General features: G+C 41.3%; 1 protein-coding gene across 1 annotated transcript; it reads left to right on the top strand.

Annotated features, from left to right (window-relative positions):
- The first annotated feature begins 17,400 nt into the window (after window positions 1–17,400).
- On the top strand, window positions 17,401–33,624 carry LOC131249600 (allergen Asp f 7 homolog). Its single transcript, XM_058250400.1, has 2 exons — window positions 17,401–17,626; window positions 33,371–33,624. Exons 1-2 carry the CDS (start codon window positions 17,401–17,403, stop codon window positions 33,622–33,624), a joined length of 480 nt encoding a protein of 159 aa, XP_058106383.1.
- Window positions 33,625–72,089: the final 38,465 nt, after the last annotated feature.

Raw genomic sequence — 72,089 nt, 5'->3', positions numbered from 1 at the left:
CCAATCCTTTGGGAATTTATACATTCTGCTAGCAGTAGACTATGTCACTAAATGGATCGAAATGATCCCATGGCGGAACAATGAACATCATACGGTCATTAGATTCTTAAGAGAAAACATCATTTCCCAGTTTGGAACGCCTCGGGCCATCATTAGTGATGAAGGTTCACATTTTTATAATAGACCATTTGAGAACTTAATGAAGAAATATGACATCTCTCATAATGTGAGCATTCCTTACCATCCATAGACAAGTGGGCAAGATGAGATTTCCAATAGGGAGATTAAACAAATTCTAGAAAAGATGGTTAACCTTGACCGTAAGGATTGGTCAACTCCCTTAACCGATGTTTAATGGGCCTATCATACTGCCTTCAAAACCCTAATTAGAATGTCTCCATTTGGACTCGTCTATGAGAAAGCTTGCCACTTTCCTGTGGAGTTGGAACATAGAGCCTACTGGGCAATTAAAAATATTAACTTTAACATGAACAATGCTGGCTCATTATGCAAACTTCAATTAAATGAACTCAAGAAAATTCGGAACGATGCATACGAGAACTGGAGAATTTACAAGGACAGGATGAAGGTATTCCACGATAGGAACATCCTTTGAAAATCATTTTTAACTAGGCAAAATGTCCTTTTGTACAATTCTCAGTTACATCTTTTTATAGGTAAACTTTGATCTCGTTGGATCGGCCCTTTCACAGTTATTAATGTCTATCCTCATGGGGTCGTCGAGATAAAGAATCCGACAAATTGGTAATGTTTTTAAAGTAAATGGACATTAGTTAAAGCCATTTGTTGAGAAGTTTGAATCAAAGGATATGTCCATACCTTTGATTGATCCCGTTTACCATGTTTAACCTCATAGTTTGATGGAGGTGTAGTTAGGATTATTGCTTTCATAGGATTTATGACTAGGACAGTTTGCTTTCCATTATTTAGTCTGTGTGCTAGCCCATCTTTATGTTGAGATCCTTGGAATAGTTGCAATTCGCCTTCTTCAGGTACTACCTTTCCTTCACTTCTCCTCTCTTTTCGTTGCCTAATATGCATTACATGCTTATTTATTTTATATTGAGGACAATGTAGATTTTAGGTCGAGGGAGTGGATTAGGTAAGCTAATCAGCGTTTTCCCAGTTTTGAGAAAAAATTGAGGAAATTTTTAATTTTTCATGATGAAACCTGTTTGGAAAAGATAAGTTGTGTATTTAAGAATGCTTTGAGTATGATGATAAGATAGAAATTAAATTTTGAATTGTTGGAGTTTAATCGACTAAGTAATCTTGCACTTAAAATTCTTGTACTTAATTGATTAAGAGAAAGTTTGAATATCATGTTAATCTAAATCACAAAACACATTCAATTTACCTTATGTGAACGGTACTAGAATTTCAGATTTTAGTATGATGATCATTGAAAGATATTGAGAATCAAGTCTGGAGAATTTTATCCAACTTAAAAGATGAAAAGAACCAGTTAAAAAATAGGAGATCGACAAAAAGGTCATGTATGGCGAAAAGACTAGATAAGAATGAACAAGTTTGAAAAATCTGGAAAAATAAATGAAAAGATTGAAAAGACTGAATGAATAGAAGTGACCATCGAAATAAAATTGAAAACTGAAAAAAAAAGGGAAAAGAGGATAAATTCAGAATCAGTACTTGAGTTCTCGACTAGTCTTGAAGTGATGAGCATGGCTAACATTATGAAAAGATAGTACTTTTATGGGAAGTAAGTTTATTTGCACTAATCACATTGAAAGACTTTACATATGAACTTATGCTCTGAAAGAATTGATAAGGAACCTACTTGAGTGATTGCTTATGTGATTCGGCTCTAGGCTTTCAAAATCTAGCCTTCTTGTCTTAATTCTACTCATTCATACTTGATTGCATAAAGGATTAATTTCTGAAAAACATTTAAGCATTAAGAATCGAATATTATTTCACACATGTTTTGATTGGGACTAGCAAAATGCTGGTTGGGGAGTGTGTTGACTGTCAAATATTGCATATTTTCCCCTTCTTATATCTTAGTTTTGCAAACACGATACTGCTTAATGTTATATTTTATACACATTTGTATTGGAAGGTGAATCAGAGAGCTTGGATTGAAAAGAATGCCAAAAGCATAGATTTGATATTCAAGAATCATCAAGGCGAAAGATGGATCTTAAAAGACCAAGAATGAAGAATTCACATACCAAAGATCCAAGGAAACCAAGTATAAAAGCTAAAGAAAAGATTTGAAAGAATGCAGAATCTGTAGCAAAAAATAGACTATTCGGTCTGACTGAACCCATGTTCGGTCCAACCGAAATTGTTCAAAATAGTCCAGTGACCAACGATGAAATTCAGAGCTAATTTGGTTTAACCGAAGGGTAATTCGGTTCGACCGAACCCCAATTCGGTCCGACTGAAGGGAGGATTTGGTACGACCGAAAGTGCACAAAAAGCTCCAACAAAGAATGACAAATTTTGGATTTAATTTGGTTCGACCGAAAGTTAATTCGGTTTGACGGACAACTCAAGTTCGATCCGACTAAACCAAGCTTGGTTCAACCAAAATCGATCAACTAATAAACCAAATCCTTTCAAAATTCAGACTTAACCTCGGATTTGACTTTGGTCCAACTGAAGGTCACTTCGGTCCAATCAAAGCGTAACACAGAAAAGCTGCAACTGCATGATTTGATGCAGTTTCAAGGTCAGTTTGCGGAAATCTCAAGTCGATGCGTAAGGTGGAGCTTCACAACTATAAATAGGAGTCCCTGGGATGTTCCTAGGCATCTTCTAGGGTTCAAGGAGTGGGGTAAAAGGGTGGAGCCGTCATCCAAGAGCTTTCTTCTTCTTCCTTAGTTGGTTTTTATGCTTTGTTTGAGAGACATTAGTTCAATCATGTCTATGGTTGGCTAAACCTCTTAGCTTGGGCTAAGAGGTGAAGCTTGTATCATGATTGGGATGTTTACTTTGCTTTGATTCATGTTTTTATTGAACTTCATTAAATTTTAGTTTGATTTTAACGAATATTTTCAGTTTTTAATGGTTTGTTGTGAGTTAAATTACAATGGATCTGCGATAGCTTTAGATATCTTCTTTCCTATTTCAAATTGTTGGATTGGTAAATCCTATTGCTTGCTATTGTCCCATGTGCATGGTTAGGTGATGGAATTCCTTCCAATCTTCTCAATTCTCCTCCTTTGAGGACTGGATCGATGAAAAGTTCATAAATCTTACCATCCTTTATTTCTCTAACTGGATAAAATAGGACTCTGATTCCAATTGGATCTCTTGAATCATGCAAGGTAGCCTCCTAATTTCTACAAGTTGATCCTTGGCACCCCAGTTACCACCTTTAAATTGATTGTTTAACCTTATTCACAATTACCCCTTTAATTTCAGATTTCATATTTAGATTTAGATCTGTCTAGTTCTAGCTCTAGCTAAATTCAGAATACGTACAAGTTTAGTCCCTGTGGATTCAACCTCGCTCTCACTGAGATTATTACTACATCATGACCCTACACTTAGGGTTGTGAACACTAAACTGGGAAATCTGTGTTGATAGACTGTTTCGATGCAATCGAACAGGTCTTTGATGGCAACGAAAATCCTCCTCATCTCTCTAACCTGTATGTTCATTTCTCGATGGAATTAAAAATACTTCGATGGCATCGAAGTAAAGGCTTCGATGGAACCGAAGATCCATCGATGACATTAAAAAATGTTACCTATTTATATACAGGCACGGGCAATCATTCTCATTTATAATCTTTTCCTAGCCCATTCATCTTCTCATCATTGTTGGAGTTCCGTGGACGATTTATCTTGCTATTCCTCTTCCATTTTTACTTCAATCTTGGTAAGGCATCCCATTTCTTGGTTTTCATTCTCATCTTTCTAGGTTGGGTTGCCTCATTTTATAGTTTTAGGACCGATTTGAGGTTTTGTCCTTCATTTGTGCATCTTGGTTAGGTTTTCTTGGTAAATCTTGCTCATTTTGAGATTGCACTATGGCTAAAGACAAAGGCAAGGCCATTACTCAAGGAGAGTCCTTTAGGGCTAAGAAGACAAAGTTGTAAGTTGGTTGTCATATCTTCATCATTTCCTCTCCTCCAAAAGCCTCATATGAAATATTTAGGTGGAAGGAATTGATTTTAGAATGTATTATGGACCGCGATTGCATTCAACTCTATGGGATTGAGCCCATGTTAGACATTGTTGGATGGGACAATGTACTCAATCTTGGTGACACACCTTGGCACGAACAAGTATATCAATTTCTGGCATATTGCCACTCTGTGATTCTAGATCCACCATCCATAGATATCACTATAAGTATGACCACCACCCAGATCACCCTTGACATGATTGCTCGACTCATTGGGGTGTTGATATTTATTATCAGCATAACTAACCATGATTTTAATTCTCCAGGAGTTTGGGGTAAGGTCACCAGGTTCTTGTGCAAAGGTATGACGATCCCAAGGCATAAGGGGAACTATTTGCATTCTATGCATCTAGACTCCAAGATCAGAGTTTTCACGATATTTTCAGCACAAGCATATATCCTTATGAAACCAATAGGGCTGACATCATTCCTTTCATGCTTAACATTCTCTATAGTGTTTGTCAAGGGATTCGACTATGTTTGCCAACCATCATACTCGGTCAATTAGTCTTCATTGTCTAGGGAAGTCATCTTAAATTTCTCTCATTTTCAAATATCATTTGTACACTATCCCAATTTGTCGGGCTATTGCCCACATCTAATCATCCATGTCCTGCTACTCGTTTCAATCATGACAACATCCTAAACATGAACTTAAATGATCAATGGGTTCTTGTGCATCATTGGCACTTTTGAGCGACATTGAAGAACAGGATGAGACCGAGGGCAAAAATAGGGACATGCAAATAGCTGGAGACTCTTGCCCATCACTTGTCATCCCTCGTAGCTTGGATTCAACTCACACTTGCAACATCGGCGCCATCCAGATCCCATAGGAAAAATTCTTCAAGGACATACCCACTTGGAAGAGCGGCTCAGGCGTTGCGAGGCAAGACTTTTAGGCATGGAGCAGATGTTGAAGACACTAGTGTGCTACGGTGATTCCACTTTGCATAAGAGTGGTTCGTCCAGTTAGGGTTGGGTTCAGCGATGCATAGTCAGGGCTTAGGCTTGATCTTATCGGATGCCCTAGACGATCTGATCAATCTTTATTTGTATATCATTGATCAAATGTTATTTTTATTTGCTATTTATGGATAGTTGTGCCCTAGTTGGGCTTGTTACTATGGTACATGGATGATTTTTTTTTTTGTTTTATGATGTTTTTGGATATTTTGAGATTTTGGATGATCATGCCATATTTGGGCATCTTTTATGATATATTTATCATTGTGGCATAAATTTTTTTATCGCATAATTCCTTGCACTTGATTCATATTCTTATAGAATTATGTGATTGTTTAATCTATCTTCCAATCCTAAATATTTAATTGATTCTCGAACTTCAGTATTCTATGACATGTTATTTATGTTACTAACCCTTTGCCAATGACTGATAAAAAAGGGAAGAACCATACCTCACCATTTGGTGTGAATCTGTTGTGGCTCAATGGTGATGTAGGAAGATAGGGGGAGTACAAACTCAAGTCAAGTCAACTCAAGAAACAAGTTTAAGTCATTGAATATTTGTTGTAATTGAGTAGTAATTTTGAAAGTCATGTAATCATGAGTTGTACGTATCATCTAGGGTTTATTAGGATTTTTTTCTTGTAATTGACAAAGAGAGAGATTAAAAGTGCCCTTATTTGTCAATGTACGTGAATGTTGAGTCCTAGAGTGAAGTGATCCTCATATGAAGACTACAAGACCAAGACTCATCAAGTTAAAGAAGTTTGAGTGTACTTTGTAGGTATATTAAGCCTCACTTCAAAACTAAACCCTATTATGTAAAAGATCCACATGAAATAAATCTATCTCGCCCAAAACCACATTTGTAAAACCTTTGGTAAGCTTAGATTATAGTTTTTTTTTTAAGTTTATGGAGATAGATGCAAATAGGAAAATTTAATGTTCTATCGATTGTAATCGAGTAGCTTCGATGGTATTGAACATGTAAGACCCTAGCCTGAGTATCCATTTTGTTCTGTTAGGTCCCACAATCTTACTGGTTAAATCTCGGTGACCTGAAACCTATAGATTTCATTCGCGGTCATCCTTAAATCCTGTCATACTAACCCGACCTAGATCGACTTGAAACCTATGCCATTGTGACCGCATTAACGACACGGTTCCAATGCCGTGTCTCATGCATGAATCCGACGTGTATAACTTGAGATATTGACCACACCATTTTTGGCCATTCATCATGTATGTGGGACCCACCTAAGCTATGGGCACATTTCCCCCATATGGGACCCACTTAGAGCACTCTATCCCATGCACCATACTTCCGATCATGCCTAGCCTATAGCTAGCAATGATGGTTTTCTTAAAAAGAAAACTGATCATTTGACTTCTCCCTAACCCATGCTATCACCCTACCTTAAGCTACCCATCTCCCAAAACTATTCATTACCTTGTTGGAAACCCCTCCTCCCTCTCTCTCCTCTCTCATTTCTCTCATTCTCCCTCTCCAATGGTGGAAAATGTCCACCTCTCCTCCATTTTTAGCAAGTTTTCCTCCTTTCTATCTCCCAATCCCACCATTACAACATCATCTCCTCCATTAAAACATTCCCTTTGAACCATTGGAGCTAGTACCTTGAAGATTAAGGGAGATCTTGGAGGTGGGTGTTGCTTGAAGCTCTCTTTCTTCTCCTTCTTCTTACATTTCCTTCCTAGCATGTTTGAAGCATGTAGGACCCACTAATCAATGGTGGAGGTCCTACATGACTCCAAGATGAGAGGCCAAGAGCCTATTTCATGCATGTTCACTTCCATTGTGGCCCATTCTCCATGGACCCACCATGATGCATTTTTCCTTTGATCTAGCACTTCATTGGTCATCTAGACCTTGCATGCATGGTAAGGATAACATACCTACCTCAGAAACTTCTTTGATTTATAGGATAACATGTATGTAAGATCTATGTACATTGTATGGTGTGGATGTGAAGGTGGAGGGTTCATAGTGACGGAACCCTCCCCTATGGTCGTGATCTCTCTCCTTCTCTCTCTCTCTCTTCCTCTCTATTTTTCCCCTTTAGATTGATGATGTGTGTGGCCCATTGAGGTGATCAGAAAAATCCCAGATCCATCAGAAATTTGGGACTTCCAAGCCCACTTGCTTGACGTCTAGGGCCACTTTGACATGCATGGGTTGGATGGCCCCCATAACTTGATTTTCTTAGGGATTTTTGTAAGGACATGGATCTGAAATTTTTATAGTCCCTTAAGGTGGACCAAACTTATTGTATTTGGGTATAAATCCCTTTGGATATTTTCTATGGACTAAAATATGGACAGCATATGTTGGTGTCCAAATTTCAGGCCCATTTGTTGCATTGCTTTTTGGCATTGTTTCAGGCCCATTTGTGAGGCTTTTTATCCCTGGTTTCTTAGGGGTTTTCTGGGGTATGGACCCCACCTTGATGTAGGATGGGGCCCACATCAATTATCTTATGATTGAGACCTATGGGATGGGCCAAAGAGGGTTGGACGTCCAGAAATTTCTAGACAGTCCAGCAATGTTGGATGTTGGAAATGGACCTAGTATACCTTGAATTTGGAGAAAGTGGGCCACTCCGGTGGACCCTACTTGTTGTCCATACATTGAAGCACCAAACCCACCTATTTTCCCAGTGATTTGGGAGGCATAGGTCCACCCCATGAGGTAACAAACATGGGAACGACAACAATTTCAGCAGCAAAATTTTTCTGGTTAATACCTTGCTGTATTTTTTTGTGTGATTGTTTGGGCTGGTGTTTGACCCTAAAATTTATCTCTATGGTGGCCTGCCTTGCTGGAACCCACCCTATGTGAACATAGGCCATCAGGGCTATCAGATTTTGGGGTGAAAGTCGATGGACAACCACCTTGCTAGACGTCCTAGCTGGTTGACATCCAGCAAAGGTGGTCGTCCCACCTCCATGTGGCCCACCTTGATGTAATGTTTCATCCATGCATCCATCCATTTGCATGGCCCATTTGGACGTGGCCCACTCCTAAGTGGGATGTCCATGGTGGGGCTCACTTTAACCTTTGATGTGGGCTAGACCGCCCACCCCTTTGTGGCACGTCCACTACATTGGGCTGCTGCAGGACTAAAAGTCCAGTAGCAAGGCCCACTTGTTTTATTTGTTGTATGTGCACTCCCTATGTAGTGGGGACCCCTGTGCATGTTGTTGGCCACATTGGGATTTAAATCCACTTCATATTTACCAAATTTCTGGGCTTCAGCAGTCCTACATACTAGTGGGCTGAAAATCCAGCTTCGAACCTTATAAATAAGCATTGTTTATGGCTAGAGTTTTAAGGGTGTGGGGCCCACCATATTGTGAGGATTTGTGGGAATCTTTCATGCTTTTGTTTCTCTAATTTTGGGCTTAATTAATGTATCTTAGGGTCCTACTTTAATTGGGTTATAAGGACCCTTAAATAACCAGATTTTTAGGACTCCTTGTAGGCCCAAATGAGCTGGGATGTCTTAGCTAGGCCAAGTGAATTTATGGGCTATGTCCATCATTATGTTGGGCTGGTTGGGCTGAGGTATGTATGTGTGGTTGGGCCCTTGGTTGCCCACCAAATCAACTAGATTTTTGGGCTAAGGTCATAAGGCCCAATTGGCTTAACTTGGATGTGATTGCCCATGTGTTTGGGATAATGGGCTACCCACTAGGCCCTCCATAATGTATGGATTTGGTGACCTTATTCTTAGGCCATAACCTTCCCTATGGGCCCATGTTATTGTATGTGGATTGGGCCATGTATTGCCCCTTTGGACCCATGTAATGTATGTAGGACTTGGGCCACTTTATTGAGGCCCAACATGTGATGTAAGTAGTATATATATAGTTGCCCATTTCTTATTTATGATTGTGCTTGGGCCACAGGCCTTGATTCTTAGTAGATTGTTATTGGGCTACCTCTTGGGACAAATTGTGGTTGAATGTCCACATTTGTGTACCCTTCTAGGCCGGGGTAGGCCCACTTGCATCTATGGGTGGTTAAATGTCCACCATAGACCCTTACTAGGCCCATTCTTATCATTTAGGCCCATGTCATTATCTATCTTAGTCTTGTGGGCTACCCCAGGCTAAGTTGTGTTCCTTATAGAATTTGTCTAAGTACCCAGACCCTACTTGGTTAGGAGGAGAGTACAACATCACCGCATGGCATACTTGCTTATCTTCATGACCCATTCCCACATGCATCATATGTGCGCTTGGTTAAGATTATGATTGGTCATGGTTGTGCCTTTGGGCAGGGGTATTATGGTATTCCCTGAGGGATGGAGTTGCCCTTCTTGAGCACATTGGATGCTCAGGATTGATGCATGGCTGATTGTGTGATTCATGCATCTGCCATTATATCGCATGTGGATATTCGCCCTTGCTTTATTAGGGTCGTAGCCTCCATAGATATATCATGGATGGCTGGATTTGGACACTAAAAAATGTTACTAAAGCATTTAGGGCACTTAGGATGTCCTTGGGTGAAAGCCCCTAAACCTCTATAGTACCAGAAGACGCCTCATTGCCAAGACCGAGTGAAAAACATGCCCGAGTGCCTTATACCATTAGGCTGCGACTTCCACTGTAGCATGGTCGATTGAGATGGGGTGCGACCTTACCCGCTTGAGTGAGGGGGAGATATCTAGGCTCAGTTTGACCAGCTCGTGAATGAGTCCGCTACCAGTGAGCGTTGCTGGTGATTGACTGTCCATAGGCGGGTAGTGATGTCACGCCCCGTACTCGAAAACTGGGCTCACAAAATTCTTGATCGCCAAATCCAGCGCCGACAGCCTCCGTAGTACCCAATTCTCAGCTCTCAACACCCATACGCCAGGTTCCGATCCTGGGATGCTACAAGGAGGATTTTTAATCATCAATTTGATTTATAATGAGCATAACCAAGCATAACTCACGAACAATAACCACAAGAACACCATCACAATATCCACTATGATAAAAAACTTTTAAGTACAAAGCATCTGAAGGGAATACAAGATAATGCAAAAGATAGAAACTCCAAAAGCTTATCTACATGCTCCTACTGCTACTATGCTACGGCTGCGTCCTGGCGTCACCTGCACGCATCAATCGTGCATAAGCTTATAAAAATCTTAGAGGGTGGTGTAAGTGTGTGCGTAATATAAGCGTGCTCAGAATGCAAGGTCAGAGTAATGCGAAATCATACTGATGAGTACATGAATGCAATCAGTCATACTAACGCTATGCGGTGCAAGATAAGAATGCTATTAGCCATAACACGGCCATGCGATGCGAGATGCAACTCAAGCATATCAATCCTCATCATATATTTATACAGTTCTCATCATATAAGGTTTAGTACATCTAAGTGGCACTGCCGCTCTCCTAGCCGCACAGTCCAAGTAAGTGTAAGAAACCTCACTATCTGCCTGGCCAATAGTCTGCTAATACCTATCCGGCATGATGATAGCGAACCCATTCATGAGCTGGTCAAACTTAGCCTAGTATTGCCCCCTACCCTTGGGAGAGTAAGGCCACACCCCTTTCCAACCGACCACGACACAGTGGGAGACGCGGCCTCTTGGTATTCGGCCCTCATGCGCTCATATATTCACTCGGTCTCGACGTTGGAGTCATCCTCTAGTACCATCGGGTTTAGAAATTTTCACTCAAGGACATCTATGAAGCCCGTATGCTAGAACCAAATATTTTCGGTATCCAATCCAGCCACCCACGATGTGTCTATGGAGGCTATGGCCCTAATGTCACTAGGGCATACAATGAGCACAATCACACAAATGCAAGTGCATGAATCATACCATCAGACATGCAATAATCCTGCGCGTACCGCGCTCTCATGTAGGGCAACTTCGCCTATTAAGGAATCCATAAACCATCTACCCGAAGGCATGTGTAATGATCAGTTAATCCTCACATCAAGCATACATATGATGTGTATGATCATGAATCATGAATCGATACTAAGCATGTTATGTGGTGATGGGTTCTGATCAAAACGAATATTGGCCTAGACAGCCTACATATTACAGGTATGGGCCTATTAATGGGCCCTAGGGAGAGGGTGACAATGCGGACATTTAACCAACATCATCCTTACAATGTGGACATCAAACCATCATTGCTCCCAAGGTGTAGCCAGCAATAAAACCAACACATATACCATGGTGGAATCATACTATAATGGGCCTTATGTACGTCCTATAGGGCCTTGACCCATGGGCCTCCAGTACATTAAATGGGCCTCATACATGGGTCTTGTATATACATATCAAGGTGAGCCTCAACGACGAGCCACAAATGCATCAAGATAGGCCTAGTCACATGGGCCTTACATACATTACAATGGGCCTCATAGTATGGGCCTTATACAAATCAAGGTGGGCCTAGTGTGTATCAAGGTGGGCCTCAACGGATGGCTCACAAACACACCAAGATGGGCCTAGTCACATGGGCCTTACATTCGTCAAGTAGGCCACACCAGTGGGCCTTGTATACATTACAATGGGCCTTATACAATTCAAAGTGGGCCTCATCGCATGGTCTTAAAATAATTTCCAAATGATTAGACGGCTTGGATGAAACACATGCATCATGGTGGGGCCCACTCTAATGGAGGGTGTGGTTTATAATACATACATAAGTGGGTCCCATGTGGGGCCTACCATAATGTTTATTTCCCATCCAACCCATTGATAAGGTCACTCAGACCTGGGGCCCACAGTAATGTTTATTTTCCACCCAACCTGGGTACACTGTAATGTTTATTTTCCACCTAACCTGGCCCACTATAATGTTTATTTTGCATCCAACTTATGCATAAGGTCACGTGGACCTGGGTAGGGCCCACTGTAATATTTATTTATCATCCAATCTGTCCATAAGGTCACTTGGACATGGGGTCCGCTGTACTGTTTATTTGCCATACAACCTATTGATAGGATCACTTGGACACGGAGTCCACCTTGATGTGGTTCACAAATCCAGCCCACCCATTATGTGTGTCTCACTTGGCTAAGGGTTCAGACCAAGTTTCAGCCACATCCAAATTTTAGGTAGGCCCCACCAAGTGTTTTTATATGTTTAGGCATGTCTTCACATGATTTTAAATGGTGTGGCCCACCTGAGTTCCGTATACAGATAATTTTTGGGGCAACCTCCTGCTTCGAGGGGACCCATCAAATGCATGGTGTTGATGGTCGAAACGCATCACGGTGGGGCCCACAGCTGGAGCTGTGAGGGCCTTGCCAGGCTGTCTGCCCGCCCACTAACAGCGACAGTAGCAGGTGCTGTTGCCCCTCTTCTTTTATTTTTTTAAAAAACCATAAATCTAGTGGTTTTTGATAGGTGGGGCCCACCTCAGACGAATCCATCCCAGCCATTGGTCCCTTTAGCTCGATACAATCCCATAGAGTCCAATATTGGGTTGTTTTTGATATACAGGAGCATCAGGGAGTATATTAATGGTAGGAACACTGTTTCCTATACCATGGCCCGCCAAGAAACCAGATTAAGTTCATTTTTTGGCTCAACGCCTAAAATGATATGAGGAAGAGGATGGATGGCCTGGATTAAGTACATGAATCAAGGTGGAGCCTACCTAAGTGGTCCACCCAAAAAGTAACTTTCCTTTCTTTATTTTTTTATTAGTACACACCCATGTCAGTATACACACTCCATGTTAGCCTCGCCCGTCCAGCGTCCAGGGACGCTGGACGGCATGGATAAACACATGCATTGTGGTGGGTCCCACATGGACGTGGCCCACCAACTATATATATATGTATATTTATATAATAGCATAATATAAATATAGTATATATTGTGTGTGTGTGTGTATATATATATATATATATTGCAGGTGGGACTTCCCACCGGACGGTGGATTTTGCCTAAAATGTAGTGGGCCTCACTTCATTCTAGGGAGATGAAATAAAGAGAGAGAGAGATATATACGGTGATAGAGAGGAGGGACCCCGCCACTATGTGCCCTCCATTGTACAACACATACATCAAGTAGGTCCCACAATAAGTGGACCCTAAATTTTGAAATTAATGGTGGATCACCCACCTCTAGGCCTCCTCCTTGCTCCCTTAGCCTTCTATGCTTCTTGCCTTGCCTTTTGATGGTGGTTGATGAGAGATGAATGGTTGAGATGGGAGATGAGAGGGTGGGCCACACTTGAGGTTTTTGAGAAAACTTAGGAATGCTTGGACGTGTGAAATTTTGTTGCTTGGGAGAGAATTTTTTAAGAAATAAGAGAAATGAAGAATTAATGGATGAAGGGATGGGTGGAGTGGTGGTTGTAAGGAGAGGTATGGGTTGGATTGAAATGTTGGTAAAGGAGGAATGGTGAGGGGAGAGAGAGAGTTGACTTATGGAAAAGGAGGGATGGGTGTTGTACTTGGGGTATGGTTGTACTTGACATTGATTAATTGATAGGACATATCATAGAGATTCCTTTGATATTCGCAACACGTGGCATTTCTTCAAAACAAACGCTGGCCTACATCTCTTGGCCTGTGTATCGGTTCGGTGCGTGAGTCGCGGTGTTGGAACCGCGGCGACGACGCGGTCGCTAAGATACAGGTTTCGGTTCGAACCGACTTTGGTATGCAGGTCTCGTCTTAGGATCGTGTGCAAACGTCGGATACGGTGCGAAGGTTAGCGAAATTCGACTGGAAGGACCACGGAAGCCAACAGAATGGTATGGACTAGGGTACGGGTTTTACAGCTCTCCCATCTAAATAAAAATTTTATCCTCGAAATTTGCACAATCATTGTAAGAAAATATAACTCATAAGGATGAGGAAACATAGCATCATCATATAAAATCGGAGACATCATACAAGATACAACATGTAATCAATCATCAAAGAGATGGGGATAGCGCTCTTGAATCTCAACCTCGTGCTCCCAAGATGCCTCATCAACAGAATGGTGACCCCACTGAACCTTCACCAAGGGGATGGCTTTGGTCCGGAGGACCTACTCCTTCCGATCAAGGATACGAACTGGCTGCTTAATGTAAGAAGTGTCCTCACGAACCTCTAACGGCTGCCAATCAATAACAAGAACTACGTCTGACCCACATTTCCTCAACATAGAGACGTGGAAAATGTTGTGGACGCCAGACAACTGAGATGGTAAGGCAAGCCGATAGGCCACGACGCCAATGCGCTCAGTGATCTCGAAAAGTCCAATGAATCTTGGGGCAAACTTGCCCTTCGCTCCAAATCGAACTATGCCCTTCATGGGCTAGACCTTGAGATACACATGGTCCCCTACATCAAACTCCAAGGGACGACGCCGGCGATCAGTAAAACTCTTCTGCCGGCTCTGAGCTGTACGCATCCTCTGCCTGATGATATCGATAACCTCTGACGTCTCCTACACAAGCTCGGGACCTATGAGACGCCACTCTCCAACCTCGGTCCAACAACTCGGAGATCTGCACGGTCTGCCATACAGTGCCTCAAAAGGGGCCATACCAATGGTTACCTGATAGTTGTTGTTGTATGTGAACTCAACTAATCGCAGATGCTCATCCCAGATACCCCCGAAGTCAATCACGCAGGCCTGAAGCATATCCTTAAAGATTTGGTTGACCCTCTCGGTCTGGCCATCGGTCTACGGATGGTACGCAGTGCTGAGCTGCAAATCAGTGCTCATAGCCCTCTGAAAACTCCTCCAGAACTCAGACGTGAACCTTGGATCTCGGTCAGAAACGATCAAGACTGGAACGTCGTGTAGTCTCACAATCTCCTCAATGAATAACCTCACAGGTTGGTCCAAAGGCCAAGTCGCACGAATCGCAAGAAAATGTGCCGACTTCGTCAGAAGATCAACGACGACCCAGATGGCGTCGTGACCGCACTGAGTCCTCGGCAAACTCATAATAAAATCTGTAAATATGTGCTCCCACTTCCATGTCGGGATGCTCAACGGTTGTAATAGACCAGGGGGTCTCTGATGATCGGCCTTGACACGCTGGCAAATGTCACACTCAGCTACAAAACTGGCAATCTGACGCTTTATCCCCGACCAAAAATACTGTCGCCTCATATCATGATACATCTTTGTCGAGCTAGGATGGATACAAAACCGCGATCGATGTGCCTTAGTATAAGATCTCTGTGTAACTCAGGAATATCTGGGACACACAATCGGCCTCTGAAGTGAAGTCCACCATCAGCAGCAATCTACCAATCTGTCTGACTCTCAGATGCTGCCTCTGCTCAATAATCCTATAACGACTCATCTATCTGCTGAGCCTTGATTACCCTTGCGACAAGAGAGGGTAGAATCGACAGGCTCGATAGTGAACGATAGAAGACTACAGACCAAAATCGAAGTCGTACTCTACTATATCCTCGAGCATCCTCCACTCCTGAATCATCATATGTGCCACTAGGCCTCGTGGCTGATGGCCGAAGGCATCCGCCACCACATTCGCCTTGCCTGGGTGGTACTGGAGGTCAAAATCATAGTTCTTTAGAAGCTCCATCCAGCGTCTCTGCCTCATGTTCAGTTTGGACTGAGAGAATAGATACTTCAAGTTCTTGTGGTCGAAGAAGAGCTCAAGCCTAACCCCATAGAGATAGTGCCTCCACACCTTCAGTGTGAAGATGACTACGGCCAGCTTCAAATCATGCGTAGGGTAGTTCAGCTCATGGACCTTGAGCTGACGAGACGCGAAGGCTACAAGCCTGCCGTGCTGCATCAGGACAACACCTAACCCAATACGCGAAGCATCGGTAAATACAACAAATCCATTACTCCCAAAGGGAAGAGTAAGGATAGGAGTGGACGTCAAACGGTCCTTCAACTCCACAAATGCTCGCTCATAGGCGTCACTCCAAATAAACTCTACACCCTTCTGAGTCAACCTGGTCAACGGGGCTGCGATATGGGAGAAGCCCTCAATGAAACGTCGATAGTATCCCGCTAAATTAAGGAAACTATAGATCTCGGACGCAGTCATGGGCTGACCCCACTAACACACTGCCTCAACCTTCGAGGGGTCCACTGTGACACCCTCCCTTGTCACCACGTGACCGAGGAATCTCACCTCCTCTTGCCAGAACTCGCACTTCTCCAGCTTCGCATATAGCTGGTGGGCACGGAGGGTCTGCAAAGTGATCTCCAGATGCTGCATATGATCCTCATGGGTCTTCGAATATATCAGAATGTGGTCGATGAAGACCACTACAAACTGATTGAGATACGGATGGAAGACCTCATTCATCAACTGTATGAAGATCGCAGGCACATTGGTCAATCCAAAGGACATGACCTGAAACTCAAAATGACCGTAACGGGTCCTGAAAGCCATCTTCGGGATGTCCTCCTCTCAAACCCAAATCTGATGATAACCAGAACGTAAGTCAATCTTTGAAAAGAACTGTGCACCCTTCAGCTAATCAAATAAGTCGTCTATCCTTGGGTGCGAGTACTTGTTCCTGATTATGACCCGATTGAGCTCGTGGTAATCCACGTAGAGACTCAACGAACCATCTTTCTTCTCGACAGAGAGTACCGGCGCTCCCCAAGGCGAACTGCTCGAATGAATGAATCCTAACTCACGTAACTTGTCCAACTGCCGCTGCAGCTCACGCAACTCCATTGGTGCTAAACGGTATGGGGCCTTCGAGATAGGCGCGGTACCAGGCACAAGGTCTATCTGGAACTCAATATGATGGCCCGGTGGTAATCTCAGAATCTCCTGAAATATGTGTGGAAATCGCAAACAACCGGCCACTGATCAATACAAATGGTAATAGGCTCCTCAATGGCACAGGACATCAAGCATGACAACGACTCTCCTCTAGGCTTAGCGATGAACTGAAACTGTGGCAAGCCGGGTATAAAGAATGTGACGGCCCTCACGGAACAATCCAACATGGCGTGGTACTCGGCAAGCTAATCCATGCCTAGGATGATGTCGAAATCTGACATCAGCAGCACAAATAAATCAGTGGGCAAAAAGATATCACCGACCAGAACCTGGCAAGATGAACAGAAATGGCCCAATACTGTGATTTTCCCAAGGGCATCGACACGGTCAAACCCTCGCAAGCAGACTCTGTCAGCAATCCAATCGAATGATAAAAATCCTCAGACATGAATGAATGCGATGCACCGGAATCAAACAGTACACGTGCGATACAACCGGAGATGGAAAGAATACCCCCAATGACTCCTCCAGATGACTGCGGATCCTGCTAAGCCGCGTAGAACCTGGCTTGAGGTGGCTAGGGAGGTGTCTGTCCCCTCTGAGGTCCCTAGTGCTACTGCGGCGGCCTGTACTGTTGTCTCTGCTACTGCTGGGGCCTCGGCGGCTGAGGTGGCTACGGTCACTGCTGTGCTAGAGGCTGCTACGGTGGAGGCTACTATGGCCCTCTCAACTGTTGCTGCTGCTGTTCAGGGTGGGGGTACTCATGCACGCGGTGTCCTGTCCCACCACATCTAAAATAAGTCCCTGTAAATGGCCTCTGGGGTGGCGCAGGTGCTCTAGCGGATGGGTGGCTCCTATGCATCTGTGGCCGTCGATGCTGCTGGGAGCTACTGTAGGGGGCCTGCCTCTTTCGATTCTGACCCCTCCTCTGATCTCGGTCACTCTGCGAGCCGGCCCACTCAATCTCTTAAATATGGGCCCTCCGCACTACTGCCTGGAAAGTCGGGAGCTCATGCCCAATCACACAGCCTCGAAGACCGTAATGTAAGCCGTTCTCAAAATGGCAGGCCTTCCGCCCCTCATCATCAACCATATATGGCGCGAACCTTGATAGCGCCACAAAATGGGCCGCGTACTGCGACAAGGTCATGTCCCCTTGCACCAGAGTCTCGAACTCCAGTGCTTTCTGGCGTCGAATGTGGTCAGGGAAGTACTGCTCATCGAATCGGTCGTTAAAGTCCTCCCATGTCCAGACATAATCAGGTCCTGCAACACGGGTAACAAAGGTCCACCAGTGCTTGGCCTCGCCTTGGAAAAGAAATACTGCCAACCGGACTCGCTGCTCGGTCGTACATGACATGGTATCAAAAATCTTCTCCACATTGGAGCTCCATCTCTCAGCTGCTGTCTGATCTGGCTCGCCCTAGAAATGTGGAGGATCGAGTTGTCAGAACTCACGAAGAAGGGTGCTCGCGCGTTCCTGCTTTGCCTGAGCTGGAGAAACAATTAGGTGCCTGCCCTGCCCTTGAAGTGCAACAGTCATAGCCTGCAACATCTGTTGTAACTGCGAAGCACTCACAAGCGCGGTCGGATCTGCACCGGCATCAGGTGGAGGAACATCATCCTCAGGCAGGGGAGCAGGGATCTCTGGTGGTGGAACGGGAGGCACAGGTGGTAAAGTTGGAGCCTCATGTGGTGGAGCGGGAGTCGATCGGGTCACTCACTTACGTGGCATGTCCTATAAGAAGAATGAGGACGCCAATCAACCTTGAGATCGCACGTTAGGGAACTCAATCGGAAGGTTTCACACTTGGAACCTAATCGTCCTAAACTCATAGCAAACATGTGATGTTGCTCTCAGTTATTCCTAAGTTATGCTCTGATACCAACTTCTGTCACGCTCTGAACTCGGAAACCAGGCTCACAAAATTCTCGATCGCCGAATCTGGCACCAACAGCCTCCGTAGAACCCCATTCTTGGCTCCCGGTACCCATTTACCAGGTTCCGATCTTGTGATCCTACAAGGAGGATTCTAATATCAATTTAATTCATAATGAGCATAACCAAGCATAACCCACGAACAATAACCATAAGAACACCATTATAAAATCCACAATGATAAAAAACTTTTAAATACAAAGAATCTAAAGGGAATACAAGATAATGCAAAAGATAGAAACTCCAAAAGCTCATCTACACGCTCCTGCTGCTACTATGCTACAGCTGCGTCCTGGTGTCACCTGCACGCATCAATCGTGCATAAGCTTATAGAAAGCTTAGAGGGTGGTGTAAGTGTGTGCGCAATATAAGCGTGCTCAGAATGCAAGGTCAGAGTATTGTGGAATCATGCTGATGAGTACATGAATGCAATCAGTCGTACCAGGGCCATGCGGTGCAAGATAAGAATGCTATCAGCCATAACACGGCCATGCGATGCGAGATGCAACTCAAGCATGCCAATCCTCATCATATATCAGTACAGTTCTCATTCTAGATAATCACCGGGGTCTAGTACACTCTAAGTGGCACTGCCACTCTCCTAGCCGCATAGTCCAAGTGAGCGTAAGAAACCTCACTATCCGCCTGGCCAATAATCTGCCAATACCTATCCGGCATGATGATAGCGAATCCATTCACGAGCTGGTCAAACTCAGCCTAGTATTGCCCCCTACCCTCGGGCGAGTAAAGTCACACCCCTTTTTAACCGACCACGACACAGTGGGAGACGCGGCCTCTTGGTATTCGGCCCTCGTGCGCTCATATATCCACTTGATCTCGATGTTGGAGTCATCCTCTAGTACCATCGGGTTTATGAATTTTCACCCAGGGACATCTCTGGCACCCGTATGCTAGAACTAAATATTTTCGGTATCCAATCCAGCCACCCACGATGTGTTTGTGGAGGCCATGACCCTAATGTCACTAGGGCATACAATGAGCACAATCACACGAATGCAAGTGCATGAATTATACCATCAGACATGCAACAATCCTGCGCGTACCGCGAGCTCTTGTAGGGTAACTCCGCCTATCAGGGAGTCCATAAACCATCTACTCGAAGGCATGTGCAATGATCAGTCAATCCTCACATCAGGCATACATATGATGCATATGATCATGAATCATGAATCTATATTAAGCATATTATGTGGTGATGGGTTCGGATCAAAATGAATATGGGCTTAGACGGCCTACACATTATAGGTATGGGCCTATTAATGGGCCTTAGGGAGAGGTTGACAATGCGGACATTTAACCAACATCATCCTTATAATGTGGACATCAAACCATCATTGCTCCCAAGGTGTAGCCCGCTATAAAATCAACACATATACCATAGTGGAATCATACTACAATGGGCCTTATGTATGTCCTATAGGGCCTTGACCCATGGGCCTCCAGAACATCAAATGGGCCTCATACATGGGTCTCGCATATACATATCTAGGTGAGCCTCAACGACGGGCCACAAATGCATCAAGATGGGCCTAGTCACATGGGCCTTACATACATTACAATGGGCCTCATAGTATGGGCCTTATACAAATCAAGGTGGGCCTCAACGATGGGCCACAAATGCATCAAGATGGGCCTAGTCACATGGGCCTTGCATACATTACAATGGGCCTCATAGTACGGGCCTTATACAAATCAAGGTGGGCCTAGTATGTATCAAGGTGGGCCTCAACGTACGGCACACAAACACACCAAGATGGGCCTAGTCACATGGGCCTTACATTCGTCAAGTGGGCCACACTAGTGGGCCTTGTATACATTACAATGGGCCTTATACAATTCAAAGTGGGCCTCATCGCATGGTCTTAAAATAATTTCCAAATGATTGGACGGCTTAGATGAAACACATGCATCATGGTGAGGCCCACTCTAATGGAGGGTGTGGTTTACAATACATACAGAAGTGGGTCCCATGTGGGGCCTACCATAATGTTTATTTCCCATCCAACCCATTGATAAGGTCACTCAGACCTGGGGCCCACAGTAATGTTTATTTGCCTCCAATCTGTTCAAAGGGTCACGTAGAACAGGGTAGGGCCCACTATAATGTTTATTTTGCATCCAACCTTTGCATAAGGTCACGTGGACCTGGGTAGGGCCATTGTAATATTTATTTATCATCCAATCTGTCCATAAGGTCACGTGGACATGGGGTCCGCAGTACTGTTTATTTGCCATACAACCTGTTGATAGGATCATGTGGACAGGGAGTCCACCCTGATGTGGTTCAAAAATCCAGCCCACCCATTATGTGTGTCCCACTTGGCTGGGGGTTCAGACCAAGTTTCAACCGCATCCAAATTTCAGATAGGCCCTACCAAGTGTTTTTATATGTTTAGGCATGTCTTCACATGATTTTAAATGGTGTGGCCCACCTGAGTTCCGTATACAGATGATTTTTAGGGCAGCCTCCTGGTCCGAGGGGACCCATCAAATGCATGGTGTTGATGGTCGAAACGCATCACGGTGGGGCCCACAGTTGGAGCCATAAGGGCCCTACTAGGCCGTCCGCCCGCCCACTGACAGCGGCAGCAGTAGGTGTTGCTGCCCCTCTTCTTTTGTTTTGTTTTTTTGAAAACTATAAATCTGGTGGTTTTTGATAGGTGGGGCCCACCTCAGACGAATCCATCCGAGCCATTGGTCCCTAAAGCTTGATACAATCCCATAGAGTCCAATATTGGGTTATTTTTGATATACAGGAGCATAAGGGAGTATATCAATGGTAGAAACACTGTTTCCTATACCATGGCCCGCCAGGAAACTAGCTTAAGTTCATTTTTCGGCTCAACGCCTAAAATGATCTGAGGAAGAGGATGGATAGCCTGGATTAAGTACATGAATCAAGGTGAGGCCTACCTAAGTGGTCCACCCAAAAAGCAACTTTCCTTTTTTTTGTTAGTACACACCCACGTCAGTATACACACTCCATGTTAGCCTCGCCCATCCAGCGTCCGGGGACGCTGGACGGCATGGATAACACATGCATTGTGGTGGGTCCCACATGGACGTGGCCCACCAACTATATATATATGTATATTTATATAATAGCATAATTAAATATAGTATATATTGTGTGTGTGTGTGTGTGTGTATATATATATATATATATATTGCAGGTGGGACTTCGCATCGGACGGTGGATTTTGCCTAAAATGTGGTGGGCCTCCTCATTGACGAATGGAGTGGATTTAACAAGATTTGGTGGGGCCCACTTCATTCTAGGGAGATTAAATAAAAGAGAGAGAGAGAGAGAGAGAGAGATACGGTGATAGAGAGGAGGGACCTCGCCACTATGGGCCCTCCATTGATACAACACATACATCAAGTAGGTCTCACAACAAGTGGACCCTAAAATTTAAAATTAATGGTGGATCACCCACCTCTAGGCCTCCTCCTTACTCCCTTAGCCTTCTATGCTCCTTGCCTTGCCTTTTGATGGTGGTTGATGAGAGATGAATGGTTGAGATGGGAGATGAGAGGGTGGGCCACACTTGAGGTTTTTTAGAAAACTTGGGAATGCTTGGACGTGTGAAATTTTGTTGCTTGGGAGAGAATTTTTTAAGAAATATGAGAAATGAAGAATTAATGGATGAAGGGATGGGTGGAGTGGTGGTTGTAAGGAGAGGTATGGGTTGGGTTGAAATGTTGGTAAAGGAGGAATGATGAGGGGAGAGAGAGAGTTAACTTATGGAAAAGGAGGGATGGGTATTGTACTTGGGGTATGGTTGTACTTGACATTGATTGATTGATTGATTGATGGGATATATCGTAGAGATTCCCTCGATATTCGCAACACGTGGCGTTTCTTCAAAACAAACGCTGGCATACATCTCCTGGCCTGGGTATCGGTTCGATGCGTGAGTCGCGGAGTTGGAACCGCGGCGACAACGCGGTCGCTAAGATACAGGTTTCGGTTCAAACCGACTTTGGTATGCAAGTCTCGGCTTAGGATCGCGCATAAATGTCGGATACGGTGCGAAGGTTGCTGAAATTCAACCGGAAGCACCGCGGAAGCCAATGGAACGGTACGGATTAGGGCACGGGTCTTACAAGTGAGGTCTCTTATGCTCGTTAGGCTATGCGGGTAGGAGGGTGGCAGTTGGCAGGTAGTGTATTTGACCTCGGTGGATTCCCTATAGTGGAACTATATTGATATGTGTATTTACGATGAGGATTGGCATGTTGCATTGCACCTTGCATATGACATTGGCTATGTAGGCTTCTTATTGCATTTCCTTGGTATGGTGCCCAGTACTCATATGTTGTATTACGTAGCCTTGAGACGGCTTGTAGCATTCCTGCTTGGTATAGCATAGCCTTGGTATGACTGACAGCATTGATGGTATTCATGGTTCTTATCGCATTTCCGCATACTCTGATATTGTATTCTCGACACTGGTATTACACACACTTACACCGCCCTCTAAGGTTTCTATAAGCTTATGCATGATTGATGCGTGCAAGTGATTCTAGGCAGCAACAGTAGTAGGGCAGGAGCGTGGAGAGTTGTGGACCTTTTGGAGATTGCCCTTATATAGTTCTTGTATTTCCCTTTTGAGCCATGTATCTTGTAAAAGTTTAAATTCTTAGTGGATTTTATAATAGTGTTCCTGTAGTTATTACCTATGGTTATGATGTTATGATCTTGGGTATGCTCTTTATGAATCAGATTTATATTATAGAAATCCTCCTTATAGGATCCTAGGATCGGAACCTAGTGTATGGGTGCTAGGAGCTGAGAATTGGGTACTACGGGGTCTATCGGCACCAGAATCGGTAATCGAGATTCTTGTGAGCCCAGTCACCTAGTCTAGGGCACGACAAAACACCTGTTCAATGACATCAAACAGAGGCCTTACGAGTCCAACAACTAACTATGAAAATCTTAGCTACATTCGATGAAATCAAAGGCAGATCGATGAAAAGTTTTTATGGCATCGAACCTACTTTAATGACTATGAGACCCGACCCAAATTCGCAAGTGTGCATGTGTGTGTGCGAGTATGAATCTTGTTCATCTTGGTCTCGCGGTCCAACTTGTCGAATCCCGGTGACCTGCGACCTGCAACCCTCGGATAATATTTACAGTCATCCTTAAATTCGGTCATGTAGAGTTGACTCGGATTGAGCCAAAACCTATGTCATCTTGTCTGCTTCGTTGTTGCAATTCCAATGTCGCATCTTATGCGTCCATCCGATATATAGATCATAAGTTATGCATCACATTTCTAGCACTTGATCATGATCATCTAGCCCACTTAGAGTAGTGCATTTGGCCCCACTCCCTTTTTTGCATAAGTTCCAACACACATCACACACACACACTACTTAAACCCCATATTTTACACCACCCACTACCCACACACTGCCCATCACTACTCCAAGCTTATAAGTCTATGGGCATTTTTTATATCACCCTAGCATTATGATGGATTTGCTTATCCTAGGAGAGAGAACTCATGATGACTCTCTCTCTCTCTCTCTCTCTCTCTCTCTCTATTCTAGCAATTTCTCTCATCTCCCTCTCATCCTCTCATTCCCTCCCTCCATTTTTCAGCTCCTTTCTTCCTTAATCCCCCACCATCTAACCATTGAAACCCCATCTCCACCATTTATCCTTTTCCCTTGGAGCTAGAGAATCTTAGTGTGAAAGTTTGGTGATCATCCTTGGAGGTGGGTGTTCTTCTTAGCTTCTTCTTTCTTTCTTCTCTTTTCTTTCTTTTCCTTACATGCATGGAGGTATGTAGGACCCACCAATCCATGGTGGAGGTCCTACATGGCTCCTAGGATGGAGGCCATGGGCGTAGATCTTACTCACTCCTTCTATGGTGGACCATTCTCTATGGACCCACCATGATGTACTTCCTCTTCATTCTAGCATCTCCTAGGCCATTTAGGCCTTTGCATGCATAGTGGGGAAAGGTATCCCTACCCTCCAGCAACTTTTCTTGATGCATAGTAGCTTGCATGTAACATATGTACATGGTGGATGGCATGGATTGTAGTGTGGAAGGTCCATTAGTGGCAAGACCTTCCTCTAATGGCCGGATCACTCTCCTTCTCACTACCTTCCACTCCTTTTCTTCCATCTATATCTAATGATGTGTGGCCCACTAAGAAGGTTGGCAACATCTCAGATCCACCAGGGAGATGGGACGTCCAAGCCCACCTTGTTGGACGTCCAGGCCCACCATGCATGCATGGGTTGGGTGGCCTCCAAACTTGATTTTTCATGGAGATTTTAACGCACTATTGGATCTAGAATTTTTTTAACCCATCAAGGTGGACCCCACTTGATGGATCAGGGCAATAAACCCTTGGATTAATTCATATGGGCCGAAATATGGACAACATATGTTGTTGTCCAGATTTGAGGCCCAGTTTGAGCATGACTTTTGAGTTAATGTTTGGATCTATTTGCATGCACTTTTCTCTCAAATTTCTTTAGAGATTTTTTAGTGCATAGACCCCAATTTGATGTATAATGGGTCCCACACCATTTCTCTCATGATTGATACCCATGGGATGGGTCAAAGTGGGCTAACTGTCCAGAAATTTCTAGACAGTTCAACAACACTGTAAGTTGGAAATGAACATTTTTACCTGAGTTTCTGGAATAAGTGGGCTACCCCAGTGGACCCCACTTACTTTACATGAGTAGTACCACCCTTCTCGCTAATTTTTCCGGGGTTTGGACAAGTTTAGGCCCACCCCATGTGGTCCCAAACATAGGGACAGTTATAATTCCAGCAACATTTCTCCTAGGACAAACTATAATTCTGAATTTAATTAAAATACTTTTGAGTATTCAAAAATTATGAAAATTTACAAATAGGTGACCCACCATTTTTCAGACCCACCTACCAATTTTAGGGGCCAAAGGACCCCTGTGCACACCGTGGAAAGGGCTGGACCGGCCCACCACGTTGGGACGTCCAGGACAACTAGATTTTTTTTTTGATAGACTATTTTCTTTAAATAAATTAAAATACTTATGAGTATCCAAAAATTATGAAATTTTGTGGAGGTGTGTCCCATCTATGTAAGTACCAACCTAAAAAATCTTAGGACCAACAAGCCCCTGTACCATTCGTAGTGTGGCCTGGAGTGCGCCCCCAAGCTGGGACGCCCAGGCTGGGGCGTCCTGTCACGCCTCAAACTCGGAAACCGGGCTCACAAAATTCCCGATCGCCGAATCCGGTACCGACAGCCTCCGTAGTACCCCATTCTCAGCTCCTAGCGCGCATGCGCTGAATTCCGATCATGGAGTCCTACAAGGAGGATTTTTCAACTTGCATTTGTCTCATAAGAAGCATAACCACAAGTATACCAAAATCCAAAGGACAACATCATCATCACATATCCACTAATATAAACATTTGAATACAAAGCTGAAAGGGAAAATATATGTCAAAAAGCAAAGCTCCAGAAATCCACTGCACGCTCCAAGCTCAACGCTGCTGCAACCTAACGCCACCTGCACGCATCTATCGTGCATAAGCTTATAGAAAGCTTAGTGGGTGGTGAAAGTGTGTGCACAAGATGAGCGCCCAGTAAGCAATATCAGAGTAATTAGCGTAAGCGGAAATACTGATAAACCCATAACCATATAATTTCAGAAACACTAACAAAAACATAAATCATAGGAATTCAGAGTAATGCGGAAATATGCGGTAAGTCCGTGAATGTTATCAGCTGTACCAAAGCTTTGTGATGCAAGGCATAAATGCTATCGGCCATACTAAGGCCATGCGATACGAAACATAAAAAGACAATAACAGATGTTGAGGATGCAATGCAATATGCAAATCCTGATGAGTCCACGAATACCGTCAGTTATATCTAGATCATATAAATGCATAAACACAGTAGCCCGAAATGCCATATGCAGCGGATGTAATGCGATATGTGGTGCATATGGAATGACCATGTTAGAGTGTGAAGTCGGGATGATAGTACGTAGTGTCGTAGACTACGGGGTCCACCACAAGGGACTTCTATCCAAACCAGTCCCATACCTAAATTTGGATAGTCAGACTCAATGTGGTAAACTCCTGATCTTAGGTTAGTCGCGCGCCCAACCAAAATCCTGGCCATGCGAAGGTACACAACAATTAGTTGCGCACCACCAGCCCGAGTGGATAGTGAATGAAACGAATGTATGAGTGTGCAATTCCTACTCAATAAGTCCACATATCAGTACAGTTCCTCTTTGGGAAATCACCGGGGTCTATTACACTCCAAACCAGATTGCCGCCCCATCGGCGCAACAAGGTGAGTGGAAGAGACCTCACTATCCACCTGCCAATATCGGGCCCGGCTCGTCGATAGCGGACCTATTCCTCGAGCTGGTCAGACTCAGCCTAGCATTGCCCCCTCCTCTCGGGCAGGTAAGGCCGCACCCCCTTCCAACCGACCACCACACAGTGGGAGACGCGGCCTAATGATATACGGCCCTCATGCGCTCATGCATCCAATCGGTCTAAACGTTGAAGCAACCTCTGGAACCAAGAGGGTTTAGGGACTTTCACCCAGGGATATCTATAGCACCCTATGTAAAACAGATTTCCGGTGTCCCATCCACGAAATACCTGTGGAGGTTACGGCCCTAATGTCGCTAGGGCGTACAATAATCACAACACACAATGCAAGATGCATGAGTCATACAATCCAGTCATGCATTAATCCTGCGCATACCATGCGCTCATGTGAATAACCTCCGCCTATTAAGGAGTCTCATAACAACCTGCCCAATGACGTATGCAATGGTTAACCACATCTCATAACAAACATGCAGATGATGCGTATGAGCATGTATCATGATGCTATGCTGTCACATACTCATAAATCGGTATCAATAACTGGCACCGACAATCGGTATTGACAATCGGCCTCGACAATGTGGACATTTAACCAACATTACCCCTAAGGAGTGGCCCACATAGAACTTAACATATAGTGGACCCATGGCCTCACAAAGGGCCTAAGAGAAGATCACAATGAAGACTTTCAACCATTATTACCCATAAATGTGGACATTTAACCAACATTGCTCCTAAGGAGTGGCCCTCATACAAGGGATTCATACACAACGTAATGGGCCATACATACATCGCATTGGGCCTCAACCATGAGCCTCGAATACGTCACAATGGGCCCCGCCCATGGGCCACAACCCATGGGCCTCGAATACATCACCATGGGCCTCAGATATATATTACAATGGGCCTTATACATGGGCCTTAAATACATCACATTGGACCCTTCCAAATGGCCCCAAATACATCCAACGGGCCGAATCAAATGGGCCACAACAACTACACCATTCATCCGTTTAGAGAGATCATTTAGAGTATTATCCCAAAAATTAAATCATAATAAAGGTCATCTAGACCATACCACACATAACAGTGTGATAGTGATTCCCACTGTTAACATTAAGGGGGGGCCCATTTTCCATCCAGTCTATTCATACAGTCACAGAGACCTGAACTAAGAGGAAAACAAATATCATACTAATCCAGAACTTCTGTGATCCCTAAGGAATTCAATGGTAGGCGATCAATTCCCCGCTGTTTTACGCAGTGTGGTCTGCCCCATTTTTAGTCTCAAGATGATCTCATCACATGGATGGACAATACATACATCAGAGGTGGGGGTCCCCATTCGTGCTCATCAAATGAATGGTCGGTGTGAATACTAAATATACAGCAAGGTGGGTCTCGCCCGTCCAGAACGGACAGACGGCTGGAATACCAAAACACATCTCAAGGTGGGTCCCATCCCACATGTACAGCACGTGTGGGGTGGGCACCACACGAGCTGGGATGGGATTGGGTGGTGAGATACAAAACGTACATCTCGGTGGTGCACACGTGCAGCCACAGGACTGTGATGTGGATCGCACACATCAAGGTGGGCCCCATCCACTGACCACATAGACGGACTGTGTTGATGCAATAAATACATCAGGGGCCCACGTCCTTGGCAGATGGATGGCGAGAAGACACAAATACACCAAGGTGGCCCACCTATCTTGCTGACGTTAGTCGGCACCTAAATGGCTGGTGCCCACCGTCCAATAGGCTGGACGGTGGAGATAAACATATATCATGGTGTTCCCTACACACGTGGCAGGTGAATGCCGCAGATGCATATCTGCGAGCTTCACCGTCCAGCTTATCTGGACGGTTAGGATAAAACACATACCTCGTGCTTGGACCCACGGTCCTGCTGACATCAATAGAGCAGTGGGTCCCACCGTTTGTTGACGCCAAGCACTGCAGCACGCTGCTGCTGGTGCAGGGCCGTCCATCAGAGGGGCAGCTGGGATAAAGAATACATGCATCAAGGTGGGTCCCACCTGCCCACACGTGTCACACGTGTGGGGCAGGTCCCGTGTCCACAACAGATGTAGGAGGTGGATGTAAAACATATTCATTAAGGTGGATCCCACCCATTCAAATTGATGGACGGTCTGGATCAGACCCAAGAACTTGCTGACGCTAATGCAAGTGGACGAATGGTCTGGATGTGGTATATACCTCATGTGGGACCCTGAATTGCGGATGTCAGCGCATCTGCCATGAAGCTAGGCAGATGGACGGCTCGTATTAACGGATGCATCACGGTGGCTTCCAACGCCAGGTGGATGGACAGATAAAACACGTTCGTAAAAGGTGAGGTCCATGACCACGTCCAGATGCCTGGACGGTCTGGATCAAACGGATGGATGTTTTGGGTCATAACACACCCAACACCCGTTGACGGTAAAGCAGTAGCTGCTGCAGCTACGTGTGGTGCTCCTGCCAATCCTCTTCCAGGCTGGTGGTCCCACGATGGATCAAGCTGTTATTTGTGATTTCCTTCCGACCAAGTCTGTTTAGCACGGACGACGTGGATAGGTGGGGTCCACGTGCGTGGGCCCCTGGTTTGGTCCACTTGGTTGGAGGTATGGAACATACATCAAGTGGGCCATCATACACAAATAAAAGAGAGGGAGAGAGATCGGTGAGGTGGAGGGACTCCGCCACTATGGGCCCCTCTTTGTTTACAATCACAAATATGAAAATAGGTCCCATCACAAGTGGGCCTTACAAAAAAAAATCAAGATCTAAGGTTATGGCCACCCACCTTTGATCTCTTCTTCCTTCTTCCGCCAACACGATCTAGAGCTCCAAGGGGACGATTTCAACGGTCGAGATGTTCTTTGGATGGTGGAGATGGGAGGTAGGAAGTGGACCACACAAGCTCTCTCCCATGGAAGCTTGGACGTGGGTTGCTTGGAGAATGAGGGAGAGAGAGATGAGAGAGTGGTTTGTAAGAGAGAGGGGGATGGGTGAGTGATGGGGTGATGGGTGAAGTGAGTGATGGGTGTACTCTATGTAAGAGAATATTGACTTTAGGGGTTGCTTGGGGATGGGGTGATGTGTACTTGACATGAGGTGTGATTGGTGGGATTGATGGGACATGATTTGAAATCTTTCTCGAGTTTACAAATGTGCGGTGTTTTCTCGAACTGAACGCGGGCCCACATCTCCTTGCCCGGGAATCGCCTCGGCGTGCGAGACGTGGCATCGAAACCGTGGCGACGGCGCGGTCGCTAGGGTACAGGTCTCGAGTTGAACCGACTCTAAAATACAGGATACAACTCAGGATCACGCGCCACTACTATTTACGCATCGCGGGTCGCCGAAATTCGACCGGGAGGACCGCGAAAGCCTACAGAACGGTATATGCTAGGATACGGGTCTTACACATCCAGTCTTGACTTGCTATTCAGGCTACTTTGTGGGCCCACCTTAATGTACTTTATATCACAAAATTCATTCATATGGTGTCCATATGGGACTTGATCATCCTCCCCTTCAGTAGCTTCTTATTGGAGCCCATTGGATGAGTTTCTGGGCCAAATATCCAAGCCCACAAAGCTGCTTACACATGGGACACCCAACCCATTGGGCTGCTGCTGGACGTCCAGTCTTGTAGCATGGCCCATCTTATTTATCTGATAAATCCACTCTCTTCATCTGTTGGACCCCCCTGTGACATGTATGGGCTACTAAGAACTAAAATAAACATATAATTTAATTAATTTTTGAATTTCCAGCAATGTCAGATTGTGGGAGGGCTGGAATTTCAGCAATAGGCCCATGGTTGTTACCCATAAATGGATGTTTTGGGCAGCATGATCCACCATATTTGGGGATATTATTACACATATCTTGCCCTATTTTTTTAGTTATATTTTAAGCTTAATCAGTGCATATTTAAGGCCCATTCCAATTGGGTTTTATTGGACTAGTCTTCTTAGTTATTTGTTGGTTTTTCTTGAGCCCATTGGACCTTTGGGGTCTATATTATCATGCAAATATGATGGTTTTATTGGCCAAATACCTTACCTACCCATTTAAAATGAATCCATGCTTGAGCCGAGATTTGAGACCTAACTTACTTGTTTTAAATGTAAGGATTACCCATATGTTTGAAATAATGGGCTGCCCATTAGCCCCCCATAATGAGTGGATTCATGACCCTTATGGTTGAGCTCAAAACTTGTTTAAGGGCCCACCATGTTGTCTATGTATTAGTCTTAGTGTATGGCCCACCGGGCCATGGATTGCTTGGGCCTAGGACCTTACTTTATATGCATATAGTTAGCGGGCTACCTTTTGGGCCCCAGTTGAGGTTGGATGTCCTCCTTGGCGGCTGTGGGGTAGGCCCATAGGGCCCTTATGGGTGGTTAAAGGTCCACCTTGGGCCCTTGATTATGATAGTTTCTTCCTTGGGATTATGACTCTCTTAGCTTGTGGGTCCTCCCAAAGTACTGGGCCCCCACTAGAAGACTTCACTTCTCCTTAGAGTATCTGTCTATGTACCTAGACCTTGTCCCTCCTTAGGAAGGAGGAATATATATTAATTTTATAGGCAGCATACTTACATCATTGTGACCCATATGCATCATTGGTGTGAATTGATTACATTGTTTGGTGGTCATAGAGGGATGGAATTTCTCCCCTTATGCACATTCAGTGCCTGAAGGTTGTGCATGATCTATAAGTGTGACTCATGCATTGACATCACATTTCATGATGATACCACCCTTGCTTCACTAGGACCTAGCCTCCACAGGGATGTTAGTGGATGGCCGTATGTGTGGACACCGAAAATATTACTTGAGCATACCGGGTGCATAGGATGCCCATGAGTGAAATTCTTAAAACTTTCATGGTACCAAGGATCTGCTCCAACGTCATGACTGGGTGGAATATATGAGCGCATGAGGGCCTTATACCGTTAGGCCGCGACTCCCACTATCGTGTAGTCGGTTGGATATGGGTGTGGCCTTACTCGCCTGATGTAAGAAGGCATTGCTAGGCTGAGTCTGACCAGCTCATAAATGGGTCCACTACCATCAGGCCTTGCTAGTGATTGGCTATTCGCAGGCCGGTATTGAGGTCTCTCACTCTCGCTTGACTGTGCGGGGTCTATAGAGCGGCAGGTATCCAACACTATAATGAACCCCAGTGATTTCCTTTTGATTGGAAATGTACTTAATGTGTGGATTGGATATGAGCACTGGCATTACTTGCATCACATTTACATCAGCTGTATACACCTCTTCATGCATCGCCTTGGTATGGCGCCAAGTACTCATTGCATCGTATTCATTATAAGCCTTGGTAAGGCTAGTAATATTATCATTGAGCATGTTCCTCTTCTTATACCTCCTTCTATTCTTCTATGCACCATTATCACACACTTTCACCACCCTCTAAGCTTCTATAAGCTTATGCACGATTGATGCATACAGGAGATCCTAGGCGGGTGTCGTAGTGGCAAAGCTTGGATGAGAGCTGAGCTTGAGGATCCCAGTGTTACAGATCTTTCTCTCCTTCTTTTATTATCTTATATATGTCCTTTTGGACCTTATGGATACTTGTAAAAGTTCATATTCATAGTGGATTTTGTGATGTGTGCCTTTGTTATTCTCAGATATACTTGCTGTGATCTTGGGTATGCTCGTATTGGTAATGATTATACTTTTATGAAAATCCTCATTATATGATCTTAGGATTGGAACCTACTTCTGGAATCGAGAATGGGATACTACGGAGGCTATTGTGGCCATAATTAGCTATCAGAGTCCTTCTGAATCCGGTTACCGAGTCTGGGGCATGACAGGAGTTGGTATCAAAGCATAACAAGTAATTCTGGAATAATTCGGGATAACATCGCATGTTTGCTCAGAGCATAGGACAAGTAGTATCCCGAGACCCTTCCTTTCACTCCTTATTGAGCTTGTAATTGTCTTGATCTCCTAGAATTATCGTTATTTTATAGACGATGCCGCCTAGACGTGACACTCGTGGTCGTGACGCCCGTGGTCGTGGCACCCTTGGTCGAGGCTCATGAGGTACCCGTTCTACTTGAGCACATCTTGCACGCATTATTGAGGATCTAATTCCTGAGGTCCTGATCCAGCCTATTCCTCCGGTAGTGCCTATTCCTCCAGTTGCTCCAGTTCCCCCCCCCCCCCTCCGGTTCCCCTTCCTCAGCTTGCTGTTCTGGTTATAGAGGCTCCTCCTTCGCCAACCGCACTCGCACCTCCACCCAAGGCAAGTGTCGATCCTGCTTTTCTGATAGTGCCTATAGTAGCCAGGCATTTGCCATCAACTGATGCAGCTTGTTGTTACTACATTGTAGACCCGTCAGCCTACTACCGCCGAGGTTTCTAGGCAGTCTGACTTACCGTGTGTGAGCGTGATATCTTGAGAGTTCTGACAGCATGATCCCCCGAGGTTTAGTGGTGACTCTGACCCTTCTGCCACTGAGGCATGGTGCATTGAGATTGGGAGGATTTTTGACACTATGCAGTGTCTTGCGATCAGAGGGTTTCCCTTGCGACCTATCTTCTTCGGGGTGAGTCCCGTCATTGGTGGTCGTCCGTATCCAGGATGGTCGGGCCTCAGTTTGTCTGGACGTGAGAGGAGTTCGTAGTCTGTTTTGACCAGAAATTCTTCCTCGAGCACGTCCAGATCCAGAGGGTGATCGAGTTTGAGACCCTAGTTTAGGGTGATTTGTTAGTATCTCAATATGAGGTACATTTCTTGGCCTTGTCTAGATTTGGTTCTCATCTCACCAGCGATGAGAAGATGAGGGTCCGTTATTTTGTGACTGGATTACATCCTGCCCTTCACAGCTGTGTGGTAGGGCATTGTTTGGAGATGTTTAACCAAGTCATTCATCGGGCACTGGTTTATGAAGTGGACTGGGCTATGACCCAGAGATCGAGATAGCAGAGTTCTGGTGGAGACCAGAAGAGGAGAGCACCAGCCGACAGTTCCACGTAACACCATCAGCAGAGATGGAAAGGAAAAGCAGATTTTCAGCAACCCGCGGCTCAGACAGTAGCTTCTTCATCATCATTAGCACCGTCAGCCGCTTTATCTTTCGACTCCTTTTCCGGTGTTTGCTTCGGTTGTGGACAAGCCGGGCATCAGAGGCATGAGTTCCCTCTCCCTATTTAGCAGTAGAGGCCACCGCAGTTGCCTCCTCATCCTCCTCAGTAGTAACAGCGAGCACAACTTCCAGCCGCCGCTCCTAGGGCTCTTCCTCAGCAGTATGGGTAGCTAGGTAGACCTCCTCAGCAGAGACAACAGCAGCAGCAGCAGCACCAACAGTGGGGATATCCATATGTTCAGTCCTTGGGTCGAGTGTGTATTACAACCTAGTAGGCACAGACTCAGGACCCACAGTCTTTCGGTTTGTTTCCTTTACCAGCTTAGGACTGCTTTTATCCCATGCAGTAGGTGTCAGGCCAGGACCAGCAGTCATCTACCGGTGGAGTCGTCGAGGGTATTCTTCTTATTTCTACTATGCATTGCACATATTTTATTTAATTCTAGTGCCTCCCATTCTTTTGTGGCCGAGCAGTTTTGTTGATCGACCGGTATTTCGTCAGAGTCCGTGGCTGAGGCCTTAGCCATTTTTGACTCCCAGGGGAAGTCCATTGTGTTAACCTGTTGCTGCCCTTCTTGGCTGATGTTAGTGGGTGAGATGTTTCTTCCCTCCGATCTGCTCGTGATGACGATGTCAAGGTTCGATGTTATTCTGGGTATAGACTGGCTTGCGGAGTATTATGTTTTCTTAGACTGTCCTGCGAGGACAGTTACGTTCTGCATTCCAGGCTTGCCAGCATTCCAGTTTGTCGCTAAGCCCACGAGAGTATTATGTTTTCTTATCTAGTTTCTTGGCTTCTGTCAATGAAGATTCTGTGGCACAGTGTATTGAGCAGCTGCCAGTTGTTTGCGAGTACTTGGATGTGTTCCAAGAAATACCGGGTTTACCGCTGCATCAGTAGGTGGAGTTTCAGATTGATCTGGTGCTCGGTACCGTGCCTATCTCGAAAGCCCCCTACCAGATGGCACCGTTGGAGTTGAGGGAACCGCAGGAGTAGTTAGATAAGATTCGGGGGTTAGGTTTCATTCGTCCTAGTAGTTTGCCTCGAGGAGCCCCAGTATTGTTTGTGAAGAAGAAGGATGACTCGTTACAAATCTGTGTGGACTATCGTGAGCTTAATAGAGTCATCATCAAGAACTGATACTCGCTTCCCCATATTGATGATCTATTCGATCAGTTGTATGGTGCACAGTATTTTTCCAAGATAGATTTACGTTCCGGCTACCATCAAATTCGGGTTTGAGAGGAGGACATTCCGAAGACAGTTTTCCGGATGCGCTATGGTCACTTTGAGTTTCTGTTCATGTCATTCGGACTAACCAATGCACCCGCCGTATTCATCCAACGAATGAACGAGGTCTTCCTGTCGTTCCTTGACCAGTTCGTGGCGGTGTTCATTAATGATATTCTTGTATATTCAAGGACTAGGGAGGACCATGTTGAGCACTTACAGATTGTGTTGGAGACCCTCCGTGCCCCCCAGTTGTATGTGAAGCTAGAGAAGTGCGAGTTTTAGTAGGAGGAGGTGAAGTTCCTCGATCACGTGGTGACGAGGGAGGGTGTCGTTGTGGACCCCTTGAATGTTGATGCAGTGCGTTAGTGGGGCCAGCTCACGAACGCGTCCGAGATCCGTAGTTTCCATGGTCTAGTGGGATATTACTGACGATTTTTTGAGGGTTTCTCCCGTATTGTAGCACCGCTCACTCGGTTGATGCGGAAGGGTGTCGAGTTCATCTGGAGTGATGCCTGTGAGGAGGCATTTACGGAGTTAAAGGACTGCCTCACATCCCCACATGTTCTCACTCGTCCTGATGGGAGTGAGGGTTTTGTTGTTTTCACCGATACCTCCAGAGTTGGCTTGGGTGTTGTCCTGATGTAGTACGAGAAGCCAGTGGCGTATGCCTCACGCCAGCTCAAGGTCCATGAGCTGAACTACCCCACCCATGATTTAGAGCTTATAACGGTTGTCTTCACACTGAAGGTGTGGAGGAATTATCTATATGGGGTCAGGTTTGAGCTCTTCTCGGATCATAAGAGCTTGAAGTATCTATTTTCACAGTCCGATTTGAACCTGCGTCAGAGGTGATGGATGGAGCTGTTGAAGGACTATGATTTTGATCTTAAGTACCACCCCAACAAGGCAAATATGGTGGTGGATGTGCTCAGTTGTCAGCCACGATGCCTGGTGGCTTAGATGATGGTGTGAGAGTGGAGGATGCTCGAGGATGTTTCAGAGTATGACTTTGAGTATGGTCTGCAGTCTTTCATTGTTCAACTTTCAAGCTTGTCGATTCAACCCTCTTTGGTGGTTAGGGTGATCGAGGCTCAGCAGACGGATGAGTCACTTCAGGAATACCGAGCAGAAGCTACATCCGTGGAGTAGTCACACTAGCAGATTGTGTGTCTCGAATGTGCCAGAGTTTTGTCATGATCTGATAACCGAGGCACACCAATCGAGACTTACTATTCACCCGAGCTCTACGAAGATGTATCGTGATATGAGGAGGCAGTATTTTTGGTAGGGGATGAAGCGCCAGATTACTAGTTTTGTGGCCGAGTGTGACATGTGCCAGCGTGTTAAGCCCGATCATCATAGACCCCCTGGTCCCTTGCAGCCGTTGAGCGTTCCAGAGTTGAAATGGGAGCACGTATCGATGGACTTCATCAAAGGTTTACCGAGGACTCTACGCAGTCACGATACCATCTGTGTTATCATCAATTGTCTGACAAAGTCGGCTCATTTTATTCCAGTGCGTGCTTCCTAGTCTATGGACCGGCTTGTAAAGGTGGTCATTGAGGAGATAGTGAGACTACACGACGTCCCAGTTTCGATCACTTTAGACCTAGAATCCAAATTTATGTCTCAGTTTTGAAGGAGTTTTTAGCAGGTGTTGGGGGTCACTTTACGTCTCAGCATCGCTTATCATCCACAGATGGATGGGCAGACCGAAAGGGTCAACCAGATCCTTAAGGATATGCTCAAAGCTTATGTGATCAACTTTGTGGGCAGTTGGGATGAGCATATGCGCCTCGCCAAGTTCATGTATAACAACGGCTATCAGGCGACTATCTACATGGCTCATTTTGAGGTATTTTATGGCAGACCGTGCGGATCTCCTAGCTGTTGGACTGAGGTAGGAGAGTGCCATCTCTTAGGTCCTGAGCTTGTGCTGAAGACGTCAGAGGCTATTGATGTTATCAGGTAGAGGATGCGCACAGCTCAGAGCCGGCAGAAGAGTTTTGTTAATCGTCTGCGTTGACCCCTCGAGTTCGCAGTTGGGGATATGGTATATCTCAAGGTCTCGCCTATGAAAGGCGTGGTTTGCTTTGGTGTAAAGGGCAAGATCACCCCGAGACTTATTGGACCTTTTGAGATTACCAAGTGCTTGGACGTTATGGCCTATAGGCTTGCCTTACCTCCTGAGTTGTCTGCGATCCACGACGTGTTTTATATTTCTATGTAAAGAAAATGTGGGTTGGACACTATTCCTGTAATTGATTGGCAGCCACTTGAGGCCCGTGAGGATGCTTCCTACATTGAGCAGCTGATTCATGTTCTTGATCGGAAGGTCATTCCCTTGGTGAAGGTGCAATGGGGTCATCATTCGGAGGCCGAGGCGTCTTGGGGACGCGAGGTAGAGATTAGATAGCATTATCCCCATTTGTTTGATGATTGTTTGTATTGCTTTCTCTTCGATGATTGTTATATGATGGTGGTGTTTTGCCTTTCATTTTGTCCTGCATTTGTCAATTTCGGGGACGAAATTTTTTTGTTGGTGGGGAGAGTTGTGAGACCCGACCCGAATTCGCATGTGTGCATGTATGTGTGAGTATGCATCCTGTTCATCTTGGTCTTGCAGTCCTATCGGTGGAATACAGGCGACCCGCGACCCTCAGATAGTGTTTGCAGTCATCCTTAAGTCCGGTCATGTAGACCTGACTCGAATCGAGCCGAAACCTGTGCTATCTTCTCTGCTTCGTCCTTGCAATTTCAATGCCGCATCTTATACATCCATCCGATGTATATATCATAAGTTGTATGCATCTCATTTCTAGCCCTTAATCATGATCATGTGGCCCACTTGGGAGTAGTGCATGTGGCCCCACTCCTTTTTTAGCACAAGTTCCAACACACATCATACACACTACCTAAAGCCCATCTTCTACACCACCCACTACCCACACACTACCCATCCCTACTCCAAGCCTAAGAGTCTATGAGCATTGTTTATATCACCCTAGCATTATGATGGATTTGCCTATCCTAGGAGAGAGAACTCATGATGACTCTCTCTCTCTCTCTCTCTCTCTCTCTCTCTCTTCTAACAATTTCTATCCTCTCCCTCTCATTCTCTCATTTGCTCCCTCCATTGTCAAAAACATACCCAAGCCCCCTCCATTTTCAAGCTCCTTTCTTCCTTAATCCCCCACCACATAACCCTTGAAACCCCATCTCCACCATTGATCCTTTTCCCTTAGAGCTAAAGAATCTTAGTGTGAAAGTTTGGTGATCATGCTTGTAGGTGGGTTCTCTTCTTAGCTTCTTCTCCTTTTCTTCTCTTTTCTTTCTTTTCCTTGCATGCATGGAAGCATGTAGGACCCACCAATCCATGGTGGAGGTCCTACATGGCTCCTAGGATGGAGGCCATGGGCCTAGATCTTACTCATTCCTTCCATGGTGGGCCATTCTCCATAGCCCCACCATGATGTACTTCCTCTTCATTCAAGCATCTCCTAGGCCATTTAGGCCTTTACATGCATAGTGGGGAAAGGTGTCCCCACCCTCCAGAAACTTTTCTTGATGTATAGTGGCTTGCATGTAACATATGTACATGGTGGATTGCATGGATTGTAGTGTGGAAGGTCCATTAGTTGTGGGAGCTTCCACTAATGGCCGGATCACTCTCCTTCTCTCTCCCATTCCCTCCTTTTCTTCTATTTATCTTTGATGATGAGTGGCCCACTAAGAAGGTCAGCAACATCTTAGATCCATCAGGGAGATGGGACGTCCAAGCCCACCTTGTTGGACGTCCAGGCCCACCATGCATGCATGGGTTGGGTGGCCTCCAAACGTTTTTTTGCATGGAGATTTTAATGCACTAATGGATCTAAAATTTTTCTAACCCATCAAGGTGGACCCCACTTGATGGATCAGGGCAATAAACCCTTGGATTAATTCATATGGGCCGAAATATGGACAGCATATGTTGCTGTCCAGATTTCAGGCCCAGTTTGAGCATGACTTTTGAGTTAATGTTTCGATCTGTTTGCATGCCCTTTTCTCAAAAATTTCTTTGGGGATTTTGTAGTGCATTTACCCCACTTTGATGTGTGATGTGGCCCACACCATTTCTCCCATGATTGAGACCCATGGGATGGGCCAAAGTGGGCTAATTGTCCTGAAATTTCTGGACAGTTCAACAACACTATAAGTTAGAAATGAGCATTTTAACCTGAGTTTCTGGAATAAGTGGGCCACCCCATTGGACCCCACTTTCTTCCCATGAGTATGACCACTCTTTCCACTAACTTTCCAGGGGTTTGGACAAGTTTAGGCCCACCCCATGTGGTCATAAACATAGGGACAGTTACAATTCCAACAACATTTCTCCCAAGATAGATTGTAATTCTGAATTTAATTAAAATACTTTTGAGTATCCAAAAATTATAAAAATTTACAAAGAGGTTACCCACCCTTGTTAAGATTCACCTACTAATTTTTGTGGCTAACGGACCCCTGTACACACCGTGGCAAGGGCTGGACCAGCTCATCACGTTGGGACGTCCATGACAACCAAATTTTTTTGGATAGACTATTTTCTTTAAATAAATTAAAATACTTTTGAGTATTTAAAAATAATGAAATTTTTTGGACGTGTGGCTCACCCATGGAAGTACCAACCTACAAAATCTTAGGGCCAACGGGCCCCTGTACCATCCTTGATGTGGTCTGGAGTGGACCCCCAAGCTAGGACTCCCAGGCTGGGGCGTCCATCCTTGACTGGTCGTTTAGGCCACTTTGTGGGCCCACCTTGATGCACTTTATATCTCACCATTCATCCATATGTGGTTCATAGGGGACTTGATCATCCTCCCCTTCAGTAGCTTCTTATTGGAGCCCATTTGATGAGTTTTTGGGCCAAATATCTAGGCTTATAGAGCTGCCTACACATGGGACACCCGGCCCATTGGGCTATTGCTAGACATCTAGTCCAGTAGCATGGCCCATCTGATTTAGCTAATAAATCCACTCCCTTCATCTGGTGGACCCCCCCCCCCCCTTGTGACATGTATAGGCCACCAGAAAGAAAAACAAACATATAATTTAATTAATTCTTGAATATCAGAAATGCCAGATTGTGGGAGGGCTGGAATTTCAGCAATAGGCCCATGGTTGCTGCCCATAAATGGATGTTTTGGGGCAGCATGGTCCACCAAATTTGGAAATATTATTATAATATCTTGCTCTATTTTTTTAGTTATATTTTGGGCTTAATTAGTGCATATTTAAGGCTCATTCCAATTAGACTGTATTAGACTAGTCTTCTTAGTTATTTGTTGGTTTTTCCTAGGCCCATTGGACCTTTGGGGCCTATATTATCATGCCATTGTGATGGGTTTTATGGGCCAAATACTCAAGTAGTTGGGCCTTTACTTGCCCATTTAAAATGAATTCATGCTAGGGCCGAGATGTGAGACCCAACTTACTTATTTTAAATGTAAGGATTACCCATATGTTTGAAATAATGGGTTGCCCATTAGGTCCACCAAAATGAGTGGATTCATGACCCTTATGGTTGGGTCCACCATGTTGCTTATGTATTGGGCTTAGTGTATGGCCCACTGGGCCATGGATTGCTTGGACCTTGGACCTTACTTTATATGTGTATAATTAGCGGGCTACCTTTTGGGACCCAGTTTAGGTTGAATGTCCTCCTTGGTGGCCCTAAGGTAGGCCATAGGGCCCTTATAGGTGGTTGAAGGTCCACCTTGGGCCCTTAATTAGGACCGTTTCTTCCTTGGGATTATGATTCTCTTAGCTTGTGCATCATGCCAAAGTACTAGGCCCCCACTAGAAGACTTCACTTCCCCTTAGAGTATCTGTCTATGTACCTAGACCTTGTCCCTCATTGGGAAGGAGGAATATATATCTATTATATAGGTAGCGCACTTACATCATTGTGCCTCATATACATTTCGGTGTGAATTGATTGCATTGTGTGGTGCTCATAGAAGGATGGAGTTTCTCCCCTTGTGCACATTCAGTGCCTGAAGCTTGTGCATAATCTGTATGTGTGACTCATGCATTGACATCGCATTTCATGATGATACCGCCCTTGCTTCACCAGGGCCTCGCCTCCACAGGGACATTCGTGGATGGCCGTATGTGTGGACACCGAAAATATTGCTTGAGCATACCAAGTGTATAAGATGCCCATGGGTGAAATTTTTAAAACTTCCATGGTACCAAGGATTTCCTCCAATGACATGACCGGGTGGAATATATGAGCGCACGAGGGCCTTATACCATTAGATTACGATCCCATTGTCGTGTAGTCGGTTGGATATGGGTATGGCCTTACTCGCCTGATGTAAGAAGGCATTTCTAGGCTGAGTCTGACCAGCTCGTAAATGGGTCCGCTACCGTCAGGCCTTGCTGGTGATTGGCTGTCCACAGGCAAGTAGTGAGGTCTCTTATGCTCATTTGACTGTGTAGGGCTTTTTGTAGCAGCATTCATCCAGCAGTGTAATGGACCCCGATGATTTCCTTATGATTAGAAGTGTACTTGACGTGTGAATTGGATATGAGCACTGGCATTACTTGCATCGCATTCACATCAGTCGTGTAAGCCAGTTCATGCATCGCCTTGGTATGGCGGCCAGTACTTATTGCACCATATTCATTATAAGCCTTGGTAAGGCTAGTAATATTGTCATTGAGCATGTTCCTCTTCCTGTACCTCCTATTCTTTTATGCACCATTATCACACACTTTCACCACCCTCTAAGCTTCTATAAGATTATGCACAATTGATGCATGCAGGAGATCTTAGGTGGGTGTCGTAGCGGCAAAGCTTGGATTAGAGCTAAGCTTGAGGATCCCAGTATTGCAGATCTTTTTCTCCTTCTTCTATTATCTTTTGTATGTCCTTTTGGACCTTATAGATACTTATAAAAGTTCAATTCATAGTGGATTTTGTGATGTGTGCCTTTATTATTCTTAGATATACTTATTATGATCTTGGGTATGCTTGTATTGGTAATGATTATACTTTTATTAAAATCCTCCTTGTAGGATCCCAAGATCGGAACCCGCTTCAAGAGATGAGAATGGGGTACTACGGAGGCTGTTGGGGCCAAAACCGACTATCGTAGTCCTAGTGAATCTGGTTACCGAGTTTGGGGCATGACAATGACATTAACTAAAGGCCAAATATCTCCTGCAAGCCTTGAGAAAACTCTAAGTATACTCTAAGGCACCTAGGGTTATTTTGTGTAAGCACCCTAGCTAACCTCATGTAGGTTGAAAAGGTTTATGTTTAACCTAATTTAAAACCATTAGATAGTGAAATTTGGAACACTCATGGGGGTGTGAGTGCGTCAACTAGGAGTGGATTAGGCACATAGTCAAACCACTATATATTACTGTGTTTGTGATGTATGCTCATGTCTATGTTGTGTTGATTCATGATGTGATTAATTTCTGCACACTACATATTTGATGCATTGCAACTATTATACATTCACTATCATATCTTTTGTGTGTCAATAGTTTTATGATAATCATGCTTACTTTTGTTTAAATTAAGTCGTAATAATTTTGAAGTAGGATTAAAGCTTTAAAAGTCCTATTCACTCCCTCTAGAACACTTGGGCATAATTTTGTACTTCAATTAGTGGTTTAGTCGTAATTTATGCTATCAGTACTTTAATGCTTTATGTGGGAACCAATTTAATTGACATTCAAATATATGTTGGCATATGAATGATGGTTTAAACGCTCTATAATCCTGCTTGATAGGATAGGACTTCGATTCCATTTGAGTAATCCAATTGCATCAAGTAAATGAAACATTAAGAATGACTATAGGAGAATCTTTGGTTCTCTAGTGGTTTGTATCTATTAATTTCCTTCTTTATTTTACTCAATTACATCATTCCTTAAATCAAATTCTATAGGTTAGTTCTAGTTCTAGTTTTAGATCTAAAAGTGTTAAAAAATCGTACATTTAAAAATCCCTGTGGGTCTGACATCGATCTCACCGAGTTATTATTATATTGAAGCCTTGCATTTGGGGTTTGATCGAATCAAGTTTTGCTCTCCATTAATGAATTTTAGACTTCTATAATCCAGATTATTTTTAAATTTGCTTGAACTTATATGAATTCATTCATTTAGTTTCAAAATATCTTTCACATGTTTTGCTTAGGACTAGCAAAATGCTGGTTAGGGGGTATGATAATGCCTAAATATTGTATATTTATCGTCTCAATTACATTACCTTTCTTATTATTAAGTGTTAATTTGAAATAATTATATATAATTTCTACATGAAAAGTGATGTTGGACTTAAAGTAGAATACATGCTTGAGTGGAGGATTTAATGCTCAAAAGAATGATCAATGAAGAATTGGAGATTTGGAGGAAATTAATGAAGAATTTACATGCCAAAGATTAGAAAAAACAACAAATACAAATGATGAAGAAAATACTAAAAAATCACATAGTGCATTAACAAAAATAACAGACTATTCGGTCCCACCTAAGGATGGTTCAGTCCAACCAAATGTGCACATGATAGTCCAAAAAGAAATAGTGAGTATTAAAGTTAATTTAGCTCGACACTTAGGTACAAATGAAGCCATGTTTGGTTTGATCGAAGGAGAGTTCGATGCGACCTAAGGGAGGGAGAGAGTTCATATCGACTTTCAAGAAATTCGGCTACTAGAGACATGTTCAATGCACCTGAAGCGATGTTTGGTGCGACTGAAGTGTCATAAAAGTATAAAAATTTGAAGTCTATTCCAAGTCGGCATGGATTTTTCCTATTTAAAGGGATGTTTTAAGTTTTCTTAAGTATGAATTAGGGATTGGGAGAGAGGCATATGGGTGGTCGAGCTTCCACTAATCCATCATTCTTCTTCAATCTATCAATTCTAGTTTATCTTTTTTTTTTCTCTCTCTCTCTCTCTCTAAGTTGTTAGCCATACTAGGTTAATCTCTTAGCTAAGGATAATGGATGAAGCTTGTAGTTCAATTACAATACTTAGTTTTTTGGTTTAATAAAAATGTTTATTATAATTATAGTAGATTGAAATAGATTTGGATTTTACTTTAAACATTTTGAATTGTTTATATTTAGATTTGTAGTTCACTATGGGTACAATGAATGCTTTGATTTAATAGTTTTTTTTCCTAAATTAGAGAAGGATTCAATGTTTATAATTAATTGATCTATTGTAACCTAATGGTGTTTTAGACACTTCTGTTCCCGGCAATTGAAATCTGAGTGCTTCATGAGAGAATCGTTCAATTGAAATCATATTTTATTGGTTTTGATGAATAGTTTAGCAGAATTATCTTTTGATTAGATAGGATAGGACTTCGATTCCATTTGAGTTATAAATTCAATTAGTGAATGTGATATTGTGATTGCTATCATTGGATTCCTCGATCCTTAGTCATTTATTTATTTATTTTAAAACTATATTTTTTTACTTTGTTGGATTAAAAACCCAGAAAAACCATTACCTTTAAACTAACTATAGGTTGTGTTCCACATTCCCTGAGAATTCCACCGAGTTATTACTGTAACACAACCTTACACTTGGAGTCTACTTAACAAGTTTTTTTGCAGTGTTACCAGGGAGCTAAAGGATCTAAAAACCTTTGTATAAAGCCAAAGAATGGTGGAGCTACAAGATCTGAAGATCTACGACTAGAGGCCTACACAACCACTATTAGTGCACTCATTTTTGCACCCTTGTTTGTCAATCACGTTCTGTCCGTAGTCGGTTGAGCCTTTAAAAAGTGATGACCTAAGACACAAGTAGAGCAGAAGCATTAATGAGCACATACAGGTAAAAGATTTGCCTTGGTGACCCTATTCATTGACCTAAAACAACCATACACCTCTAGATGATCTTGACCTAATAAGAATACAAATTTAATCATCCCTTAGCTCTAGGAGACCAAGAAAAACATGATAAATAAGGCTACAATAGGTGGGAATCTGTTGTGTAGAAGATAACCCAAAACAACATATTCAAAGTGATGTTCGATGGCATTAAGCTGTCATCAAACATGTCTTTGATGACATCGAAGACTGGACCAATGCAATCAATCGAGAATCAGGGATGTCCAACAACTGAACTAGATTTTCAACTAGAAATCTCGATGGCATTGAGGACACTTTGATGGCATCAAAGCTTAAGTTTCAATGACATTGAAGACCCCTCGATGGCATCAATTTGAGATCCAGATTGTCGAGCAAGGTTTTTGAATTTTTCCTTCATTCTCTCGATGGCATCGAAACCACTTCAATGACATCGATGTATTTTCGATGCAATCGAAGATCATATCGATGCAATCGAATCGGGTCTAGAATTGTCCAATAAGTAAACATGATTTTTAACTGGAAATCTCGATGCATTGAGGAGCCCTTCGATGGCATCGAAGGAATCCTCAATGGCATTAAAGACCTTTCCATGACATCAAAATGAACGTTTTCTGCCCACTTTTTTTTTTTTTTTTTTTTTTTACCGTTGGAGCTTTAATTGTTTATAAAGTGCATTTGGTTTTTGGAGCAACCATAGGTAAGGTGATCTCATATGCATATCCCTCACCCAATGCCTCTATTCATATGTATTTCAAGTAATCTTCCTTGAGATTTTAACTCCAATGAGGATTCTAACCTTATCATTAGAGATATGCTTGAACTCCTCCATTTGCTAGAGATTGGAGTTAAGTAATCTTCGTATATCATTTTCCAAGTCCTTTAGGAGCCCATCTAGTTGAATCCCCTAGGATAAACGACTACCCATTAGTTGTATGAGATTCAACCCACTCATATCACCTTGTACATCTCAGTGGAGCATCTACTACAAGTTGGTGATCATAGAGCTGAAGATGTGGCGAAGCAACAACAACATGATCCAAAGAGAATGACAAAAGAGACCCAATCCGATAAGTAAGTGTCATGTGTAGGAGTCCAGATTTGTAATCTGACCTTATGTAGGTTGGAGTACAAGAGTTTATGTTCAAACTCAGCTTAGGTTTTTGTGTAGGACCTTGGCCTATGTGGCCTAAATCTTAGGTTCGGGATTAGGACCTTGGCCTGTGTGTCCTAAACCACTTGGGTGCTTGTGTAGGACATAAATTTGGGTGCTTGTGTATGACCCTTGCTATTATGTAGGGCGTAAAATCTTGGGTGCTTGTGTAGCACCCTTACTCTCATGTAGTGCGTAAACTGTCGGGTTCTTTTATAGGACCTTGGCCTATGTGGCCTAAATTATCGGGTTTGGGATTAGGAACCTTGTCCTTGTGTAGGATATAAAGTTGGATGCTTATGTAGGACCTTGCTCTTGCATAGGGCATAAACTTTAGAGCCCTTGTGTAGGGATGTAAAGGGTTGAGGTAAACCTTATTTAAAACATTTGATAGTAAAATCCAGTACACTCTAGGAGAGAGTGCATCCGCCGGGAGTGGAGTAGGCATGTAGCCGAACCATTATATATGATTGTGTTTGGGATTGTCATTAGAGAAATTACTTAATTATGCTTATGTGTTTGATGCTTAATTATGAATGTATGATTAGATGATTGTTTAGGATTGATAGGTATCATATCCCACACACACATATACACTATTTATAGGTTAGTTGCTTATCTTGCAAATTCCTTATTGACTATGTGATTCGACCCTCTATTAGCTTGGAAGCTTTAGAGTTATATTGCTTAGTTTAGTTTAATTAAAAAATTAGTTTAAATTAAGCAATTGCTATTTTTAATAGGCAAATATTTTTAATTGGTCCTAATCACCTCCCCTCTAGAACTTAGATAGCATTCTATAGTTCCACACTTAAACGTATTGTGGCCCATTACTACAATTTCAACCACTATGGAAGAGAGAATCGTGTCACCCCATTTTTTGGTTAAATGACTCTCGAATTACGATCAATAACTTGGATTGTCCAAAAGTAAGTCAAATAGACAAACTAGCACTACACCAAAATGATGACTTGGGAACGACAAAATGTTTGGTTTAGGCACGGCTTAAGAACCTTCCAAATTCGGAGCAATTTTCGACCGTTTCAAAACTAAAAAGAAAAGAAAAGAAAAAAATGATCCTCATTTATTATTTCCTTTTGATGCAGCCCCTTTCTTCCTTCAGTCCTCTCCCTCTCGATTTGCCTCTCTCTCGATCTATCTGTCCCTTTCCCTCCCTCCCTCTCTCTCTCTCTCTCTCTATCTGCATGTTCTTCTCCCTCTCTCTCTCCTCTTAATCTCTCGATCTTGATCTCCCTCCCTCTCTCTCTCTCTCTCGATCTGCATGTTCTTCTCCCTCTCCCTCTCCCTCTCCCTCTTGATCTCTCGATCTCGATCTCCCTCTCCCTCTCCCTCTCGATCTCTCTTTCTTAATTTCCATCTCCCTCCCTGAATCTGGATCTACAAAAGCTTACACTGCATCCACCAGCCGCTGAAACCCCATCACATCTCTAATCATCAATAAAAATAGAACATTGTTGAGCTCTATTGTCAATATGAAGAGGTGATGTTGCATTTAGATTTTTAGTCTTCATTTTCGTTATGAATCTTTGTTTGGATGACTGGACCATGGAAAATTGTTTTGAGGATTTTACATGTAAGGTGTATGTTGCTATGCTTATGAGAAGGGCCTATGCATTTGATAATATTACATGGGTGGGGGAAAGGTGGCATCGGTAGAGATCAAATGGGAAATATCTATGGCAGTATCTGTAACATAATCGCTGAAGTGCAAGTGGCTTAGGATGGTCTTAAGTTTTGCATTTATTTGGGCCTAAGAAATATTGGGCTATTTCAAATCCCATGGTGGAATCAGATTCCAAAATAATTACCGTTGCTATTTCAAATCCCCTAATGCCATCAAACCCCTTAGCACTAGCCCATATAGAGTAGAGGTTATCATACGATTAAGAGTAGTCATAAATTTCAAGATAGCCCATTCCTTCGAAAAAAGTATTTCTATGGTGGATGGCCTAGCTAGGCTTAGGGTATGGCTAATAGCCTATTCTGAAGTAGGGGTGAGCTTCCGCATGAGACGAGGAGCTTGTTAGCTATAGGGACAACGCAGGGCTGGGCAAGCTGAGGAAGTCAACATTGTCTAGGATGGTGGTGATGAGTATTAGGTAACTTAAGGGGTAGTTGGGATTTTCCGAAGCTGCTGATGGGTGGTTCATATTTCTGTAATTAATTATCTTTCTTTATGTTGGTTCGTTGTGTTACACGCCAACTGGCGCTGACGAAGGTTCTCAGTCAAGCATCCTCCATTAATCCCGACCTCCTTCACGTCTAGTTTTCTATCAGTGACTAAACTGTTGTCTGCATGAGATCAATTGTTGTGTTGTTCAGTTGATGTTGTAAGTGTTCAGTGGTTACATTGTAAGATAGTTGTGGGTGTTTTTTGTGTATTGAAAATGCCAAATAGCTTTTTTTCTGATTAAAGTGCACATCAGCTTGGTCTAGGGGTCACTTGTGTCTACTGAGATTGTAACAGTTGCTGTGGGCTGTTTGATGTGGCTGGCTATCATTTGCAGGGGTGCAAGTGGCTGGCAATGAATGGTTTGTTGTTCGGTCATAGTTTTTTTTTTTGTTAGCTCAATGACTGGAGTAAGCCAACTCAACTCTACTAGATTTCGAGCTGAGTTTCTTGGAAACTCCCTCACTAACTTGAGTCGGACTCGATGACTCGGCTCATAAAGAAGGTCAATATGAGTGTATGTCAAAATTTAGCAACTATCAATTCAAATTCACAGTAAGATACAAATTGTCATGTCAAATTCTTAGTATTTTATCCTTGAGACCTTGTATATGTCATGTCATGTTATTAGTGTTTTATCCCTAAGACCTTATATATGTATCTAAGATAAGGTATATGTCCATGCATATGTACTAACGCTAATGAAGAATGACTTACCACCTGTCCAGTATCTAAACACAGTATCATGAACTTGTATAGTGTTTGAAGGCAATAACTTTCATATTATCATGTGCAAGAAATTTAAATTGCAACAATTATATATTCTAAGAACTTTTTTCCACCATGTTTTATATTACATTCTTCAACTCTATTTGTGTGCCCTTTTATTAATGGGTTTATTACAGGCTGTTTCTACTCTCGACACTTATGATATTGCCCTTGGAGCTGGGGAAGAAAGTTCTATGTCAGAGGTGTTTATCATTACTACTTTGGTGGAATATCACAAAATACATGCTCTTTTCTCCTTCTTCCACTACTAATGGGATGGCTAGGATCATCTAATATGGGAGATATTAGGGTCTAGCCCATCCCATGGTGGAGACCACTAGATGAACAACTTTGATTATGGAGCCATGGCCGGAGTTGTACCATTGTTGGGTCCATAAACAAATGCCGATTCTTTTAATCAAGCATCATGTAATGCCTTGTAATTCCATATCTGGGTTTTATAAGCTCTAATTCACTTGTGATATTCTTTCAATCATGTTTTTTATTATTTTTTTTGTGATTTTTGCCTTGAATTTTTGTAATCGATTAAGGATTCTTTCTGCTTTGTGATTTTTGGTTTGCTTCTATTGTTGAATGCTCATTTCCACCAATGTCCAGCCAGTCGACATATCAGATGGGTCATCTGATACATCTCTAGCTATGCATGACACTTGATATGCAGACACTCATAAATCATATGTAAGGCTTACATTAATTCAAATTAAACAGAATATATTGTGGGATTGACCATCACTAAGTCATAGTTCCAAATATTTCTAACATTTGATTTGTAGGTGCTTATTTGTTGAAAAAGGATGGTTTGGATATTTTCCATTTGAATTGTCCAATAAATGTCAGTCAATCAGACATTGAGCTAATAAAATAAGTGTAATATTTAGTTGATGACCCTAGAATTTGGACTATTCAATTTGATATATATATATATATATATATATTTTTTTTTTTTTTTTTTTTTGCATTCCTTGTATGTACCTTTTATATAATTTAGAAGTGATGAGCATCATGAATCACACTTCCTCTATTGAAAATTGTCCCTTTATAGTCAATCTGATCAGATTCTAACTTAAAAGGTGTATCTTCTTTATAGTCATGTGGGTTTTAGTTCCTGTGTTGTGTAAGTTCATTCACTTGAAGATGGTCCAGCTCATGCTGTTTAGAGATACTTGGGATAGCCTGTCAGTTGCAGTGCCATCAATCCCTTTCTGGAATTTCTGAAATTCTTCCTAGCACTGTATATTCCATTTCAGTAGTCAAAATTATTCCCCTATATACCTTAATGCATCTGCATTGTTTGAGATGGTAGTAAGAACATACAAGTGACAATTTTTTTTTTAAAAAAAACCTAAATATTTAAGGGAGTTATATGAAGCTTCTATTGTCCTCTCCACTTATGTTAATACCATTGATGGTAACTTTACATTGACATGGACTACAGTCATAGTAGTGTAAGTCAGCGACAACTTTTCTGTTTTCCCCAGTTCTTCTATCAATCTACTCACTCTTTTTCTATTTCTTGCTTCTGCTAGATTTCACATTTGTCCATTTCAATTCTCAACAAAAAAAAATACAACTCTAATAACATTGATACGCTGCAGGGATTGATACCAATGTATTAGAATCTCTGAAGTTCAAAGATGGCAGTTCAATTTTGTCCCAGTAAGAATGAGGAGATTTCCCGAATTAAGGAAGATCAGAACATGCCTTCATATAGACTCGAAGAAGCAACCATGTGGAATGCATTTCCCAATGAAAAATGAACAGAAATTGCATTCCAATTGAGTGATGTAATCTCATTGTAGCAGAAAAACCAGCTAGGTGTATATATTTTTAGGTGTATCCTTTATCTATTTCTTTTATCGGTAGATGAACTACTACCTATAGTTGATAAACTTCACCCATTAGATATAAGGAACTTGGATGGGATTTCTAGCATCCCACAAGTTTGAAGCATATTGTGTAATGGATTTCAAGTTTCCCCTTTCCAAAATGATTAGTTTGCGTACTAGATATTATTATTTCAGTTGTATGGTATCTTGAAGTCCTCTTGTTTCAATGCATATAGTTTCTTTTTTATCCTCTTTCTTTCTTTCTTTCTTTCTTTTTCTTTTTGTTTGTCCTTTTCTTAAGTTCATTATTTTTAGTTTAATTTGTGCAGGCTACATTTAGATCCCTTGTTGGTGTGGGTTATCAAACACTACAGAGCTTGCTTTTAGTCTTGCAATAAACTTGGTTTGCAATATACTACATTCATTGAAAGTCTTGTTAATGAGGACAGTATCTAATTTGAGAAACTGTATCATGAATAGACCCTGCTTGGATGTGGAATCTATTGTACTAGTCGAGCTTATGTAGGCCTTAGCTTAGCCCATTGACAATACTACACATGCATGAAAATTCTGACCACTAATTTAACCACTCATACCTTAAACATTGCATGATTTTATTATTGTTTAGGGCCATCAAGATTTTTGTGAGTTCTTTGATCTTCCTCTATCTGAGGCTTACATGTGGATGGTCATCCCACATTTCTTTCAATTGATTTAAGAAATGGGTTTTCTTTTCACCAGAATATCTCATTTTTCTCTGTTTTATTTTAATAGAATCCATTGTAGAAGCTGGAAACCACATGGTGGCTCTGTTGATGATTGGATCACCACATCAAACCTCTAAAACCACATGGTGGGCCCGTTGAAGATTGGATCAACCCTTGTGATTTTGAATAGTGTTACTCTGTCTAAGATGAGATCCATCTTAAGATCCAGCGATACATAAACCATTATGAATGGGCTAATTGCATAAATGTATTTTCCCACCCATGACAGGGCCCATGTAAATGCATGCGCAACTATACAATATCACATTGACCTTACAATCTCATTTGTTTGATTGATGCCCTTAATCAACTATCCATGTTCATAATGGAATATTAGGCATCTAGACTCTACCATCAGTGCGATTTCAAAATGATCCATTGAGAAACACCTATAGTGGAAGTTTGATTTATGTGGATCTTTTCACACAAAATCACAACCTTAGTAGGAGGACAATGGGATGCTGATCTCTTTCGTCTGACTTTTCAAGATATGTTGTGATGGAATGGGGCTGTCTCTCATCATTTGGATTTTGATTGGATAGTGATAAGATTCACTTTGGCTATTGGTGTTTCATGATCAGCTTCTTTCCATTTGTATAACTTCTCTCTATTTTTCATTCTAATACAAAATCCATGTTCACCTCCATTTGTACAACTTCTCTCAATTTTCTTTTTTCTTTTTTCTTTTCTTTTTCTTTGGTAAGTTACCTTGACTATTTTTTCTGATAATCTTGTCATTTGAGATTTTAAAACAATTAGAAGCCTTTAAAAAGTTGAAATCGAAAAAAGCATTGGAGGGAAAGGAAGTGTAAGTAATAGAAGCATTTATTAGACATTGTGTTTTTTTCATTCTTTGTTTGCACCATCTCAATAAGTAATCTGATGAAATCATACGACCAAGGGTGCCCCTAGAAGCTTGCTTGACAAGCTTTTCAGCTTCAGAGGAAGTTCATGGTTTTTACAGCAGTGCCTTGAAATCCAAGACTAAAGCGATCAAGTAAGCTTGGCGATATTCCGCACTTGTTCTTTGTTTGCACATGCATTTATGCGTCAGAATACTTATAAGATGGTAACTTGCATAGTTATATCACAACAATTATTTGCATATCTATGTTTAGTTGTATTTGCATAAGAAAATTTCCTTGTCTATTAATTCTTGTACTTTTATCTCATGGTATTGTGAATGATTTCACATTCCATAAAACTTTAATGGTCTACTAACCAATTCCTTTGAATTGAACTTCAACTCTACACTATTATCAGACTATATTTTCATATTTTGTCAAATCCTTCCAATTGATGGAAGGCATTTGAGGCAACACATGCATAAGTGTTATTGGTATTCTTTTAAACCATCCATTTATAAGCCAAAATGGTCCTCAGTAAGAATGGACCTAATCTTGGACCACCATATCACTTTTCAAATACTTTGGTTGCCTATAATGAGGAGCACCAAATGAACCATTCCTTCATCTCATGCAAATGACAAGTTTAGACATGTGATGTACAAAAATTCGTGGGCTTCTTGTTTGTCAGAGTTAACATGTTTAAAGAATTGAAATGTTAATCCAGCTTGTAGATATATTGAAGAAATATTGTACGCATGATGTTTTGTAGGAATCTATTTAATTCGTTTGATATAGCAAAGTAGGGGAGAGTTTTATGCAGTTTCATTCACACAGTACACATCGCAAACATTTCTGGTGGTGGGGACTGTTGACACACCAGGTGGATGGAATGTAGGACAAAATTGCAGCAATCAGACGGCTCTACAATGCAGGTTGAATTTCGTGCATGGGGGTTTATGAAGGGAAGATGTAGTGCAAGTTGAATTTCATGCTATCTACACGTTTGATAAAATTCCTCAACCACAATCTGTTTCTCACCAATGAATCATACCAGCTCCAAGTTGATTTCCCCAAGCATTACCTCATGGAAGCACCTCAAGTAATTTTATTATTATTATTATTATTATTTTTGTGTAGAAATTGATTTCTACAACTACCCTAATGGTTTTGCATACAACCCTTTCCACTTTGGGGTTTATGCAAATTGGCATTGGTGGTGTGCAAAAATCAATCTCACATAAACACATTTTTGTTTCTATGTTTCGAATATGGGCCACATTCTCTTGTAGAACTTCATTTTTGAAAATATGATCTCTAATACATTATTACAATTAACTAAAATAAGATAAACTCATATTTAAGTAGAACCTGAATAAGCCCTCAGTATTCTCTAGAAAATTCTTGTGAGGTTCTTTCTCTTTTTTGTGAGTTGTTGGGTTATGTTAAAAGGGTTGAAATTAGTATAATCTTGGTGAAGGCACAACTAGGTAATCACGTCAATGTAAATTTTTAGGGTCACAATTTGAATGGTTCTCTATCTTTTTTATTTATATTTTTTAAATATTATTTACATGTAATTACTAGGATGCTTGCTTTAGTAAATAGTTAAAATCTCATTGCATCCACAAACAAAATTCACATTTGTTGTAGAAACATATGTTTAAGAACTTAAAATCATTCCTAAATAAAGGAAAATACCATTCATAGTTTTTAAAATTAAGAATGGTTTAAAATTGAAAATTTGTAATGGTTTTCAACTGTCCCTAAATTGGAAATTTCCAATGGTTTTAAAATGTTTCTAATTTTTTGCGACGCCCTATTTAAGAATGGATGAAAATTGTTCCAAAATGGTTTTGGAATGGTTTTTAACCGTTCCTAAACAAGGATTTTGGTGTAGTATATAGGTATAAACTCTCGCCCCTCTTTTTTATTTTTTTATACTCGTAGGATTTTAAAGAAGTATTTAATGATAAATACCTTCCCCTTTTTCAAGAGAGGGATCAAGAGAGTTTGGATGAGATTAAGGTTATCCCATCTCATATAATATCTCTTCCTCTTCTCAATCATATCTATAATTGAATCTAATTTTGAATTCAAATTTTAATATTTAAATTTCAAAAACTCAAATAAAAAGTAAAATTCAAAGGGAATCTCATGTGGGACCTACCCACTTATGGTAGCCCACAATTAGGCCCCATGGGCCACGTCCAACAGATTGCACAAAGGATGATTTAAATCAATTGTCATTTATATCTAACCAACCCATGCCAAGAACACTGCTTGCTGTTGAAAAACGCAAGGATTGCTTATCTTTTGCAACGGATTTTAGTGCATTTTCTTTCTTCCTATGACAGATGAATTCACATATTTGAATCTTTGTTGAAGAAGGTTTCATGATTTATTATTTTTCCTTGATAGAAGAGATCATTAATGCCCATCACCACTGTCAATACTGTGTGATATATAGTCCGTTAGTCTAGGCCATCCAAAGTATCCCACTGTAATGGGTCTCGTGATGCCAGATTTTGCTCGATAGATGGCCTGGAAATAGACAGTTAACTAGATTGGTCAATAGTCAACCTTGAACAAAAATTAGTCTAATGCTTTCATGGTAATATAGTCAAATTAGTGTGCTTTTTATTGGACAACTTTATGATGAAGCCCACCTGGAGGATGGTCCTGATCTTTGAATCGTTATGCCACATGTATAGTGGCGAAAGGGATCCAATTGTCCCTCTTTTGGTCATGTAGGCAACTAGAAATGACCTCCTAATAAGAATTCAAAGGCCCATTTGGACACAACTTTCACAAATGGGCTTTCCCCAAAAAGCCATCCAATTGTATCAACTCATTAAATTTGGTGAGTGGGCTTCATGAAAAGGTGCATATAAACAAGCCCCAAGACTATTATGAGTATATGTTTGAAAATGACTTATTGATAAAAATTCAGGTCTATTATGGACATGCTGTTTGGGATTTCAACTCAAGATCCCAATCTACTCTTTAAGAAATGTGGACATGAATGATTTATATGAGAGATTGAAGAGGTGGATTGATACTGCTCATGTCAAATTAGTAAAAGTGCAAAATTGAGAGTTATGGCCAAAGACAACACCCATGTCCAAAAATATAGGTCGGTTAGCATGTGGGCTGGCTGTCTATGCATGTCAGATATATTTGTGACTTTCATTGTAATGGCCCATTTTCATCATTTGAAGTTTCGCCCATGTAATGAAGAGATATCACTTTCGATATATAGATTGGAACATGTTGATAGGCCCATCGAATGATTAGGATCACACCTAAAGCATATATATTCATTTTTGTATGTCAAAGAAACATGAACACATCCTAAAAGCATTTTGATGAAATACATCAAGCATATTTTAGTAGCAGGCCTAGCCTAAAAGAATGGAATGAAGGCCAGCCCAATTTAGTAGCTCATTGACATAGGTCTTTAGCTCATGGGCTAAACATATGGATTCTGTAAGTACTATATTGCATAAAGCACACCTTTGTTTGTCAAATTTCGTTTAAACAAAACAGCTTATGAAATGGCCTTCTAATGTGGATCAAGATGGAAAGTTCAAGTCTCTAATGAAGTTTCAAGATCAAGGTGGACTCAAATTCTACTAAGTTCAAGATGATTGAGTTCAAGTTCTACTAAAGTTCTAGTGGAAGATTAAGCTCCATCTACAACTTCAAGCTCTATTGAAGAATCAAGTAGAAGAACAAGTTCCATGAAGTTCAAGCATTCAATCTACTTCAAAGTTCAGTCATTTTAGGTATAACAAACCTTTAAAAGAGCTTAGGCTTAGGTACTTTCAAAACATAACTTAAATGGGTTTTTATGTTTATGTTAGGCTAAAGTTCGACGAGTCTAAGCTAAAGTTCGACTAGTATAAGCTATAGCTCAACTAGTTTAAGGATTTTTCAACCAGTCCTAGTTTAAATTGAAGAAAAATGGATTTTTCCATCACTTCTTCGACCAGTCGAGCAAACTGCTTGACCAGGCAAAGATGGACCTTCAACCAGTCGAGGGTTGCTTGACTCGAAGTCTAGCAACTGAATCAGATCAGATTTTAGGCACTCTCGACCAGTCAAAGACCTTGCTCGACCAGTTGAATATGGCCCTCAACCAGTCAAGCAAGGCCTTTGACCAGTTCATGATCTATTTTATCTTATCGAGCTCAATTTTGAAAATTTGTTGGAACAGAGTCCAGTTCTTAGACGAGTCGAAGACTGTCTACGATGAGTTGAAGCAACAACTTTTTTACCTATAAATAGAGGCTTTCTCTCAATCCAAAATTAACAATCTAAGCCTAATCCTTCCTCAAGAGAGAGAGAAAGAGAGAAAAGCCCCTATTATTGTCAAGCTATTGCATGGTATTTATAAATTTTTAATAGCTTTTTTGTTTTAATTCTTTTATCTCTTATTCTTTGAATCCTAATTTATAAAGAGAGTAAATACTCTTCTTTGAGATCGTAAGGAATTCAAATAAGTAGCCTTTGGTTTGAATCTATTTAAAATCAATCTAGAACCTTGAACCCTTGTCTATATGACTAAACATTGAACAATCTACTACAAGAAAGTGGTTTTACGGCTACATCGACTGATATATCTTCAAAGGAGAAGATAAGTATATTTTGTCTTTATAGTTTGGTTTTATTGAGATAGCTAGAAAAACTCATTTGTTAATTTTTCTAAGATAGCCAAAATGTTCTCAGAGAGGGGGTTTTTTGTTTGCGATAGCCCTTTAAAATAACAACTATATCAGGTTTTAAGGTGACCCTGAGAAAGCCTTATTTATAGTGAAAGCCAATATCACGTAAATAGTGATTATTGGGAGTGGAGTAGGTGTGGCTGTTTAAGAATAGTTGTTGTACACAACGAACCACTATAACTCTTGGTGTTGTGGTGAATGTTTGCTTTTTTACATTTATGGAGAGTGTTTATAATCTTATTTATGCAAAAGTGGTGAATGTTTGTAATAGATAGCTTTATTTTCTCTTGCTTGGTTTGAGATCTTGATTCTTAGAAACGTTCGTGAAATAAGATTTTCCTACCTAAACTTGGTTTAGGTGTAGGTTGTCCTACAATTAGTTTGAATCAATTTTCAATACTAGTGCGATTAAGATTTCTAATTTATTTAATATTTCAGCACTTTAATTTTTATTTAGCAGTCCTATTCACCCCCCTTTAGGACTTCTTAAGCTCGCCTTTTCAAGTGGTATCAGAGCTAAGTTGCTCTTTTTTTTTGATTAATTTCCTTGAATTAAAAGATCTAGAGCTTTTATAATGTGAAAATTTGATAGCTTGTCTATTACCAGGACACTACCCTTTGATGGCTCTAACTATGCATATTGGAAAGCCAGAATGAGGATATTTCTAAAATCCTTAGATGAAAGTATTATGCCCCAAACTCAAAAATCGAACTCACAGAATTTTCGATCGCCGAATCTGGCATCGACAGCCTCCGCAGTACCCCATTCTCGGCTCCCAGCACCCATATGCCAGATTCCTATCCTAAGATCCTACAAGGAGGATTTTCAATATGAGTTTTTTGTAAGGGAGCATAACCATAAACATAACCCACAACAACCACAATAAGAAATATCACCACATATCCACTATAATAAAAAAAAACTTTAAGTACAATGCATAAGGAAAATACAATATCGATAATTAAAAGCTCTAAAAGACAGTTGCACCCTCCAAACTCAGTGCTACTACGGCGTCCTAGAGTCACATGCACGCAACGATTGTGTATAAGCTTATATAAAGCTTAGAGGGTGGTGTAAGTGTGTGCTAGGTATATGCCAAGAATGCAATATCAGAGTAATGTGGAATCATGCTGGTACGTCCATGAATGCTATCAGCCATACCAAGCCTATGCAATGTAAGGCCCACATGGCCAATGTCATATGCAAGATGCAACTCAAGCATACCAATCCTCAACTGAATCCACATAACAATGTAGCTTATCTTTGAAATATCAACGGGGTCTACTACACTCAACACCAGCTCCCCCCCCCCCCCCACCCATCTAAGCGCACGACTAGGTAAGTGGAAGAGACCTCATTATCTGCCTGCCAATATCAAGCCCGTCTATCGATAGTGGACTCATTCCTCAAGCTGGGTCAGACTTAGCCTAGTCATTGCCCCCTCCTTCAGGCAGGTAAGGCCACACCTCCTTCCAACAGACCACGACACAATGTGAGATGTGGCCTCCTAGTATTTGGCACTTGTGCGCTCATATATTCACTTGCTCTCGACGTTGGAGCATCCTCCTGGTACTATAAGGGTTTGGCAAATTTCGCCTTGCGACATCTATGGCGCCCCCGTGCTAGAACAAGTATTTTCAGTATCCAATCTGACCATCCACACTATGCATGCGGAGGCTACGGCCTTAATGTCGTTAGGGCATACAACAATCGAATCATACAATGTAAGATGCATGAATCACATTATCCAATCATATATCAATCCTACGCGTACTGTGCACTCATGTGAGGTAACTCCGTCTATTAGGGCGTTCCATAAACAACCCAATGACATATGCTATGATCAGTCACTCCTCATAATAAGCATATAAATGATGTGCATGGGCATGTAATATGATGTTATGCAAGCCTATACTCAGTATGTCCTACTAACTCAAGTACACTAGCATGATTAACAGATAAAATATCAAGATCAGTCCTCAATAGTGGATATACCAAATCTTATGTCACGGATCCTTTCATCTACAGTGATGATGTACTCTTCTCATATCAAGGATGGGCCTAGATGGCCAACTTATATCAAGAATGGGCCTAAGAACGGGGAGTGGGCTTCCTCATCCACTCTATCATGACATGAAGTGGGCTTCAAGGTTTGGATAACACTACTAGTATCAATGGGGGCCTAATGGTTTGGGGTTAGCCCAATAAAGTGAGATGGGTCATGCTAATATCGATGGGAGCCCAATGAATTGGGATAGCCCAATAAGAGGAGATGAGAATGGGCCTAACAATGGGCCCTAGGGAGATTACAACGTAGACATTTAACCACCATTGCTCTTACAATGTGGACATTTAACCACCATTTCTCCCAAGGCTGACCCATTTAGAACCTATCCTATAATGGGGTCCATGGTCTCTAGGAAAATGATTGGGCATCATAAACATCATGACATACATTATGGTGGACTCACACATCACAATTAGTCCTCACACATAGGCCTCATATGCACCACAATGAGCCTCATCACAAGGGCCTCATGCACATCACAATGGGCCTCACATACATCACATTGGGCCTCACACAAGGGCCTCATATACATCACATTGGGTCTCATACAAGGGCCTCACACAATGCACATTGGGCCTCATATACATCATTTGGACTTATAGGGCAGCCCATGATTCAGCAAAACAGATGGACATCATATATGTACAACAAGGTGGCCCTGTACATGCAGCAGGTGGGCCCTACACATGCCAGATGGGCCCCACTAGATGAACAACATGGATATACAACGCATACATCTTGGTGGGCCGTCTACCCTAAACAGCGTGGATAAAATACGTTAGGGTGGGCCGCTGCCCTGGACGGTGTGGATCATATACATCACGGTGGATCACACTGTCCCCAACAGTTGGACGGTGAGGATGATACACATACATCATTATGGGGTCCATATCCCATGTCCAGGGACTGGACGACATGGAATAAAACACATTCATCTAGGTGGTCCCATACCCAATCCATCTAGATGGTGAGGATACAACACTTACATCAATGTGGTCCAGCACCGTCCCACACATCTAGACGGTGTGGATAAAACACACACATCAGATGGGCCCCACAGTCACTAGACAGCGTGGGTGCAATACATGCATCTCGGCAGGCCCCACCGTCCATGTCCAGGGACTGGACGGTGGGGATGAAACACATTTGGTGGGTCCCACCATCCAGGCAATGGACGACATGGACAGACACATGCATCAAGGTGGGTTCCATCATCTAGAATGTCGGATGGTGTGGATGTACAAATACATCGGGTGGGGTCAAGTCCACATCCAAGGACTAGACAACCATGGATAAAACACATCTATCATAGTGGGTCTGCGTGGTGGCCCACCATCATTTGGATCAAGCTGACGTTTATGTTTTCTCTTCTGTCCGGGTCTATCCAAGCGGATAGGCAGGTGGCCTGCTGCTGGACGTCAGCAAGGTGGGCCCCATACGAGGATGGCGTGGATATACTACATAAATCATAGTAGGGCCCACGGATCAAGCTAATATTTCTACTTTCCCTTCATCAGGGCCTGTCCCAAACGGTCCAAGCAATAGCAATGCGACTGGATGTCAGCAAGGTGGGCCCATAGTGGGAACGACATGGATATAGAATACATACATTATGGTAGGGTCCATCAGGGTGGGCCACACACCACATCACAAAGAGAGAGAGAGAGAGAGAGAGAGAGAGAGACGTGCGATGGAGGGGAGGGGCTCCACCACTATGACCCTTCCTATTCATGATACAAAGCATACATAAAATGGGTCACACCACATGTGGGCCCTCAAATCATCAAAATCATTGGTGGAAATTCCTTTCCTACCAACAATGAAGATTCACCCACCAATTACACTTCTTCTTGCTCCCTTGGGATGCTAAGCTCCTTGGCTTCTTCTTTGATGGAGGATGATGAAGATTGAAGGGTTAGGATGAGAGATTTAGGGTAGGGACTAGGCCACAAACTTGGCTATCCTTGGAGCTTCTCTTGCTTGGACGGTTGCTCTCTTTGGTTGCTTAGAAATGGTAAAGAGAATGAGAGGGAAAGGGGATGTGATTGGATGAAAAGGGATGTGTTGTGTGAGAGAGGGATGGGTGTGTGTAAGAGAGAGTTGAGTTTGGGGATGGCTTGTGTAAGAGAGGGATGGGTGCGATGGGTGGAGTGATGGGTTGTACTTGACTTGCACTTGATTGATTGATGTGATAGATTGGGTAGAGATTCTCTCAGGAATCGCAAAGCGCGATGTTTCCTCGAAATATACGCAGGCCCACTACTCCTAGCCTAGGTATCGCCTCAGTGCGTAAGACGTGGAGTTCGAATCGCAGCAATGACGCAGTCACTAGGGTATAGGCCTCAAGTCAACTCAACTTAGATCTACGAGATGCAACTTAAGGTCACACGCAAATGCCGACTATAGGTCGCGGGTTGCCGGAGTTCAACAGGGAGGATCGCAGAAATCTAAGAAATGATACGGTCTAGGATACAGGCCTTTTAGAAAGCATGTGGCAAGCCACTGTAACCAAATGGAAACCTCCTATGACCGAGGTAGTAGGTAAAGATGGAACCAAGTCCATGAGAGAAATTGCATTCTACTTATGGACTGCAACTTAGAAAAGTGAAAGTAGTGCTAATGCTATGGCTTTAAATGCCATAACTTGTGCTCTATCGCCTGATGAATTCAAAAGAATTATTTCATATGATACAACTAAACAAGCTTGGGATATTCTTGAAAAGACACATGAATTAACTACTATAGTCAAGAAATCAAAAGTTAAACTCCTTACTTCTAGATCTAAGGAGATTCGTATGGAAGAAAATGAAACTTTCATGGACTTCTATATAAAACTAAATGATATAGTAAATTTCATGTGGGGTCTTGGAGATGGAATCTCAGAAAGCAAATTCTGTGCAAAAATACTACGATTTCTTCCTGATAGATTCAACTCTAAGGTCACTGTCATTCAGGAATGAAGAGATACTGAAAATATGAAGGTTGAGGAGTTAGTTGGCTCTCTCCAAACATATGAGTTAAATTTTAAAGCTCCTAAAGGTAAGTCTATTTCTCTTAAATCTTCTAAATCTGTTTCAAAAAAAAATTGTGCTAATTCTTATTTTGAAGATACAGAAGATGATATGGCATTGCTAGCTAAGAAATTCTATAGAATTTTCAAAAACAAGAAAAGATCATATTTTCAAAAACCATCTGATAAAAGAAACGAAAATCTAAGTCTTGGAAAACTAAAACTAAGGACAGTCAATGTTTCAACTATCATGAATATGGACACTTGGCGAATAAATGTCCTAAAAGAGATAAATTAAAGAGAAAGGGCATTATAACTACTTGGGATGAATCATCTAACTCTGAAAGTTCTTCTGAGTCTGATGAATCAGAACAAGAAAATGCAAATGATGTGAAAGCCCTTATGACTATAGCCAGAGTCACCTCCTCAGATAGTTGTAACATACCTGATTACAAAATCTCAGGAGTGACCCTGAAAATGAAAATGAGGACGATCTTCAAGACGACCACAATGCCCTATACAGGGAAAGTTGTAAAATTGCTGTCAATTTGAAAATTCAAAGAGAGAAATATGTTAAATTAAAAGAACTTGAAAAGAATGTTTTATAAAAATCTCATCTTTTAGATTGTTTCGAGAAAACAAAACAAAACTTAAATTTCAAAACCTCAGAATTACAAAAACTCATAACTAAAAATGAGAAACTAAAACTTGAAGTTTCTTCCCTTTTGAGTTCTAAGCATACTTAGAGATATGCCCACGAAGACCCAGAACTGGAAAAATTGTTAACCTCATCCAAAAAATTGTCGTGATAAATCAGGTCTAGGCTATATAAAAAATGATTCTCTAAAAATCAAGAATTCACCTCCTACATTTGTAAAAGGAGAATCTTCAAACTCTAAAGGTAAGATTTTAAGAGATTTTGGTCGAAATGATTTCAAAAAACTCAAAATCCCTTTAAGTTCATAAAATTAACTCTAATGTCATCAGCTATAGAAATCAAAGATATAATAAATCACCTTTAGCTGAAAAATTCGTGGACTTACTTAAAGAGCTTCTAAAATCCAACTTAGATGGAATTGGAGTTAATAGACAGTGGAGAAATTTTAAGTCCCCAAAATAAAGAAAATTCAATGCAACTCCTAAACCCAGAACCATAATGAAATGGGTTCCAAAGGTAACATGTCTTATTGCCCCATGCAGCCTTCAAAGCCATTAGCCATTCAAATTGGTACTTGAATAGTGGATGTTTAAGACATATGACAGGTGATAAAGTGATATTCACCAACTTCAAAAAGGTAAACTACAGCTCGGTTACTTTCAGAGATGGAAGCAACTATAGAATCATAGGCCAAGGTACTGTTCAACTCTCCAATCTTCATCCCTTTGAGAATGCTTTGTATGTTGAAGGTCTAAAACATAACCTCTTAATTATATCTCATATCTACGATAACAAACATATTGTAAAATTTTCAAATGAGAAGGAAAGTGTGATATTAAATGGTCATAGGACCTCTGAAAATTGCTACATTATTGATGACTCATGCTCTTCTAACTATTCATGTTACATAGTACAAACAGACGAAATAGAATTATGGCATATACATCTTGGACATGTTAACTTTAGAGACCTTAATAAATTGAGCAAGAGAGATCACATTCATGGCTTATCCAAATTAGAAAAGGTAGCAAAAATTTGTGGTGCATGTCAGATTGGCAAGCAAATTAAGAGTAGTCACAAGAAAGTAAACTCCTTAGCCACAGCCAAACCTCTTAAACTACTCCATATGGACTTGGTGGGTCTAACGAGAATATAGAGTAGAGGTGAAAAGAAGTATTTTCTAGTTATTGCTGATGATTTTACCAGATATAATTGGGTAGCCTTCTTGAGAGAGGATTCAGATACTCTCGATGAAGTCAGAAAAATTCTAAAACGAATTCAGACTGAAAAAGAAGTACCTGTGATCAAAATTAGAAGTGATCATGGTACCGAGTTTGAAAATAGCAATTTTGAGAAGTAGTGTAAGGACCATGGTATATCACATGAGTTCTCTGCTCCTAAAATACCTCAACAGAATGGAGTTGTTGAAAGAAAGAATAGAGTATTGCAGGAAATGGCCAATGTAATGTTAAATAGCATGAACTTATGAAAAAACTTATGGGATGAAGCTGTTAATACTGCTTACTACATTATAAATCGTATGTATGTTAGAAAAGCTGAAGATAAAACCCCTATGAGTTATGGTTTAATAAGAAACCGACTGTCAAATACTTTCAAACTTTCGGAAGTAAATGTTTCATTTTACATGACCGAGAAATTTTGAGAAAGTTTGAAGCCAAGAGTGATGAGGGAATATTCGTGGGTTATGATATAAATAGTCGAGCATATCATGTTCTTAACAAAAGAACATGGGTGATTTAAGAATCTATTAATGTAGTAATTGAAGATCACCTGATCACACTCACACCAAGTCAAGATGATGATGAAGTCGACGTTATAAATAAACCTGACTCTTCATTTAAATTAGATATTACTAAATTAAGAATAATAAAAAACCATCCGACTGATCAGATATTGGGTAACCCTCGTACTGGTGTTCAGAGAAGAAGACAGAAAATATCTCTAATTACGTCTGCTTCATTTTCAAATTGAACCGGTAAATGTAAAAGAAGCACTTGCCGATGAAAGTTGGATATTGGCTATGCAAGAAGAGTTAGATCAATTCGTTAGAAATGATGTTTGGTACTTGGTTCCTGGACCTTCTAATAAACATATAATTGAAACCAAATGGATTTTTAAGAACAAATCTGACAAAATGAGGAATACCATTAGATACAAGGCATGGCTAGTTATGCATGGTTACACTCAGATAAAAAGAATTGACTATGATGAAACCTTTGCACCAGTTGCGTGCCTTGAATCTATTAGATTATTCATTTTAATTGCTTGCTATAAGAAATTCAAAATATATCAAATGGATGTCAAAAGTGCAATTCTAAACAGTGATCTATATGAAGAAGAATATGTTGAACAACCTAAGGGTTTTGAGAATCTTAAATTTCATATCATGTGTATCGTCTTAAAAAGTCACTTTATTGTTTGAAACAAGCTCCCATGGCATGGTACGGAAAGTTGACTAAATTCTTACTTAGTCATAACTTTATCATGAGAAGTATTGATAAAACCTTATTTGTTAAGAAATATAATGAACATATATTGATAGAAAGATCTATGTGAACGATATTAATTACGGATCTACATGCACTAACTTGTCCATTGAGTTTACAGATCTGATGAAATCTAAATTTGAAATGAGTATGGTTGGAGAACTAAATTACTTTCTTAAATTATAAGTAAAACAACAAGAAGATGGTATATTCATCTCACAAAGCAAGTATGCCTTGAATCTTATAAAGAGGTTTGGGTTTGAGAATGTGAAAAAGCTTGATACTCCTATGAATACAACTCTCAAACTCTCTAAGGATGAATCGTGTAAAAGTATAGACTCCTGTCTATATCGGAGTATGATTAGTTGTCTTCTATACTTAACTGCTAGTAGACCTGATATTGATTTTAGTGTTGTAATATGTGCTATATATCAATCTGATCCTAAGGAATAACATCTCACTATGCAAAAATCTTGAAATTGCGATGGATTTGGTCCGTCGCAAAAGTTGCTTAGTTTAACGATGGATTTGATTCGTCGCTAAAGGAAAATGTCCGTTGCTGACAGAGTTCTCGAAATTTCGTAGTTCAAAAGTCACGGAATTTATCGATGGACCAAAATCCGTTGCTAAAATCGATTTTACGACCGATTTTGGTTTGTCGCAAATGTGCAACAGATTTAATCCGTCATAGATTTAGATTTTGCGATGAATTTTGATCCATTGCAAATTACCGCTAAAAATAACACAGCGACAGATTTTAGTTACATTTGCGACGGATCATGGTCCATCATAAAATGATTTTTCCACAAAACACTAGTTTTTTCTTCTTTTTTAAGAAAATGGTGGAAAATTCTATTTTTTTATAGTATAAGAATTGTTTTTTAATAGAATTTCAGTGGTTTAATTTTACATATTTGTATCTAAGATTAATTTTTATCATTTAATTGAATGCAAAAAAAAAAAAAAATTGCTTTGTTTTTATATCAAATGAGTGGAAATTATTATTAATATTATATAAAAAAAACTAATATTTAAATGATTTGTAATACCACATGAAAAGGAATATTGAGAAGTTTAAAATTTTTATCAATGTTTGAAAAAAATTGAGATTTTGAAAAGGAAAAACCTTGATTTAATAAAAATATATTTTTGAAAAAAAAATAGAATATTTGACAATTTTGATAATTTTGAAAAGAAGTACTTGATTTCAAGAAAATAAAATTGATATCCTGAAAAAGAAAATTATAAAGATAAAAAAATATGAAAATTTTGACAACATTGAAAAATGCAAATTCTTTGAAAAAGAAAATGAGAGTTTGTATTTAGAAAAAAAGAAAAGAAAAGAGAAGTTTGATAAGAATTGACAAGTTCGAAATATATATATATATATATATATATATATATATATATATATATATATATATATATATATTTGTATGTATGTATGTATGTATGTATGTATGTATGTATGTATGTGTGTGTGTGTGTGTATGTATGTATATATATGTATGTATGTACGTACGTATATATATGTGTGTGTATGTGTGTGTGTGTGTATTAAAAATGGAGAAGTTCGAAAGAATTGAAATTTTCAAGATAAAACGAGATTAAAAAATCAATACTTTAACAAAAAAAAAAAAAAAAAAAACTGACATTTTGAAAAGGAAAATAAAGAAGTTGAAAAATTTTGTGATATTGAAAAATAATTGAAAATGTTTGAAAATTGAAATAAAAAGAAAAAAGTGATTTATAAAAACACTGAATTTTGAATATATATATATATATATATATATATATATATATATATATATATATATATATATATAAATATATATATATATATATATATATCATTTTGAAAAAGAAAATTGAAAAGTTGAAAACAAAATGATGCTTTTGAAGAAAAAAAAATTGGCATCTTGAAATTTTTTGAGAAAAATAAAATAAAATTAGATTTTGGAAAATTTTTAAGATTTTGAAAATAAAAATTAAGAATTTGTATTAAATTATTTTTTTTTTTTGAAAAGTTTGATAATAAAAATGATATTTTGTTAAAAGTTTTGAAAGAGAAATTAAGATGAAAAAAATATACGTTTGAAAAAAAAAATGTGATTTTTAAAAAGAAATTGAGATTATCTATGAAAAAAAATAATATTTTTTACTAAATTACTATGCACATCCACTAATTGAACCTTTAACCACTTGTGCCCACAAAGATTCACTTGTGAAAAAAAATGATAGCCCAAGTTTAATAAAGTGTAACTGAGGCGTGCTAAGGTTGATCTGAACGGTCAAGTATATTCGAAACGTACATGCTAATTAGGATATAGAACAAAAATTGACTCAATATGACTTGAAACAAATCGGATCCATCCAAAATAGTTTTTAAATGAGCATGATTAGTTTGTCTAAATTTAGATTGATTTTGGACAATCTGAACTAACCTTAAACTCAAATCTGACCATTGGATCGCAAGATATGGCCCATCATACTGTCGACCAATCTTGTCCATCCAGTATCTTTCTCATCCGAAACCCGATCATGATGAGTGACTAGTTAAATTGAAGTTTGAATATATAAAAAATTGACTTTTCAAAGAAGTTGAGAATAAATTGACATATTGAAAAAAAATATATTTAAAATTGATAATGATTGATAAAGATTCAGATTTTGAAAAAGAAAATGAGATTTAAAAAAGACAGATTTTTGGCAAAAAATTGACATTTTTAAAATGAAAATTGGGAAGTTTTAAAAATAAAATTGTGATTATTGAAAAAGGGTTAAAAAATTTGAAGAAAAATTGATAATTTTTGAGGAAATATCAGAAATTTGTGATTATTTTCTATTTTGAAGATAATCGAAAAGTTTAGTAAGTAGGATATACTAGAAAATTCAGCCTATTATGACTTCAAACGAATCATATTAGTCCAAAACACTTTTTAACTGGGAAACGAACAGTTTGTCAAGATCTTGATCAGTCCATATTGAAGAGTAAGTAACTTCAGATGTATAAATTAAATTTCACTCAAATCCGACCATTATATCGGAAGATATATATGGCCCATCATATTATTGATTAATCTTGTATGCCCAATATCTTTATGATAAGTAGCTTGATTAGGGTGAGTAACTAGTCAAACTGAAGGTATTAATTAATAAAATAGAGTGAATGGATCAGATATTTAAAATGGGCCAAATATTTAGGTCAAAATTGTGACCTAACTGACCTCGTGAAAACCTAAGAATTGATGTTAGCAAGTTTTCAGGGCCCATCATGATGTGTGTCGAACATCAACACCATGCATTTGATGTGTCCCCTTTAGGTTATGAGATTTCTCGAAAATCATCCATATATGAAACTTAGGTGGGGCATACCATCTAAAATTATGTGAAGACATCCTAAAATATGAAAAAGCAGTTGGTGGGGCCCACGTGAGTTTTGGATGCAACTGAAACTTGGTCTGACCCCTCATCTAAGTGGGAGACACATAATGTATGGGCTGGATAAAACACTTACATCACGGTGAGCCCCACAGAGCCCTGCCCTGATGGATTACTGTCCAAGCGGGGTAGTATTCTAACGGAAGCGAATTGCGTACTGAGTAACTCACTACCCCTAGCGTATTGAGTAAACTCTGTGGGGTTCACCATTATTTATTTATTTTACCACTCCATTCATCCATGTTAACAGATAATTTTAGGTCTAGCAAACAAAAAGGAAGCAAATCCAAAGCTCAAGTGGACCACACCATAGGAAATAGTGTGATTGAACCTCTACCATTGAAAAATTCTTGGAGGTAACATAAGTTTTAGAGCAAGATGATGTTTGTGTTTTTTCTTCATTCATGTCTTTTTTTTTTATATTATGAACAGGTTGGATGGCAAATAAATATTACTGTGGGCCCAAGGAAGGTATTAACAGTGGAAATCATTATTCCACACTGTTTCGTGTGGCATGGTCCACTTGAGCTTTCAATTTACTGAAAATTTGGGATCAACCCACATCATTCATCCATTTTTCGAGATCATTTCAGAAATTTATCCAAAAAATGAATCATATCCAAAGATTAAATGAACCACACCACAAATACCAACAGGGATAGTGATTTTCACCGTTAAAAAATTCGTAAGACCCACCATAACATTTATTTTCCATCCAATCTATTCATAAGGTCACAAAGACTTGGATGAAGAGGAAAAACAAATTTCATATTGATCCAAAACTTTTGTGACCCATAAAAGGGTTTCAATGGTAGACGTTCAATCCCCCACTGCTTTTTTCAGTGTGGTCCACAAAATCTAAAGATCTGTCTTATTTTTCGTCTCAAGCCTTACGACAAGCTCGCTAGATGGATGGACGGTTTGAAACACATACCTCATGATGGGACCCACAGAACTTGCTGACGTCAGCCAATCCGCTTCCCTCGCTACGCAATCTGATTTCATTTGAAGACTGGTTAGGGCGTCGGCCTTAACCAGTCTCTCTGTTTCAATATCTCTCATATGCTCTCCTCTGTCATGCCCCGAACTCAGAAACCGAGCCCACAAAATTTTCGATCGCCGAATCCGGCACCGACAGCCTTCATAGTACCCCATTCTCGGCTCCCAATGCACATACACCATATTCCGATCTTGGGATCCTATAAGGAGGATTTTGAGCATAAATTTGTTCCATAAAAGCATAACCCACCAACAATAACCACAACATCACCACATATCCACTATAACAAAAACTTTAAGTACAATGCATAAAGGGAAATACAATATAGATAACAAGTCTCCAAAAATATAGTCACGAGTTCAGCCGCATGCTCTTACCCTAGTTCGGTTGCATCCTATCAACACCTGCATGCATCTATTGTCCATAAGCTTATAGAAAGCTTAGAGGGTGGTGTAAGTGTGTGCGCAATATAAGCGTGCTCAGGATGCAATATCAAAGTAATATGGAAGCATACTAGTAAGTCCATAAATATCATGTAATGTAGAATCATAACAACTTAAATGTCATATACCAAGGGTGTAATGCAATATGCAATGCAAACAAATAACGATGGTGGAGTGTGTAGTTAGGATGATCGTACGTGATATCACAAGCTGTGGGGTTCATCACAAGGGACTTCTATCCAAACCAGTCTCATACCTAAATTTGGATAGCTAGACTCAATTGGTAAACTCCTGATCTCATGTTGGTCGCGCGCCCCAACTGAAATCTGGGTCATCGCGAAGATACATATAATGATTTGGTTGTGCACCACCAACCTTAGTGAATAGTTGATGAGTGAATGAATGAGTCAAATGCTGAGTATGTAACAGCTTTACAGTACCCTACCAGCATAATAGCCTATCAACCAATGGTAGCTTGCCCAGGCCCTTAGGCCCCACCCACATCAGTGTCCGCCCACGTGTGTCCGCCCATGTAAGTAACAGTGACGAGATGTCATCATATCAATACCGTACATCTCTAGGATCATCTCTAGGGTCTAATACACTATACACCATATTGCCGCCCTACATTGGACGCACAACTGTGCAAGTGAAAAAGACCTCCTACCCTCCTGACTAGTAGTCTGCCCATATCTACCCGACAAGTCGGTAGCGGACCCATTTACGAGCTGGTCAGACTCAGCCTAGCAATTGCCCCTACCTTCTGATGGGTAAGGCCACACCCCCTTTCAACCGACCATGACACAGTGGGAGATGCGGCCTCCTAGTATTCGGCCCTCATGCGCTCATACATCCACTCGGTCTAGGCATTGGATCATCCTCCATGGTTCCATAAGGGTTTGGGGACTTTCATCCTAGAACATCCTTCGCGCCCCCGTGCTTAACAAGAATTTTCGGTGTCCAATCCTACCATCCACATTATATCTGCAGAGGCTATAGCCCTGATGTCACTAGGGCGTACAGTAATCATAATCACACAATGCAAGATGCATGAGTCACTCAATCTAAACATGCATCAATCCTACGCATACCGTACACTCATGTGGGACAACTCCGCCTATCAAGGAGTCCCATAAACAACCTGCCCAATGGCATATGCAATGGTCAACCACATCTCATATCAAACATGCAGATGATG

The sequence above is a fragment of the Magnolia sinica genome, chromosome 6 (genome assembly GCF_029962835.1).
Source record: "Magnolia sinica isolate HGM2019 chromosome 6, MsV1, whole genome shotgun sequence".
Taxonomy (NCBI): domain Eukaryota; kingdom Viridiplantae; phylum Streptophyta; class Magnoliopsida; order Magnoliales; family Magnoliaceae; genus Magnolia; species Magnolia sinica.
The sequence above is the reverse complement of the archived record's forward strand: the minus strand, read 5'-3'. Positions and strand labels throughout refer to the sequence as shown.

Coding starts and splice junctions, on each gene's coding strand:
- LOC131249600 (XM_058250400.1), top strand. CDS start 17,401: ATGACTGCGGATCCTGCTAAGCCGCGTAGAACCTGGCTTGAGGTGGCT. Junction 17,627..33,370: donor TGCTGCTGTTCAGGGTGGGG/GTACTCATGCAC, acceptor GTCCTGATCCAG/CCTATTCCTCCGGTAGTGCC.